Source organism: Durio zibethinus, chromosome 12 (assembly GCF_047325235.1).
Source record: "Durio zibethinus cultivar Kanyao isolate XHJ-2024 chromosome 12, ASM4732523v1, whole genome shotgun sequence".
Lineage (NCBI taxonomy): Eukaryota > Viridiplantae > Streptophyta > Magnoliopsida > Malvales > Malvaceae > Durio > Durio zibethinus.
In genome coordinates this window covers 14391978-14464066 of record NC_143173.1, presented here as the reverse complement: position 1 = coordinate 14464066, position 72089 = coordinate 14391978, and the positions used below count along the sequence as shown (strand labels likewise).

Sequence of the window (72089 nt, the reverse complement as noted above, 5' to 3'; positions counted from 1 at the left end):
TCTGTAAGAATAATCCTGGGAAATGGAATGAAGAATATCAAGAGGTGTTTGATAAAATTAAGCAATATTTATCGAACCCTCCAGTATTGGTGCCACCTGTTCCAGGGAAACCTTTAATCTTATACTTAACTGTATGTGAAAATTCAATAGGATGTGTGCTGGGGCAACAAGATGAGGCTAGCTGAAAGGAGAGAGCTATTTACTATCTGAGTAAAAAGTTCACGGAATATGAATCCAAGTATTCTTCATTGGAGAAAATGTGTTGTGCATTAGCGTGGACTGCCAAAAGATTCAAACAGTATATGCTCTATCATACTACGTGGCTCATAGCAAAACTGGATCCAATTAAGTATATCTTCTAGAAGCTTTCTTTGTCTGAAAGAATTGCTAAATGGCAAGTAATGCTCTTGGAATATGATATTATATACGTGAGCCAAAAAGTAATAAAAGGGGGTGCTATAGCAGAATTTCTTGCAGATCGTGCTATTGAAGAGTATGAGCCAATAAAGTTGGAATTCTCTGATGAAGACCTAATGACTATTTTTCAACTAGAAGAAGGGGAGCATGGAGAAAAATGTTAGAGAATGTACTTTGATGGAGCTGCTAATGCCTTGGACCATGGAATTAGGATAATTTTGATTTCTCCATAAGAACAATACTGTCATGTAACAGCAAGGTTAAATTTTAATTACACAAATAACATCGTCGAATATGAGGCATGTGTCATGGGCTTACAAGCTGCTATAGATAGAAGAGTGAAAGTACTAAAAGTGTTTGGAGACTCAGCTCTAGTTATATATCAGTTGAAAGGAGAATGAGAGACGAGCGATTCAAAACTCGTTTCATATCCTAAGTATATTCTAGAGTCGACGAAATAATTTAAAGATATCCAGTTTGACCACTTACCTCGAGAAGAGAATTTGATTGCTGACGCATTGGCTACTCTAGCTGCAATGATTAAAATTAATGACAATACTGACATTCAACCCATCAAGCTAGATGTTAAGGATATACCAGCTTATTACTTTAATATAGAAGAAGAAGAGGATGGAAAACCCTGGTATTATGACATCTTACAGTATATTAAAAATCAATAGTACCCAATTCAAGCAACAAAGAATGATAAAAGGGTCATCCGAAGATTGGCTATGAGTTTTTTCCTGAATGAGGATGTCTTGTACAAAAGAACCAGGGATCAAGTATTATTGAGGTGTGTAAATAAGACTGAAGCGAAAAAAATCATTGAAGAAGTGCATGATGGAATATGTGGGGCATATACCAGTGGACATATGATGGCGAGGTAGATCATGAGAGCAAGATATTACTGGTTGATGATGGAGACTGATTGCATTGACTATGCTCGTAAATACCATAAATGCCAGATATATACTGATAAGATCCATGCTCTGTCATATGCTTTACATGTTATGGCACCACCATGGCCATTCTCAATGTGGGACATGGATGTCATTGGTTCAATCACCCCAAAAGCTTCTAATGGGCACAAATTCATTTTTGTGATGATAGATTACTTCACAAAATGGGCAGAGGCAGCATCATATGCAAGTGTGACACGCTCTGTGGTTTGTAAGTTCATAAAAAAAGAGATCATCTGTAGATATAAACTTTTGAAAAGAATTATTTCAGACAATGCCAAAAATCTAAATAGTAAGATGATGCAAGAAATATGTGCTCAATACAAGATCAAGCATCATAACTCGACACCATACCATCCGAAAATGAATAGGGCAGTTGAGGCAGCCAATAAGAACATAAAAAAGATTTTGGAAAAAATGATTGAGACTTACAAAGATTGGCATGAAAAGTTACCATTTGCATTGCATGCATATCGAACGTTAGTTCGTACCTCTACTGGCATAACCCTATTTTTTTGGTTTATGGGATGGAAGCTGTACTACTAGTGGAAATGGATCCTTGAGAGTTTTAAAAGAAGTTGAATTGGAAGAAGTTGAATGGATTCGAGAACGTTATGAGCAGTTAAATTTCGTAGAAGAAAAGAGATTGACTGCACTGTGCCATGGTCAGCTATATCAAAGAAAAATGATGAGGGCTCATGATAAGAAGATTCAACCCCGTTGCTTTCGAGAAGGAAAATTGGTCTTGAAAAGAATTCTCCCAATCCAGCACGATAATAGAAGAAAATGGACTCCGAATTGGGAAGGGTCGTTTGTGGTGAAACGAGCTTTTTCGGGTGGAGCGCTGATACTGACTGAGATGGATGGAAATGATTTATCTCATCCTAAATTTTGATGCTGTGAAGAAATACTATGCTTAAAAAAATGAAAAAATGAAAAAATAAAAAAATAAAAAAATAAAAAAATAAAAAAAATGAAAAAAAGTGAATGAAAAAGGAAGACTTAAGGCGAAAACCCTAAAAGGGCGATTTAAGTCATAGGGGGTTTGTCTAAGTTGAAAACCTGAAAATGTAGCTTGATAAAGAGAATACAGCATCGAATTTAAAAGTCTGCTGACATGGAGGCTAACAAATTCGGAAGGGTTTCAAGTTGTTAAATACATCAGAGGGTTGGATTTTCAAAAAAAAAACTTTGAGATATGTTATCATGATTATCTGATTGTTCATTTTGGGCATTGTCCCCATACTCATCCTTGTAATTCTCTCTTGGCCAAAATTAGTCAATATTTTGCTAATAAGAGACATTCTATTTCATTCTTTGTGTCTTTTTTCTGATGACTGTTTCTCAACCATTCAGATTCTTTTCTTCTTAATACCCCACCATGGAAGAAATGTGCAAATGCATTCTTACTTTTTGGGTTTGAAATAATGATTGATGAATGAATAACAACATGAAAGATTTTTACATTACATTGAATAAGTCAAGAGTGATAAAGGCAGAATCAAGATGTTTAGTTCTTGATTAGGACATTGAATCTGGGAAGAGATTTCTTACAGGAAGAATGTGAGTGAAAGAGACAATTGAGAGCTGCACTGGTTCGATCTTAGAAGAGCAGTGTAATTGGATCTTTGAAAAATCAAAAGGCTTGATGCCTAAGAAAAAAGCTTGAGAAACTTGAGTACCATACATTGAATAAGAATTAATTGGCCAACATTTGCATAGCATGCATTGAAATTCATATGCATTGCATAGCATATACTACTTTTAGGAAAGTATAGTATATAAATTCAAAAAGCAGGGGTGTTCCAACATCCCACATAGAGAAGACAGATATGAAGATATTATCAAATTTGAGAAGAAACTTGTCAGGTAAATTCTTAATCCTTGAAATAGGATGTCTTTTGGTATCAGGGTTTATTTATAAGACCTTTGGGCATAATCTCCTGAAATTCCTTCAAACACAATTTTCAACTCTTTTGGACATGATTGTCAAGGAGTAATTTACTTTCCAAAGTCATGGTGCCTCTGTTTAGAGGAGCAATTTACTTTCAAAAGTCATGGTGCTTCTGTTTAGAGGAGCAATTTACTTTTCAAAAGTCGTGGTGCCTCTGTTTAGAGGAGCAATTTACTTTCCAAAGTCGTGGTGCCTCTGTTTAGAGGAGCAATTTATTTTTTCAAAGTTGTTGAGCCTCTGATTAGAGGAGCCATTTATTTTTTAAAGTAGTTGAGTCTCTGATTAGAGGAGCCATTTATGTTTCTCAAAGTCGTTAAACATTTGCTTGGAGGGGCTTTGATCAAAAACAAAAAAACAAAAAAATAAAAAATGTCGAGTTGAGTCTTGATTGGGTGTCTACGTCTTTGCGTAATTTTTATTTCATAGAAAATGTACAAAGAGGGGCAGTTGTAGACACCTAATTTGGTCCAGGCCCGGATCAATTGGGCTTGGTCCAAATGGGTAAGCCCAATTTTGTTTTATATTTTTATTATTTTTATTTTATATTTTATGTATATATTTTTCTTTGTATCCTATGTATTTATTATTTATTTATTTATTATTACTATTTATTAATATCTATATTTTTATTATTTTTTTTCTTTTTTGTCTTTTTCATTTTATTTTATATGTATTTTTATTTATCTAGTTATATATTCATTTATCTGTTATTATTATTTTTTTATTTATCTTGTAATATTTTTGATTTATCTTATTAATTTTTTCTAATTATCTATTATTATTTTTTTTATCTGATTTTTTTTGGGAGGCTGAGATTGAATTCTTTTGAAGAATCCTACCGAGAATGGGGATTCAATTAGAATCCAGATTGGATTCAAAGATTGAATCCCCATCCAAAAAGGAATAGGGATTGATCAAAAACTCTTCTGATTAATCCTTATAAATAGGTACAGAACATAGAACACAGCACACAAAAAATAGTGAGGAAAGAAGCTATTGGTTGAGAGAAAAAGGCATATAGAAGAGATTTGAAGGCTAAGAAAGGTTTAGAAGTGTTAGAACAAATTTAAGAATCGAAAAAAAAAAATTTTTTGGAGATTTTTGGCGAAATTTTTTTTCTGAAAATTTTTGGAAAATTTCCAGATTCTGGTGACTTTTTCGATCGACATTCAATTTTTTGACGAAGATTCCGGCCAAGTTTGAAGTTTCCGGTCAACTTTCCAGCTTTCGACGACATTTCCAAAAATCGATCAATTTTTCGATGAACTTCCGACGAAAAACTCAGATTTCGACGAAAAATTTTAAAATCCGGTGAATATTCAATCGGAGTTCTTCGGGCGTTTTAGAGAGAAGAGAGAGAAAAAAAGGAAAAGAGAGAGAGAGGAGAGAAGGTTTATGTTGAAAAAACGAAGGAACCAGTCTTATATACCCTCCCAAAACGACGTTATTTTTACGTTAGATAACCCAGAGGATCCGAGCATTTTGCCAAGATTCGACCCGACCCGAGCGTCGACACACTTTTCGCCCCGCGCGTGCTCTGCCTTCCCGAGTCGAGCCGAGCCGTTCTCCGAGCCGCTCCAGGTTTTTTTTTTTAAATTTTTTTATTTATTTATTTATTTTTAGATTAGGTTTATTTAATATTATTTTATCTTTATTTTATTTTTATTTTTGTTTTACTTTTATTTTATTTTTATTTTTCACTTTTATTTTGTTTTATTATTTTATTTTCTTTAAATAAAATAAAAAAAATATTTTTGAGAAAAAGTTGAAAGTATCAATTTTTTTAGAAAATAAATATTCAAAAAAAAGGTTTTGAGAAAAAGTTGAAAGTATCAATTTTCCTTAAAAATAAATTTTTAAAAAGATTTTTGAGGGAAAGTTGAAAGTATCAATTTCCCTTGAAATTAAAAGTTTTCAAAAAATATTTTTGGGGAAAAGTTGAAAGTATCAATTTTCCTTAAAAATACATTTTTTAAAAAAAAAATTTTTTTGAGGAAAATTTGAAAGTATCAATTTTTTTCGAAAATCAAAGTTTCCAAAAAATTATTTTGGAAAAGTTGAAAGTATCAATTTTCCTTAAAAATAAATTTTTAAAAAAGATTTTTGAGGAAAAGTTGAAAGTATCAATTTTTCTCGAAATTAAAAGTTTTCTAAAAAATATTTTTGGAAAAAAGTTGAAAGTATCAATTTTCCCTGCACAAAAACAATCATTCTTTTCTTCTTTTTTATTTTTTTTTAATTTTTTTAAATGTTAAATAATCTGACGATGGAGCCTCTGCAAGTAAAACATTAGTTTTTCTTGCATACTCTTGAGGTGAGGGAATTTCTTAATTTTTTGCTAAAAGTATTAGAGTCAATTGAGAATAATTTTCAATAATTAATTACCTGATAAAATTTTAAGGTTCATTGGATAACACAAATTTAAGCTAGTACCATCTTTTGATGGGCGTTGTGAGGGTGCTATAACCTTCCTCACACGTAACCGAACTCCCGAACCCTGTTCTGGTTAGTAGACCTGAACTTATTCTTTTAGGGACCCTTAAACTTAAGTGTTCCCTGAAAGGACATATTTTTTAGGTGGCCAATCGCACCTAGATAAAAAAAATTGATGGTGACTCATAAAAGTCAATGTCTAGCGATAGATCCCTGGATCTAGATGTTATGACACTTTTAATAAATTTTAATTAATTTTGAGATTTCATTAAAAGGATATGTTTTGATAAGTGACCAATCACACCAAGCTAAAAAAGATTGGTGGTAACTCCGTTTTTTCATTCTTTTATTTTTGTTTTCAAATTTGTCGAGTGGACACAAAATTATTATGACAGACAGCATATGACTGCAATTTTTTCCCCTATATGACAAAATCAAGGAAAAGAAAGAAAGGATGAGATTTTTTTTTTCTTTCTCTTGTCCAATGTTAAATAGCCGCCACAAAGAAATATAGATAGTGTAACACTCCAATCTTACATTGAAAAAATATATGAATATAACATGATATATATGTAAAGATTTAAATTTAAATTTGTAAACTTAAATTTATGTAACATTTTTTATGAAACAAAATCATAATTAAAACAGACAATACTTCATAAATTGAATACGTGTCTCCATAAATAATATTAGAGCAATTATAAGTGCTTCAAATGTACAAAGACTTAATTTTTACTTTTAAAAAAGCAAAAACTTTGTCAAGTTGCCCCCCATTTTCGTTGAAGGCGTGCAACGAAACACTCCATTATTAATGTTTCAATATCTTTGATGGAAAACCAAACCAACTTTCCTAACCCAAATTTCTTTAATGATTCAATATCTTTAATCGAAAACACATGTTTAGTGGGTTCAACATTACTTTTGCAAGCCAACGTTCAGAATTCTTTTTATCACACGACAAAAGAAATTGTGAAAATATTGAAATTTTCAAAAAAAAAATCTAACAAAAATATTCATTACTTTGACGAAATTTATAATTTTAATCGAAACTATTACAAAATCAAACAATTTTTATATATTCTTAATTGAATTGCACCACATCATTTGAACCTCAATTAAAGTTTTACACAAAACCACATTCAATAAGTTAGCCTCCGTCCACAATTACTTTGAAATAAGCCAATTAACAATGTTATAAGCCAAAGTTGATTTAATCCCAACACAAATTCTTTCCACTTTGATCATATGCAGTTTGACTACAGATGCAAATATATTCTTTCATATTTACTGCATATATTATTTATAAATTGGATCTTAAACGTGCAATGTTTGTCAGTTTTTCATTATAAGAAAGTTGAAATCTAAAATTTAGATTCCAAACCCACCTTTAAACTTCGTTATACATATCAAAAAATTAAATATTCAAATCTATGTGAATTTGAAATGCAAGTTTATGCCATGAAGATAGTCGTTAAAGAAATGTTGTGAAAAAGCAGTTTGTCAATGTTGTATCTGAATACATAAAAATTTGTTAGAAGGTGGGACTAGTGAAACATATTTGATTTTTATCCCCAACTTAAAGTCTATCAATGGCTTTTAAATATTTTGTCTGTGTTTATTGACTAGGAACCAAATTTCCAAAGATTAATTGCTGGAAATTTAATTTCCAAATAATGGAGATGGAAACGTTATAGCATATTTAAACCAATGAGACATAGCATGTTAAATATGAAAATCAAGAAATTTATGGCTTTAAAGTGTGTATCAGTATCACTTTTTTAAGGTTTTATCATTTCATCAATTAATTATTTGGTATGCAAAGGAGTTTTCAACAATAAACTTCAACAATACAATAAAATTCAATGGTTAATTATATTTTACACTTACAAAATCAATTTATTAAACATTCATCGATCTAAAAGTAGAATTATTTGATTTGATTATATGAAAACTTGCAAGGTTTTTCTTTGTTTTATTCAATATTAAGAATGTTATTAAAGGATCAATTATTTTTTTGTGTTCTTTTCAAAAATAAAAAAAAATTCTATTTGTGATCAAATAGATATCTCACTTAATTGTCTAAAACAATGTTTATTTATAATGATATAATTGTCCAATATGATTGGATAAATACAATTATCCAAACTCAACTCTTTGATAATAATTAAAAAATATAATTTTTCACCATCACATACAAGATATTACTATTTTGAAATTATACAAACCTAGGACCAACCCCTAAAAGCATACTCTTCATTTCCTTCATCTGATCAATACTTATCCTATTTGATATATGGTAATGGAAAAAAGATTGCGGGTAGCAGCTTAATTAGAGGAGCATATCACCTATAATTCTTTTTACTATAATATTATAATTGTTCAATCAAAATAAAGATTTATGTAAAGATATGTCATTTATAAATGCAGACTCTATATAAAATTTTAATGGAACTTACACAATTTCAAATTATGATTAATTATTTATATTACAATTATTGTAAGTGATATGCTCCCTTAATCAAGAAGCATTAATCAGTTGCATGAATTAATTTTGAAAGATGGATCTGTTTTGAAATGCCAGGATCAAGATGACTAGGCAATGCATTAAGATGCTTATATTAATCCTTAAAGAATTTACAAGAAAAAGAATTCACTCATGTTTTTTTTTTTTTTTTAATTTTTAATTTACTTTTAAATCTTTACCCTAATATTTATTTAACGAAATATGATAATACGCGCTTAAACTCTTTTAAATCCATAACTATCAAACTTTAGCTATAATAACATGTTGACTAATCCAAAAGTTAGTTAGTAAATCGCCGATACTTTTAATCATTAATTATATAGTCATTGAAAAAACATTAAAAATCAAATAGACCAAAACATCAATCCCCCTTAGACTATTTTAATTAGGTTAATTAAAACCCTTTATAAATTTTTTTTTCTTCTTTTTACACCTTTCCAACCAATCAAATTAACACCATATACGAAATGGCTTGTTGAATACCAATGTTATAAGAGTATGATATTAAATTTGTATTTATTCAAATTAAACTTTCTTTTTTTTTTTATCTCAAAAGCAAAATAAAATAAAAAAAACTTTCTCCTTTACAAGGTTTAAAACTTAATAAATCAAATATATCAATCAATTAATTTAGTAGAATATTTCCCACTCCCCTGCCACGGTATCTTTCTAACGTTAAGAGCTTCTTGAGTCTATAACATTAATTTTGGTAAGGTACAGAGCAAAATTCTGTAACCTAGGGGTGCCACGTTAATTTTGTTTTTGTTTTTCGTAATTTTCCATTTTACATTTTTTGGGAGATTTTTTATATTTAAAAATATTTTTATATATTTTATTTTTTAAAAGTGGGATCCACTTTACACTAAATTTTTCTTTTCTTTTTCGTTTTTTTAAAATTTTTTACTTCTTACAGTTAATTTGAAAAATTAATATTTTAAGCACGATGAGATTGTCCATATGAAACTCTTTGAGCATCTTTTTTATTTTAAAATTTAAAATTTTTTCTTTTTCTTTTAATTTTATTTTAATTTTGTCTTTTTTTTATTTTTTTATTTTTTGATTCTTCTATTAAATAAATTTTGTAAGAATATGATGTTAATTAAGGTATGCACATGTTATTCCATTGATTTTTTTTTTTCAAAATTTACCTAATTTAAAAAAAAAAAAGCCAATGAATAGAGAAGGTAAAACAAAAAAAATTCGATCCCTATAATGCTTGAGTAGTCGTAATTATTTTTCCTTTTCAAGGTTCTTTTTTTTCTGATTTTAGTTTTTTGGTTTTCTTTTTTAAATGCTTTTTAAAACTGTTGATTTTTTATTTTTATTTTTTAATTTTTTAAAATGTTTTTTTGGTTTTTTTATATTTAATAAATATATTTTAACAATTTTTTAATTTTTGTGAGACCAACTTGATATTGAATTTTCCCTTCTACTCCTTTTTCTTTTTTTCTTTTACATTTTCTAATAAAATATTTAATAAATCCTTTTTAAGATTTTAATTTTTTGTAAGTAGATCCACTTGATACCAAGAGTACATTTTTTTTCATTTTTTTACTTTTGCATTTTTTCTCTTTTTCTTTTTTTTTTTTTGATTTAGTTAATAAATAATTATTTATATTTTTTTATGACCTACTTGATATCATGTCATGTGTCAAGCCATTTGATTCTTTTTTTTTAATATACATTTTATTTTTTATTTTTTTATTTGACAAATATTTTAAAATATTTTAATTTTTTTAAAAGTGGGACCCATTTAATTTAATTATTAAAAATATACATTATTTTCCTTTTTTGTTAATTTTCTCTTTTTAATTTGATAAATATTTGTTTTATATTTATATTATATTAATAAACTTATTATTTAATATATTAATTTAATAAAAATATTATATTTATACTTAATTAAGATATGATCCATTTATTCATCCATCTATTATATACATTTTACTTATTTTGATTATTATTTGACCTTTATTTAATATTTGACGTAACACATTATTTTTCTTTCTTTTTTATAACTTATTTGCTCTTTCTTCAAAATTTTTGTTTTTTATTTATATAAATTTGTTTTTTAAAAAATAACCCAATTGAAGTGTTTATGTAGTACCCTAATTTGATTTTTTTTCATTTTAATTTTAATGTTTTTTAATTATATAAATTTTGCAACAAAAGGAGCTGATGAATAGACCAAACAAAATAAAGATTTATCTGATCAATACTTAACCTATTTGATATATGGTAATGGAAGAAAGATTGTGAGTAGCAGCTTAATTAGAGGAGCATATCACCTATAAATTTTTTTACTACAATATTATAATTGTTCAATCAAAATAAAGATTTATGTAAAAGTATATCATTTATAAATGTGAACTCTATATATCATTTTAATGAAACTCAATTAATTATGAATTATGATTAATTAATTATATTACAATTATTGTAGGTGATATGTTCCCTCAAATCAGGAAACATTAATCAGTTGCATGAATTAATTTTGAAAGATGGATCTGTTTTGAAATGCCAAGATCAAGATGACTAGTCAATGCATTAAGATGCTTATATTAACCTTAAAAAATTTACAAGTAAGAAAAAAAAATCACTCATGTTTTTTTTTTTAATTTTTAATTTACTTTTAAATCTTTACCCTAATATTTATTTTAATAAAATATGATATTATGCACTTAAACTCTTTTGAATCTGTAACCTTCAAACATTAATTATAATAACATGTCGACTAATCCAAAAGTTAGTCGGTAAATCACCAATACTTTTAATCATCAATTATATAGTCATTGAAAAAACATTAAAAATGAAATAGACCAAAACATCAATCCCCGTTGGACTATTTTAATTAGGTTAATTAAAACCCTTTATAGATTTCTTTTTCCTCTTTTTACACCATTACAACCAATCAAATTAACACCATATACGAAATGGCTTGTTGAATACCAATGTTATAAGAGTATGATATTAAATTTTGTCTTTATTCAAATTAAACTTTCTTTTTTTTTAACTCAAAAGCAAAAAAAAAAAAAAAAAACCTTGCTCCTTTACAAGGTTTAAAACTTAATAAATCAAATACATCAATCAATTAATTTAGTAGAATATTTCTCACTCCCCTGCCACGGTATCTTTCTAACGTTAAGAACTTCTTGAATCTATAACATCAACTTTGGTAAGGTACAGTGCACAATTCTCTAACCTAGGGGTGCCACGTTAATTTTGTTTTTGTTTTTCATTATTTTCCATTTTACCTTTTTTGGGAGATTTTTTATATTTAAAAATATTTTTATATATTTTATTTTTTACAAGTGGGATCCACTTTACACTAAGTTTTTTTTTTTCTTTTTTGTTTTTTTAATAATTTTTACTTCTGACACTTAATTTGAAAAAAGTAATATTTTAAGCTCGATCGGTTGTTCATGTGGGAACTCTTTGAGCATCTTTTTTATTTTAAAATTTAAAATTTAAAATTTTTTCTTTTTCTTTTTTTTTTAATTTTTTTTTTGTCTTATTTTTACTTTTTGTCTTTTTTGATTTTTCTATTAAATAAATTTTGTAAGAATATGATGTTAATTAAGGTATGCACATGTTATTCCATTGGCTTTTTTTTTTTCTTTTCACCTTTTTTTTAATTAGCTAAATTTTGCCCAAAAAAAAAAAAATCAGTGAATAGAGAAAGTAAAACAAAAAAATTTTGATCCATGTAATGCTTGAGTAGTCGTAATTATTTTGTCCTTTTTAAGGTTTTTTTTTTTTTTCTGATTTTAGTTTCTTTGGTTTTCTTTTTTAAATGCTTTTTAAAACTGTTGATTTTTTATTTTTTTTAAATGTTTTTTTTATATTTAGTAAATATTTTTTAATAATTTTTTAATTTTTGTCAGACCCACTTGATATTGAATTTTGCCTTTTGTTCCTTTTTCTTTTTTTTTTTGAACATTTTCTAACAATATATTTAATAAATATTTTTTTAGATTTTAATTTTTTGTGAGTAGGATCCACTTGATACCAAGAGTATGCTATTTTTTTTTTCATTTTATTACTTTTTCATTTTTTTTCTCTTTTTCCTTTTTTGATTTAGTTAATAAATAGGTATGTTATTTGTCAAGCCATTTGATTCCTTTTTTTTTATTTACATTTTCTTTTTTACTTTTTAATTTGACTAATATTTTAAAATATTTTAAATTTTTTAAAAGTGGGACCTATTTGATTTAATTATTAAAAATATATATTATTTTCTTTTTAATTTGATAATTTGATATTTGATATTTATATTTATATTTATATTATATTAATAAATTTATTATTTAATATATTAATTTAATAAAAATGTTATATTTATACTTAATTAAGATATGATCCATTTATTCAACCATCTATTATATACATTTTATTTATTTTGATTATTGTTTGACCTTTATTTAATATTTGACGTAACACATTATATTTCTTTCTTTTTTAAAACTTATTTACTCTTTTTTCAATTTCCACAGACTATCATTTTAAGATATAACATTATATTATTGTCACCTTAGACCTTAAAAATTTAATAAAAATGGTCATATGTTAACGCTTACATTTACCCTTTAGTTTTTAATTTTTTTTCTTCTTCTCCTTCTTAAACCACTCTTGTTTTTTAATTAGTTAGGCCTTTTTTGTAATTCAGTTGAAAATTTAATCTATCGCTCAATCTAGTAGTGTTGATTTTAATTTTTTTTTTAACAATTGTGTGGTTAGTTGATAAAGTTTTAGATTTTAAATTATACTGATTAAGATTTAATTTTTGATACAAAATAAATAAAACTCTTTTTTGAGAAAAATCAACAGTTAATTTTATAATACTATTTATACATGCGTGCATCCACGAACATATATGTGCATGAAATAAACTCATATACAAGATAACAAAATTAAAAAAAAAAAAATAGTGATACATTGGCATACTACAATAGAAAAACTTAGGAAATAACAAACAATTTCGATTGGCCTCTTGGGCTGCTCTCAAGCGGTAAACGAGTAAGAAATGATAGATTGGAGCCCTAGTTGTCGTTGAACCAAAAGAAATTGCAGTGACCATCCTTCAACACTAAATGTGCATCCAATATCCATGTGTAGGGGACATGGACATGGTACATTGTTTGACTGTTCAGGCATTACAATTTTCATTACACCGCTTTATGCAGAATCGACATAGACTAAGGAATAACCAGCCTCCCAGCACAAAAAAAGGATGTATGATGAAGTTTTGATTACCCAAACCAATAAGTAAACAATACCCTACAACTAAAGCTGTTCCTTTCCAGAATTTATCGTATAGAATAAGGAATAACCAAAATCCTACTATTACATTTTCTATAAAACCATTAAACAGAGCACCCGTAGGGAATAACCAACATCCTAGAATTAAAACACTAACTCTTGACACCCGATAAGCAAAACACATGAACATCATCAAAACGAAAACCATAACTGAAAATATATTAATAACTATAGTTGCTAAATCTGTTGGCGCTAGGAAAAAGATTGATTGATAAAAGCATCTAGCAAGAAATGCAAGGAGTATCTGAAGAGCAGTCCTGAAACCACGAGGAAAAGGTTTAAGGAGACCCAATGTTAGGAAAAACGTTACTATGAAGACCGCAGAGGTTGGAATGTAGCAATAAAGAAAAGTAATTTCATTCATGACCGATTTCCCCGGTACCTTTTCTTCATCTCCTAGATTGGCAGTGGAGTTTGAGGAACTGTCTCCCTGCCAAACACTACCAGGTGGGCTAAGACTGGCTTGATAGGTTGCTGTTAAAAGCAGTCCTAGAATTAGTAGCAAGGCATTACGGTCCTCGATTGATATATTGTCCATATCTTGAAAAATTACAGCCGATGCCTTCGTCACACACTTGAAAATTTGTTTCTGCAATTTATAATTAAAAGTTGAAACTCTTGGAATACAGCAACCACGTAGAATTCTAATGCTTTCTTTGTTATTAAGTTGTTGTGCAACATTCAGTGCCGTTGATCCATCCTGATTGGTCGCATGCTTGTCAGCCTTGCATTTCAATAGTAGTTTGAGCATCTGTTTGATTCAGATGAAATTATACAATCTGAAAAGAATCTTTTTCATTTTGCTAAAAATAAAATTAAATAGAGCATATAAGTAGAACCTCATGTTGATTATTACGTGCAGCTATGTGTAAGGCAGTGTCGCCATTTATGTCTTTCTGATTCACCGCATCCTCACGACAGTCAGACCTCCTAAGCCATCCCGCATAGGAGCTTGAGTACTTCTAATTTATTCTTTCTTGTTGCAATGTGCAAAGCAGTCTCGTTCGTAGTTGTCACATCTCGGATGCATTCGGGACAAACCTCCAAAAATCTGGCTATGAGATCAAGGTTTTCTTCTATGGATATTGCGTAGTGCAGTGGAGTCTCACCCTTCTTCCCTTTGATACGAACAAGATCTTTATCTTTTTCCAAGAGAAGTAGCACCAGTTCTTTATGTCCCCTTTCCACTGCAAGATGAATGGGACTAAAGCCTTGTTGGTTTAGCTTCCTAGCAAATGTAGGCTTTAAAGTCATTATCTCCATTGCAAAATCAATGCACCCTTCTGCTGCTGCTATGTTTAATGGAGTGTCAGCAAAGTCTCTCCCATCAATACGCCTCAAAACATTAGAATTTCTTTGGATTGATGCGTATAATTCATCAACATTTCCTTCTCGAGCAGCCCTCCTCAAATTTTCATCCATATCAGAAAAGCCAAATGACAATGACAATGCCAATGAAAGGTCCGGACTTTATATAGCAAAATTAAAGGGTAAAAGAGAAGATGGAGAAGTCAAGAGTATGGTTTCACTTAATGTTGAGCAGCATCCTTCCTCCCGGCAAACACAAACACGAAATCTAGGTGCAATGATAAATTTAGAATTTACATGTTAAATAGAGCAATACAATAAGATTTTTATATTCACCCTTCAGGAATGAATTTATAAGTAAAAAAAAATCGCTGGTGCTTTTTTATAGTCAATTATAGTCAACAAGAAAAACACAAAAATTAAAAAATAAGTTAAAAGTTTCAATAGCCAATTATATTGTCTCCTTTCTCGTGGTGTCTCATGTAGGGGAGCAACTGTTCCAATATTTTAGCCCATAAAATATCGACTCTCTCAGACCAATAATCTATCTCTCTAGAAACTTTCAAAAGACTGTTGTTTAATTTATTCGGATTTTAAAATTATCTGAGGCTGCATAGCACCACTTGCTATGTAATATATAATGATATATTCTTACCAAAAAATATATGTATACATATAATGATATAATAATTGGCCTCTATTAGAAAATATTAAGAGAAAGTGATAACGAGGAAAGAATCTGATTTTGAGGTGTAAATAACTTTTTTTAAAGATATTTATGTTTTGAGGATATAATAAAATTTTTTAATTTTTAAATCAAAATTTATAAAAATAATTATATAAAAAATTTTATTTATAATGAATAAAAAATAAAATTTTTTATACAAATGATTATAGTCATTTGTATAATCATAATTTTTTGTTAAATTAGTTAAAATTTTATGAATAATATATTATAGTTTTATATTAAATAATTATGATTATTTGTCATATAATTATTTAAATAATAAAAATCATTTCTATTCAAATAAATTTATGTAAAATATAAGTAAAAATTTTGAAAATTAATTAATAAAAAAATTAAAAATAAGTCTATTTAACAAAAAACTCAAGTGCTTCAAATGTACAAGAACCCAATCTATTACTTTCAAAATTCTTTCAATAAGCAATTAACAAAATTTCAAAAAACATCCTTCAAAACATATAATATATATATATATATATATATTACAAAATACATATTTATCATATAAAATTTATTGATGTGAACATTTATGTAAATAATTTTTTTACACATAAAATTTTTTATATATTTATGATATAAAATTTGCTGATGTGGAAGTTTATGAAAATAGCCTTCTTTTTCGACATGTAAGAAAATTTTCAGATTTTCTCTTTATAATGACACATAAATTATTTTCTAATTTTAAACTATTTATCAAAAAAATATATATTTAAAAAATTATTGAATTATCTAAAATTTTCAAATTTTAAATAAAAAATAAATTTAAATTTAAAATAATTAAATAGATAAATTTATTATTTTTGTAAGATTTTATTTAAATAAATAAAATTAATTCTTATTTTTATTAATTAATTAAATAAATGTATTTAAAAAGTCATTAGTTATCCAAATCTTGTTAAGATATATTTATTTAAAATTTTTTTAATTATTCAAAGGTTTTCTTTCAACTGAAAAAAAATCATCTCCATTTGTCAAATATACTTTTAGATATATCTTAAAGGCTGTCTTACAAGTAAAAATTATAAATACAGTCAAATATTTTTATCATAGTGTATATTTATACTAAAAATTAATAATAGATAAACCAATCAAATAAAAGCAATATAAAGTGTGTTGAATTATAGTAGCATAATATGAGATTTAATTAAAGATGATTTTTTTGTTAATCTAAATCAAAGTTTATACATGAGCTCTTAAGAGTGTACATGAACTTTTACTGAATTATGAAAATAAATATAAATTAGATGAACATAAGATAGAGATTATTATACTAGAAACAGAAAATGACCTTAAGAATGACCAAGCAAGCATAGCAATTAACTAATTTATTTTTAAAATACTCATCAAAATTTCATGATAAATATGCACTACTTATTTTTATTTTACAATAATCAAGGCAATAATATTTTTTAAAATTAATTTTTTAATAATTTAGATATATATCTTTTAAAATTTAAAAACATCAAATGTAATTTTATCTTAATAGATAAATAATATCATACCTAAAGTCTATGAGATTATTTGGTAAAAAAAAATTGATATAAAAAATAATTTATGATTTTTGAAATCTCATTATGTTTTGAATTATATAAATTTACAAGTGTATAAAAATAACAAGAAAAATTAGAGATGATGCAAATTGAAGAAAATTAATTTCAAGTGACAAGATTTTTAGTTTCTATTTTAATATTTAGTTGCTGTACTTAATAATATTATTTACAATATCTTTTGAATTTTTTCTCCTCCAATATTATTTATCTTATATTTTAAATTTTGTTTATTTTTTAATTAAAAATTTATTTTTGTTATGATTTAATATCTTAATTATAATTATATTTTACATATATTTTAAACATATAAATAATTAAATAATATTGATTTATATTTTTATTCATATTTAAATAAAATAAAAATAATTTATGCACTGCAAAAATAGTAAGTTAATTTAATAAATAATTATTAATTAATACAAAACCAAAAAAATTTTAAAAATTCAAACTCATATCCAATGTTTTTGCTCTCTCCATTTTAATTCAATTACATAGTTCCTTTCAAACTTAGGTGCTATTTAGTCGGTATATTACAGCCAACAAGAAACATTAGAAAAAAAAAAAAAGAAAAGAAAAGGAGCACAATATTGAAAACTTAGTTTTGGTCAATATCTTCAATTTTTTTAGGTATTAAATTGATACTGTTCATACACGAGTTTGTTCATCCGTAAGCTCCAAAATATGGAAAACATTAAAAAATTTTTTTATCACTTTTAACAAGTTATAAAATTTTTCAAATCTATATTTCCAGTTTTTTGCTTTTGCATATAAAAAACAACATATCAAACACACTTTTGTATCCAATTTCCAAAAACAATGTAGAAAAACATAAAAAAGAGACTATTTGCATCCTACCCTTTTCTTTTTATACTTCAATTTTTAAAAAAAAATTTTTTTAAGTAAAATTACTTAATTACACTTTTAAATAAGTTTTTGAAAATAAATTTTTAAAAAATTTTAAAAGTTTTCATAACTAGATTTCTAAAAGCCTTTAAGCACTATGAAAAATCTATTTCTAAAAACCTTAAAAGATTTTTTGAAAATTTATTTTTGAAAGTTTAGAATCACACTAAAACATTTTAATATGAGATCTTATGAAACTAAATATAAAATTAAACAAAGAAAAGAAAAAATAAATGATTTTAAAGGTAAAAAAGTATTTAAAAATTTCACCCATTTGAAATAAAAAAAAGTCATAAAATCAAATGTAAATAGTTTGTTATTTTTATTTTTTCTTTTGATTTCGTATTTAATTTTATAAAATTTTATGTGAAATATTTTGATGCAATTCATAATTTTTTAAAATGAATTTTTAAAAAATCTTTAAAATTTTCAAAAAAAAAATTTTCAAAAACTTTTAAAAACTTATGAAATAGATTTTAAAAAATTTTTAAAGGTTTTTGAAAATTAATTTTTAAAAAATTTTTAAATTTTTGAAATTTCTTTTTCAAAAATTTATTAAAAATAATTAAATAATTTTATTTAAAAATTTTTAAAATTAAAATGTGAAAAGAAAAAGGTACGGTGCATTTTGCAGCACTAAAATAAATTGGTATTGATTATAGTAAGATGCATGTTCCGAACTGTTGGTTACTTCTCACGTAACTTCCCCTGTTATTTTTCTTACTCCAATCAAGTCAAATGCTTTGGCCCTGCTGTCTGCCAAAGCTGACGTCTCATATTTTATCTTTTCACAACAAATGTCTAAGAGCCTAGTAGAAAAAACAAATGATTTAAAACTTTTAAAAGTAAAAAAATATTTAAAAATTTTACTCATTTAAAATAAAAATATAAAATCAAAGATAAATTATTTATTTTCTTTCACTTGATTTTGTATTTAATTTTATAAAATTTTATGATGAAATATTTTGATATAATTCAGAACATCTCAAAATAATTTTTTTAAAAGTTTCAAAAAATGAATTTTAAAAATTTTTTAAAATTATTTGAAATTTTATTTCAAAATTTTATTTAAAAAATAATTAAATAATTTTATTTAAATTTTTTAAAATTAAAATATGAAAAGAAAGCGGTTTGGTTCATTTTGAAGCACTAAAAAAATATTGGCATTGGCCATGGTAAGATGCATGTTCCGAACTGTTGGTCACTTCTCGCCTAACTTTCTCCATTGCGTTTCTCACTGCAATCAAATCAGATGCATTAGGCCTGCTGTCTACCAAAGCTGGCCTCTCATCTTCTATCTTTTCACAACAAATGTCCCAGGGCCTAGTGGGGAGTGAGTTGATCTCAAAAGCACCAAAAGTCATGTAACCCTCTAGCAAACTTTCTTTTTTTTTTTTTTTTTTTCTTTTTTTAATTTTTTAATTAAATATATAAAATATTTTTTGATAATAATTAAAGGGGAAAAACTTTTGAAAACTTTATTTCTTGTTTTTTGTTTTTGAATATAAAAAACAACGCATCGAACACTTTCGTATCCGATTTCCAATAGTGTTTTTGAAAAACATGAAAAAGGAAAGGCATTGATCAGGCCTTGACTCCGATTTCCGAACTGTTGGTGACCTTTTACGTAACTTTCTCCATTACTTTTCTGACGCCACCAATGAAATCAAATACCTTGGCCCTACTGTCTGCCAAAGATGGCCTCTCTTCTTTTATCTTTGCACTCCAAATCTCTAAGAGCCAAGTGGGGAGTTAGATGATCAACCCCAAAAGCACCGAAAGCCCTATAGCCCTATACCCAACTCTCTCTCTCTCTCTCTCTCTCTCTCTCTCTCTCTCATATTTTATTTTCTAATTAATTATAAAAAATACTTTTTTATAATAATTGAAAGAGAGTAAGCAATTTACACTAAAAAAAATTTATATCTTTTTATTTTTTTAATTATTAATTTTAATAAATTTAATAAATAAAATTAAAATAATTTTTTATCTTTTTGATTTGTCTTTCTCATCTCTTGAATATATTTTAAATAATGGTTATAAAAAAATATAAAATATTCTGGTATAATTTGATCTATCCTATAATTAAATATTTAAATTAATAATTTATTTATAATTTTACTTATAAATAAGGTCCTAAACTAAAAATAAGAGAAAAAATTAAAAATACTAAAATTTAAATATCAAATTTAATAAATACTATACATAAATTAACTGAATAAATTTTGCATTTATCATTAATAATATAATAGTTAATTTAATACGATTAATAAATAATTAATACAAAAGAATGACTTAATTTTCATCCAACATAAACATAAAGCATCTGTAATATTACATGAATATTATAATTATTATAACATGGTTAAGTTGGGAAAAAGCGTTAAAAAATGATTCAAAATGGGGAAAATTGTTTAATGGCTTCCCCTCCATTATTTATCTATGGTAGCATAGTCTTTCAAATTCTGATCACTTTGGCCTAATGTTTTTAATTTTGTTTCGATTCCAGCATTTTCGACTGCAATGCACCTATTTTAATTTTAATGAAACCCGATGTATTGATACATTGATGGAAGATTTTTCATGCCAATTTTGATACCACGTAATATTGATCAATTTGATTGATATATATCTATACCATATATAAAAATTATCCCAAACTTCTCAAATCTCAATTTAGTGCCACATCAACAAATTTACTGTTAATAAATTAACAAATAACTAGCATTTTATTATTCATCTGCTTCTAGTGAATTATTAAACGTGTATAACGAGTTGATAGTTTGCTTTTTCTTCTAATTCACAATGACTGACTTTTTACTAACTTTCCTTTGAAGCTGTTGGAGTCACAAAATTCGGAACGATTTTCTTTTAATCAGGCGGCGAAAGTAATACTACAAATATTGAAAATTTTTAAAAATACCTAACACAACCAATTTTATTAATTTGACTAACATTCAAATTAACAGAACTTAAAATTTTAATCGAAAGTACCACAAATTCACACAATTTGTATATACCCCTAATTGAAATTCACCACATTCTTTGAACCTAATTTAAATAAAAATGATTTTTTTCTTTTGTGTTTTTTATGGGTATTGGTCTTTGGTTGTTGTCACTTAGTAATAATTTTATATAAAACATTTTCCTCCAAAACTATCATTGTAAGATATAATATTATATTATTATCACCTTAGGCTTTAAAATTTTAATATGAAAATGGCCATATGTTAATGCTTACATTTACCCTTTAGTTTTTGATTTTTTTTTCTTCTTCTCCTTCCTAAACCACGCTTGTTTTTTAATTATTTAGGCCACTTTTGTAATTCAATTGAAAATATAATCTCTTTCTCAACCTAGTAGTGTTGATTTTAATATTTTTTTAAACATTTGTGTGGTTAGTTGATAAAGTTTTAGATTTTAAATTATACTAATTAAGATTTAATTTTTGATAAAAAATAAATAAGACTCCTTTTTTGAGAAAAATCAACAATTAATTTTATAATACTATTTATACATGCGTGCATCCACGAACATATACGTGCATGAAATAAACTCATATACAAGATAACAAAATAAACAAAAGAAAAAAAACAGTGATACATTGACATACTACAAATAGAAAAACTTAGGAAATAATAAACAATTTCCATTGGCCTCCAGGGCTGCTTTCAAGCGATGAAAGAGTAAGAGATGATAGATTTGAGCCCTACTTGTAGTTGAACAAAAAGAAATTGCTGTGACCATCCTTCAACACTAGATATGCATCCAATATCCATGTGTAGGGGACATGGACATGGACATGGGCATGGTACATTGCTTGATTGTTCAGGCATTACAATGTTCATTGCACCGCTTTATGCAGAATCGACAGAGATTAAGGGATGAACAGCGTCCTATGACAACAATAGCTTGTATATAAAGTGGAGTAAGTAGAGGATACCCTACAACTAGCTATTCCTTTCTAGAATTCATCATATAAAAAAAGGAATAACCAACATACTACTATTACATTTCCTATAAAACGTTGAATCTGATCACCTGGATGGAATAACCACCATCCTAGAAGTAAAACACTAACTTTTGACACCCGATAACCAAAACACATGAACGTCTCCAAAACGAAAACCATAACTGAAAATATATTGATAACTACAGATGCTACACCAGTTGGCGCTAGGAAAAAGATTGATTAATAGAAGCATATAGCAAGCATGCAAGAAGTACCTGAACAGCTGTCCTGAAACCACGAGGAATAGGTTTAAGGAGACCCAATGTTAGGAAAAACGTTACTATGTAGACAGCAGAGGTTGGAATGGAGTAAAAAAGAAAATTCATTTGATCCATAACCGATTTCCCTACTTTTTCTTTATCTCTTTGATTGGCAGTGGAGTTCGAGGAACTGTCTCCCTGCTAAACACTACCAGGCGGGCTACGACTAGCTTGGTACTTTGCTGTTAAAAGCAGTCCTAAAATTACTTGTAGGGCATTGCGATCCTCGATATATTGTCCATATCTTGAAATATTACAGCTGATGCCTTTGTCACATACTTAGAAAATTTGTTTCAGCAATTTATACATGAGGGTTGAAATAAGGGATTTAAATCGAAGTTACGGTCGTGTTTTGGATCGCATCATATTTATCATGATTGTAAAAATAATGAATACAATAATAATAATTATGTTCATCGTGGTCGTGAAATTTTTTTTTAATTTTGAACAATATATCATAAAATGAAATGAATAATAATTATAAACATGCTTATTATATTTAAAATAATTTATAATATTTTAATTCTTTAATGTGTATATTAAAATAAATATTTTAATTTTTTTTGTTTTGAGTCATAAATCAATATACATATCTAAATGTTGATCATTAATATATCCATGAATTTTGTAAATATAAATGCTATAAATGCATATGATTGATGACAAATTGTCATTATGAAATTAATATTATAAATTAATCTAATTAAAAAGAATAATAATGAACATTTAAATATTTTTAAGTACAATTATTAAGGTAAATGGATTAAAATCTAATTCTGTGGAATAGATACATGTAAAATCACTTATACATATTATCTCTCATTTTCTTTCAAATTTCTCATCTAAAATCTTCAAAACATTGCCAAAAACTTATTTTTGATCATTATTTACCTTTGTTCTTAAATTTTTTATCTAAAAATATTAGGTATAAAGAAATTAATAATAAATATACTTAATAATATTATTATGTTTTTATAAAATTATTTTTTAGATAATTAAAAATTAAATTAACTATTTAACATCTAACTACTCCATTAAATTTTCATCCAAATCATAAAAGAATTCAAATACCTATTTTCCAAAAAGTAAAAGAAAAAGATGGCCAAAATAAAAAATAAAAAATAATTTATATCTGATATCGATCTCTCTCTTGTCTTTACTTCTTTGTTCACTTTGCTTTTTATCCCAAAATAGAGTCACCTACGACCCTATCAACCTCTCTCTTGTCTTTTTTTTAAGAGATTTCAACTCTCTCCCTTCTATTGGATTGATTTGGGAGCTATTTGTAATTGTTTTATGGGATTATACAATTCTTAAGTTGTAAAATCAAAAGATCCCATACCTTGATGAAATGGGTTTGGTGGTTTGAAGGTTAGTTCTTTTACTGGAGCTCTATCTTTACACTACTTCTATTCTAATTATTTTGATTAAGATTTAAATTTAACTAAATTGTTTGAACTTGGGGCATATTTTTTTATCATTTTGGTATGTGTTTTCATTTTATTTGATGAAAAAAAATATAAATAGTGACTTTAACTTCTTGTTATAATCTAATTTTTTCGTTAAGCTGTTATTTGTTATAGTAAACAATCATTATAGGTGTGATTACCAATCACACCTTATTGCGGCTGAATAGCGGAAACGGTAGGCAGCACCACTGCTAAATAGCAGCCGTTTTATCGCGTTGCGGGCGCTATTTAAAACCTATTACAAAGCACCAATATCACCCAATCGAGTAGCACCCATCACTTTGTCTTCCATTGAGGGAGGATGAATTGTTATCGCAACACTCTCTGGCTGTGCCATTGCTGAAGAGATCATAAAGGCTCGACGATTGAAAGGGTTTAGATTGAGTTTAAAGTGATACACAAAGGTGAGAAAGAAAGAGGAGACTTGCTTCCTTCATACAAGAATTTGCACGTTTAAAGTGATACCCATCACGTTTTAAGGTGCTTATCTTCATTCTTAGTTAAAACCATCAAGAATTTGCACCTATAGTAAACGTGACAAAGATTCTCCCTTTACTGTTTTTTTTCTTGGAGAATATAGGGTTTTTTAAAATACAGATATTAGATATATAGGTGAAATTGGTGAAGTTTTTTAATAAAGCGATTTAATAAAAGATTTAAATTCATAAATTGATAAAGTTGAATAAAAAAATTAATAATATGTAAAATTTAAAATACTATTTATAATTTAAATTTGATTAATATTTATTTATCAGCAAAATTTTAATAAAAAATTATAATAAAATGATTATCTAAATAATATATAAAATTTTTTTATTTTTTTTCAAAATTTACATATTTAATCTATATAATAGGACCTTTCAATTTATTCATTTTAATTTTTTATTTGAATTTTTAATTAATCATTTTAATAAAAAATTCACAAAATTCATTTAAAAAATATCCTTATTAATAATAGAAAAAACATAGTTACAAGCAAGGCATTAGATTCCAATTTCGATGAACCCCTTCTTAACAAAAGAATCAGTAATATAATTATATAATTAACTTCCTATATAAATGAACAAAAGTGATATTCCCTACCTTTGCATATAAATTACATACAACCTATTAAAAGGGTCATTGTATGTCCATGAATTTTCAAGAACTCAGAAAATATCATAGATTGAGTTTATTACTAATACTAAATATACTAATAAAAAATATTTAAAAGGAAAGCAGGTTATGTGTAATTAAGAACTGTTCAATATTGGAGATGTCTCCGGTATTCTTCTCTTCTTCAATTCTTTGGTTTGTTGCCATGATCTTCTCATCAAGTTTTCTTCAATTCAACATTTAACTTAATTTAATTTAGTTTACCGGTTCGATATGATTTTTTACATTTTAATTCTTAGTAAATACATGCATATTTGTACTTTACATTAGTTGCTTCACTTTAAGGAATAAGAACGATTCTAATTGAAGTGATTAAGATGAAATAATCTAACTAAAAGACAATCTTTATGGAAACTCCTAAAATTCTCTTTTTTTTTTTGGTCGTATGATCTCATAACCCAAACCTTAAGAAAATAACTCAATAATTACTTGTGTTGTGCATAAGTACATGTTACTAAAAAATTTTATAGTATCTATCACCCCTTAATTGTAACATGTATGATGATCTTTTAAAGTGCTACATTATTTTATCGAGAGCTTGAAATTTAAATTTGAATGTTTAGAGATGATTATTTTCTATTGTACAACTAAAAATTACATGCGCAAAGTTCTTAAGAATTTAATTACTAATTTTCTGTCTGACAATGTCTTAAATAAGTTGTGGCTGTTCACGGTGAAGGACTACCAAGACAAATGTGAGTACTTAGTTGAACATTTGTTTTATTACAATTAATTAATTAATCAATTAGTTTTTTTGTTTAGAAATTAAAAGAAATCAAAACATTTCTTTAATTTGAACAAAATCAGAATCACAAAATATATAATATTATATTATCCCATTCACACTAAAACACTTAAATAAAATACATTATTTGGTGTTTCACTTGAGATGACAAAATCTCTTTAAACTTCTTCAACCATATATTTCTTAAGACATTTTGCGTGTCCAATGACTCTTAGCATTACAGGTAAACTAAGAAGAGGGAGAAAACCAAATATTACCACAGCCGAATTGGGTGATATGTCAAATGTAGAACTCAGAAGGCAAAAATATAAGAGAAGTAGTGGCACTAGAAGAAGAGAACTGATCCCACTAGCAATAATTGCGGGAAGCCCAAGTGTTAGGATCAATGTCATTATAAAAGCAATAGTGTTTGGGACATAGAACAGAAGAAAAGAAGCTGAACTCAGGACCGATTTCCCACCATTTGAGTTGGTGGAATTGGTCTGTTTGCAGACACAATCAGATCCATCACCCTGCAACATACCACCAGGTGGGCTGAGAGTGGCTTGGTATGTGGATGTTGGAATCTGGACCAATATCACTAGAACTGCACTGCTTCTTTCAGCTGACATATTTGTAATATCATAAAACACTTCACTGAATGCTCTTTCAAGAAATGTAATCTTTGATCCTAACAATTCGTGTAGGGTTTGAGCTCTTGGTATAGATGAAGTGCTCAAACCTTCGGCATTCAGTAGAATGTCCATTGCCTTTCTTTTTGCAGATTGCTCGAGGACTGGGAGTTCTTGTATGACATCCAATGCTGTCATGCCACTTGAATTGATCTCATTGATATTAACTTTGGAATCTAATAACAATCTCATCATCTGCTTAATAGACATATAAACGCAACATTAATTAATTCATTGACAGGACAAAAATGACAATTGAATGAAATTTCACACGCTATGGCACCAAATGGACTATCAAGAATTGCCACTGTCAAGTTCCAACAGGTCTTTAGACCATTCTCCATTAAGACTGTTAAATTTTAGGACAGACATCCAATCTAAAACCAATTTGCCAAAAAATTTTCCACTTTAACTGACGTCGAATTTACTTTTATCATTATTTTGATACTTCCCTGCATGTATAAGAACAACGAACTTATCAGTGACAAACTTTAGATATAAGAATAATGGGTCTATCATGCAGAATGAAGTTCACATCCTAAATATAACAAACCTATCATGGAACTTTGCAACACTTTGGCAATTGTGTAGAAGTGTTTTTTTTTTTTTTTTTATTTACTTGCTTTTGATAAAATTAAGAAAGGTCGAATCATTGATTAAGAGAAAACTAAATTTAATTATGGTGCAAGAGATTGTTTGTACCTCAGGTAGATTTTTAGATGCAGCTACATGCAGCACAGTGTTGCCATCTTTGTCCTTCCAGTTCAAGAGCTTTTTCCCCAAAAGAAGAGCTGTAGAAATAGGTCCTTCTAAGCGATCGCGTCAGGACTTGAAGAGCTTCAAGTTTGTTATTGCTCTTCGCAGCAACGTGCAAGGCAGTCTCGTTCCGAATCGTCCCATCTTGAACACATTCAGGACAATCCACCAGAAATTGGGCTAAAGGACGAAGGTTCCCTTGTGCAGCCACCCAATGTAAAGGAGTGTAGCCCTCCCTCCCTTCGACACGAACCAGACTTTTATCTGCAGCCAAGAGACGAAGCACGCTTTTCTCATTCTGCAACGCAAGGTGAATTGGACTATAGCCATCTTTGTTCAGCTTCCTGGCAAATGATGGCTTTAAGTTCATGATCTCCATTGCAAAATCATCGTTCCCCGCTGCTACAGCTACGTGTAATGAAGTATCCACGAAAGGAACTTGATCAATGAGCTCCAAAATGCATGGATCCTCCCGAATGATTGCATACAAGCCATCAATATTGCCTTCTTGAGCACCCTCTCTCAACTTCTCACTCAAATCCATGGCAAGAGAATTGTAAGAGTGACAAAACCAGGGAAGACAGATTGAAAAGGCCTTACTCGGTTGTCTATATATATAGCCAGAGCCAGAGCTTGCGGAGATTGGCGGAAGTTTAATATTATTTACTTATTACAAAAGCTTTACTTTTTATTATCCAATTATGCTATAATTAGATTTTTTTTTCCTTATGAAATTACTAGTAAAATAAGAAATTACAATCATAATCAAATATAATATATTTTTAAATTCTCATTAATTGTACACCTCATGCACATTTCATACCTATCCTAAACATGGCTGAAAGGAAAGGAGGATTCAAACTTTTTTTCCGAAAATGTTCATTTATAAAATATATATATATATACACAAAAAGATCTCAAGAAAAAAAATTTGAGAGTATCCACAAAAAATTTTTCTTTAAATTTTCATATATAATAATCCAAATTTAGTGTTCTCAATACAATTTTATTTTTACTGTGATTATATTTGAATCAATATTACTTAATTACATATGTGCCGGTATCCTCGAGACAAAATTTTCGACTCCACCGCTGTAAACACATAGTAATTTAAAATTACATGTGAACACAGAACAAATAGTGACGAAAGATGCAAGAAAATCGTTCGTTTAGCGTGTAAAGATTCTAATGGGATCTTTTCATAGGACGAATAATTCTCCTATTACACTTAATTTTCTCCACAAAGAATGAAAAAGACAACTGATTTTGATTTTCGAAACTTCATGCAGGTTGGTCAAATTTGTTACTTTTGTTATGGATTAAACACATTTTTTAATTTCTAATTATTTTTCCCTTTAGTCAATTTGTTTCCCAATTACCAAGCAATTTACTTAATCTTATTAATTTATATCTTTCTCAATCTCAGCAATAGAGTTCTAAATTTCGTCTTGAAGTAGGTGACAGATATCCTCGCTAGTATCAAGATTGGTAATTAGTTCATCTGATAAGAAATTATTGTCTTATATTGAAAAAATAAATATTTGTCTGTCCAAAAATTTGATAAAAAATACACTTATTCTCTTTTAATTTGAAAAACATCTTCTTATCTGCAATATACACTAATCTTATAAGATGTTATTTATTAAGGGTGGGTTTGGATTTAAATGCACTATCAGTAGCTGCAATTATTCGTAAAAGTTATGCTAATCACAGATTTTACACCCAAATGATGCTCCACCGCAATTGAACAAACTCCAGTTATCAATTGGCCACTTTTGATTCGTTGGTGACCGATCAGTGTTTTCATTTTTTTTTTTTCATTTTTGTCCTTTAAATTATATTATTACATCAAAAATGCTCTTCAAACTCATTTTTTATTTAAAAATTGTGAAATAATTTTATTAATTTAATGTAATAAATAAATTTTATTATATAATACATTAATAAATAATTTAAATGAAGTTTATTATTTATTAATAGATTTTATATAATAAATAAATTTTATAAATGTCAAATCATTTAAATTTTTTATTATATATAACTTTTAATTAATAGTCATTTTTTCTTCTCATTATAATTTACTTCACCGATATCATTATTTTTACATCCAAACACATATCACACCACTAATTTTAATTTCATTACAATAGTAACCAATATCACTTTCACTGCTATTTTCAATTTCACCGAAACTAATTTCACAACTTCTCCGAATAAAACCTAAAATTAATCTTAAATGAAAAAACAAACCTTATTAATTATTAATAATTTATTTCTCTTTTTTATTTTGTTTTTATTCTTTCTTTTATTCATATTTTTAATTACAAAATAAAGAAAATTTAATTAGTTTTAAAATTACCTGTAATTACTATCAAATTAATCAAGTATACATTGAATATCTTAAAGGAGTCTATAAGAGTGAGCAATCTGTCTTTCACCTTTGTCAAAGTGTAGAATTTGCCTGATGAAACATGAAATTGATATCTATGTAACAAGGATAGGAGGTCTAACATTCGACACGCTAAAGCTCAAAGTCAATATAGCACTTCAACACATGGTACAAGATTTTTGGGAAGGGAGGGTAAGGTATGGATGTTCTTTTTATCAGTTAACCATACAGATGCTCCACATGTAGTTTTCATAATATATATAAATTTGTAAACCTACATAATAAGAGAAGTCATCACTAATTTTTGTTTTTGTTTAAATGCGATTGCCACTTAATTGAATTTATTTCTCCTTTAAAAAAAAGTTTTAAACTAAACTCAAATTTATTAAAAAAGTATATTCTAGTTTATGAAACCAGAATGAATTCAAAAGTATAGTTACGTGCAAGAAAGATTATAGCACTCCTATAACACCCACTTAAATGATCATACCCATTGATTTCGTATTGTCCAAAATCTTAAAAAATTTTATCAAATAATTTAATATTGAAAATTGTCCTGCAATTACTTGAGACATTCCCTCAACTTAGAAATATTCAAGATTATTTGTCATACTTGAAGAGGTTTTGTCGTTGGATTCATTTATAAAATAACTTTTATTCATGATAAGTGAAAATTTTTGTGAGAATCTTGATGTCAAAAATCTTTTTTAAATTCTTCAATATGTTAGTGAATTTAAAAAAAAAAAAACTTTTCACCTAAAAATTTACTTATTGCAACATTTTTAATAATTCCATAATCGGATATTCAAAATCAATTTTCATTTTTAGAAAATATCTTCCAATATGTTAATAAACTTTTTTTTCAAAACATAAATCCTCTAATATATTGGTAGGATTTCATGCAAATTATTTTCCTTTCCAAAACATATTTTTTTTTAAGTTTAAGGTTCCTATGTCCAATTACAAAATGAAAGGGGTAATACCCTCTTTCCCTTTCATACGAACAAGTTCATTATCGATATTTACAAGTCGAAGCACCAACTGGATTTCACTACCAGAAAACAGGGTGTTATTGATAAATTTCGTTGGTGTAAGCTTAAATGTCAGTAGTAAGTAAGTTGGTAATAGTATTTCATCTATAAATTTAAAAATTCTATTGATAATATAACTATTTTGTTGGTAAATTTAAAATTTTGGCGTTAATATAATTATTCCATCTATAAATATTTTGTCGATAATTGTGTTGGCATTCCATAGGTAATTGCATCGATAAATCCATCGATGAAATTCATTGATAATCCATCAGTAAACCGTTAGTAATCCATCAATAATTGGTTGGTTATCCATCAGTAAATATTGATTTTTGTCGGTAATCCATCGGTGTTCCATCGATAATCTATTGATATTCTATCAGAAAGTTGTTGTTATGCCGTTGGTAATTGCTAATTTCCATTGATAAAAGTCAAAATTTCATCGGTAAAATCTAAATTTTGTTAGTAATTTAATTAATTCCATTAGTAATTATTTAAGACATCTTTAAATTAAAAATAAAACATGTATAATTCTCTTAAAGGTCTATTATTTGTCTATTATTCGTTAAAAGTATAAAAATGAAATCATCATCATAAAGTTCATATCCATATAAATTCTAGAACAATCCAAATTAAAAAGTTGAAATCCATAAAATATAGTAATGTAAAACAACTCAAGTCATTAAATGCATATCAAGTGACTGCATTCATTTATAGGCATAATCACCGAAATATGTAATAATACATACAATTTATATAAAATTGAAATGTGATGATAAAATTAATTCATGAAAAAACACCATACCATTCTTTTTCTATGAACAAGAAATGCAATGGAACCACCAGTGATATTTCTTTCTTTTTGTGTCTGATAATTTGTTTTGGCTTTAGCAGAGATGTTTTGTCATTTCCTAATGTTCCATACATTCTTAATAAGAGCAACCCAAATGGGAGTAATGATCCACCTCTGTTCCATCCCTCTATAGTGTATAATGTTATTAACTTCACACTATTTTATCTTCAATTCCTCTCATTCGACATCAAATCTTTCAATCAATTCTTGGCAATATTGTTCTATGCCCATTAAACTAGAGCATCATCTAATTCAGTTCACTGACATTTTTTCTAACATATATGGACACACTAAATCATTGACACGAATATGAACTTTAAATTCAAATAAATAAAATAAATATATACAATTAAAAAACAAATATCCAATTACTACTTTAAATTTATCGAATATTGAATTCTTCATTAGTGTAGAAACTTTACCTTATGTCAGCCAAAAAATAGTAAAATTGCTTTAAAATATACTTGAAATTGTTGAGATAACCAATGATTGCTCAAAACAACTATTAATATCCATTTTTTAGTAGAATTACTTAAATTGCACGAACTGTTTAAAAAATAAATAAGAAAAAGAAAAAGATTAATAGTAAAATTATGTCATACCTATCTCCTTGCAAAATAATCCACACCCACTTGTTTGGATCTGTATGAGTCGATAAGCCTTTGTTTACACCCTAGTCCTCTACCTTGTTATTGTGCCTTCTTCTTCTTCTTCAATAAGTGGTTCATCAACGAATGATGGGTTGACATCATGCTAAATCGATGGATCATCCATTGTCGGTGCTGAAGATAATCCGTAAGATGGATCATCTATTATTGGTGTTGAAGATGACCCGATACCTTTTTCAACTCTTATTGATCAGTTGGCAGACCTTTACTATGGATATATGATTAGTGAAATATTGAATTAATTCATTTTATAAACATGCAGTAATGACAATAGGATATGCCAGCATCAGCAATTATCGGTATCATCGGAGCCGCTACACAAACAGACCTCACCGTAGTCGCCATTTCCGATGGCCTTCAGGAACACCAAAACCAAATATCACATTATGTAACGTTTTACAACCCAAAATAAATAAATAAATAAATAGAATTTAAAAAGAAGGGTTCTGACGTTAGCAAGCCAAAGTCAGGTTTGCCGAGAGAGGCGGAGAGAGCATAGCCAGAGATGAACCCAGCACTGAGACCAGATTGCTGGACTATGGCGGAGAAGATCGCGTCGTAGCAGCCAGGCAGTAGGACGATGCCGTGATCCTCAATCATACGGTGAATCCGCGTATGCAGCCTAACCGTCGGATTAGACGACGTGCTCGTCCTTGACCTAAATGTGGAAGCTTTCAAGTTAAAGTATTGAAGCGAAGCGTCTTTGTTTGCCAACATCATCGTCATCATCGACATTTTCGAATTTGGAACTTGGAAGTGGAAATAATTTGGTGAGTTGGTGTCTCCAGAAGCTTCATTCACCCTCTAAAAACTTCTTAATGGGGGTTGATAACTATAAAAAATTTTTATGGTCAAAATATAACCTTTATTTATTTTTTTAAAGACATTCAGTGCGTGTTTGACAAGTTGGAGTTAGGGACTCCTTTTAATATATTTTTATAAATATTTATTTTAAGTATTAAACTAGTATTAATATCCCACATCATAACAGCCAGTCAACCACAGAAAAAAAAAATAATGAAGGAACCTTGCAATTCTCGCTTAGGCGATGATAACCATCCTTTTGAATTTGAAATATTCATTTTGAATAAATTAAAGATTTAAAATTTAAGCTTTTAAACAAATTTAAGTGTAACTATAAATTTTATCTCGTTCATCTTATAATTTAAATTGAATATTTTCAATCAATTTTATCTCGTCCATCTTATAATTTAAATTGTAGATTTTCAAATTAAAATCTTAGATCATAAATCCTAATCATTAGTTCAGTATTCTCTTTACTTATCCTAAATTCTTTATACCAAACAAGTAATCTTGTTGGCACTTATGTCACAAGAATAGTGATTTTTGGAAAGGAATTAATGGTATATATTGATATATAAAATGCAATAATAAATTCCGCATTATGCTAGTGTTAATTAAATAAAACTCCGATTCACTTTAAATTTTTTAAAAGAGAAATGGGGATGAAACTTTTATTCTTTTCTTTTTTAAGTTACACAAGTACAAAACTACCAAAACCTATATGAACAGCTCTTGAAAGTTTTACTAATTTAATTATTAAGCATTGCATATCGATAATTTTGTGGTTTTGTTTATGTACTATCGTTAAGTGTTGAAAAAAAACGTGGGAATCTTAGATGAGTGTTCTTTTGTAGGAAGGCATTTATGTGTGAGTTTGATCATTGATCATAGTAATTTTTATTTTTTATAATGAATTTCCTCTTGCAACGACAAAAAAAAAAAAAGAAGCAAAAAAAAAAACAGAGGACTGCTTTCCTTCTTACAAGATTATTTAACTTAACATAAAAATTTAATTGCTACGAGAATAAATCAATTCAATGAAAATTCATGATTATTGCGTTTTAATAAAGTCAAACCCTTTAACAAAAGTAATTTATTGTATAAATAATAAAGACATGATTCATTTTGTGACCTTTAAAAATTGATATTTAATAAGTTTATAGTTTAAACTTTAGCGCTTGCAGTATTTCATCTATACTTAGATTGCAATCTTTTTTGTAAAAAAAAAAATGCCTTTAATAAAAAAATTTAGATAGGTGTACAAAAATATAATTATATTTTATTTAATTTGAGAATCCTAAAGTTCCACAAATTGACCAGAAACTCATAATATTATTAATTAAAAATAAACAAGTTGAATACGAACTCACGCAAGTTGAATACAAATTAAACTCACATAGACTCAAAATATATAGTCTGATTTTTGTCGATTTTATCCATTTAAAGAAACTGATTACAGAAGTCAATCGCACCAATGGATGCAAATCTTTGTTAAAAGTTACCTTCACATGGTAAAGGTTCATCCATTAGCTTCTGTCATAAAATTTTTTATATGGATAAAAAACGAAAACTTTGCATCCTTTCTATTTGAAAGAAGCAATCGATGAACTCTTAAATGACGAATTTGATAAACATTAGATGAATATTTAGTCTAGAAAATATAAAGACAGACACTGACAACACAACTCTTCGCATCAGCCAAAGAACTATTTGGCTTTTGGAATCCATCTTTGACTTGATTCTTACCTAAAAAATCTATTAATTTTGAGAACTATTGCTGGTACACTTGCAACGAAGGTGATAAGGGCGAAGGAACAGACACAAGAACAACGAAGTACGACAAAATGATCATTTGGAAATAGGATAAGCAGTGCAGAAGCCGGGAAGCAAAAAAATAACATCGACAAGGATAGCAAGAGAAAGTACCAGAAGATCCTATTAAAGAAAGAAGAACCGTACAAATTAGGAGGAAAGAAGTAGAGAAAGTCACCAGGTTTGAAATAAATAACCAAAGAAAAGGACGCATCGGTAGTAGTGATAATTGCGCAGTGTTATTTGCTTTGCATACGATTTTTTCCACTATATTATGACTGGTGTTTTTGGAACCTAAGTAAATTTGCAATCCCGAAAATTTGTGGTCGTTGGATAGAGCATTGTCTTGAAGAACACTACCAGGGGGGCTTACGGAGAATTGGTAAGTGGCTGTAAAAATCAGTGCTGCTACTACTAGCAAAGCGTTGCCACTGTCAGCTGGCATTACTCTGAGTTCATATGCACATTGACAAATCACCTCAAGACAAAACAATGGTATTTTGCGAGCCGATGCCTTCAGACCATCACCATGGCGTAAAATGTCCACGCACTTCTTGATATTGATACTGTAGTCTCCTTGAGCTCGGTCATTTAAGATATCCAGAGCTGTTGAACTTTTCGAATTTATAGCTTTGATGTCGACCCTAAGATCCTTTATTAGCCTGATAATCTGCATCAAAAGAAAAAAAAAAACATAAACAAAGTAAAATACATTGCAGAGAAGGAGATTAAAAAGTAAATAAAATAGTCGACCTCTGGGTTTGGTGACACTGCTATGTGCAACACAGTTTCGCCATCCCTGTTCTTAGAGTTAAGGATTCGTTTTTTCTGCAACGTGCAATAGAGTTATTTGTTCTCCTGAGCCAGCGCAGTAGAACTTTAAGAGCTGTTTGGTTGTTGCGGGCTGCTACATGTAGGGCAGTTTCATCTCGACTTGTCACATGATGGATACAATCAGGGTAATCATTGAGAAACTCAGTCAATAGATCACCATCGGTTTCCTTCATGACTAGGTAATGCAAAGGAGTATAACCCATCTTCCCTTTGACACTGACGAGACTTCCGTTGATTTTCAGCAGTGAAAGCACAAATCGTGTGTGCCCATTTTGCAAGGCAAGGTGTAAAGTGCTCAACCCATCTTTGTTCAACTTCGTAGCAAATGATGGGCGTAAGTACATCATTTCCATTGCAAAATAAGTGTGTCCTGCAGCAGCAGCTATATGTAGTGGAGTATCCACAAACTTCCTCATGTTGATCCGGTCCCAGACATCTACGTCCTCTCCGATAAGTTGATAGAAAGAATCAGTATCATCCGATCGAGAAGCACCCATCACCTTGTCTTCTGTTGAGGGAGGATGAATTGTTATGGCAACACTCTCTGGCTGTGCCATTTCCGAAGAGATTGGTGGGCTGTGCCCTTGGGAGGACTGCGGCTGTTTGTGATTTTTTTTTTTTTTTTGGTATTTTGGTGTGCTGTGGGTTTGGCTAGGCAGTGGGCCTTCGGCAGTGGGCCTTCGGCAGTGGGGTTGATGGTTCTTGGTGAGAGCTGTGATTCCTTTTTTTTGGAGATTGTTGTGGTGGTGGGTTGTTTATACGTAGAAATTGGTGTTTTGGGATCGTTGGGAGGTGAGTGAGTGGCTGGCTGCGGAGATTGGTTTGCTGGTAGTTTGGCTACGGCGGAGGTGGAATTGGTGGATGGCCGGCTGGTCAGTTGATTCGGGTGACCGAGTAGTGTCCTTTATAATTGGCCTCCACTGGTTCCATTTGAAGAGCAATGTAAATAGGTCTCACATTTCCTGTATTCATGTAGGATAAAATATTAAAATTTATATATTTATATATTATTTTACATAAAAATTATAATATATAATTTTATGTTAATATAAAAATAAAAATATAATTTTTTTATTAAATTTATGTATAATTATTACTATAATTTTAAATCTTATCATTTTTATACCATATTTTTATATCTTATTTATGTTATAGTGTTATGTTTTATATTGACAAGTCTACATGTAATCCCAGGTTTTTTGGGATTTGTACGAAAACGTGAGGGAAGGAAAAATGTGAGGATAGGTAGAATAGGTGGATCGGTAGGGTGGCTAGCTGGTCTATGAAAGTTGTTAATATCTTTTAATTTTTTTTTATAAAAATATAATATATATTGGTATATTATTTTGATATATTATTTTTTTATTTTTGATTTAGTACAAATATATTTGTAAATACATATGAATTTATATATTATAATATTATTAATAATTTATAAAATAAATATGTAATATCTTTAAAAATAAAATAAATAAGTTTAAAAGCATAAAAAATAATATCATAATTTTTTGATGATATGTTTAAATATTTAATTTGATCATACGATATTTAAATAAATATTTTTAATATAAATATTAAAATAAAAACAAAAAGATGAAAAATTAATTATGAATTTATCATTGTTAAACTTTATAAAAAGAGCATAATTGCTTTATTAAAAGAGATTGAAATATTTATAAATTTTTATTTGAAAAATAAAATATAAAATTATAAACTTTGATTTGAAATATAAAAAAAGTCAACTTTCAATGATTATTTTGTCAATTAATTTTAGTTTTATTAGATTAAAAATAATTAAACAACAAAAGACATGTTAAAAATTAAAAAATATATTTTATATTCACGTATCGATTGAAACATGCTATTCCATTAAAATTCATCAAAATTCACCGAAATCAATTGAAACTAATAAAAAAAATCGATATTACTTAATATCAAATTCGATGCAAAAATCATCTTTAAGTGTATCATATTTTTGTATGATTAGAGTGTATTGGCCCGATACGACCTATACCAAAAAAAAATTAATAACTATGGTCTGTATTGTTGCCCAGTAATTTCAATTTCCAAAATTTGACCTCAAAGGTATTTTAGTAATATTACTATTAAAAATAATTTTGTAATTTCATTCATTTGAGGTCAAATCTAAAATTAAGATTCTAATCAATTTTACAGCACCACTGAAAAATATCGAACATTAGATAATATCCTTCGCATAAAATCAATCGAACTATTTCAAATTTATCGATTGCTCATTGAAAAGTAGATTTATGAAAACCAGATATAATCAAAATTGCTCAGACAAAAATTGACGCTAACAATGCAATTAAAAATTAGTTCAATATTATTGATTTGGTTTAGATTTGTTTTTTATATTTTTTATTTAAAAGAAATCACAACTTAAAAATATAAAAAACGGTTGCGGAAATTAAAATTTAAACTTCAAGCATATTATATGCTACTTAGGTGACTATAAGAATTGATTCAAACATTGGATTCTGATTTTATACATTTTAATTGTTTGTTAAGAAACCCATTTTTTCCTTTTACTTTTCTTTACGGGCTACATAGATTTGGCCGCTTTGAAATTTTTATTCTTTATAAGTACACCCACGTTCGTTCTTTAGATTAGTTGCTTCACTTTAAGAAAAGAATGATTAAAATGATTAAGATGAAACAAGCTAACTAGAAGACAATCTTTATGGAAACTTATCTTAAAATTCTCTCTCTCTCTCTCTCTCTCTCTCTCTCTCTCTCTCTCTCTCTCTCTCTCTCTCTCTTTTTATCATATGATATCGTAACCCAAATATAAGAAAAGAACTCAATAATTTATTCGTGTTGTGCATGACTATTTACTAAAAAGTTTTATAGTATCTATCACCCCCTCGGTTACAAAATGTATGATAATATTCTAAAGTGTTAAATTATTTTATCGAGAGCTTGAAATTTTGATTTGGATGTTTTGAATTTGAATTTAGAAATAAAAAAAATGTGAGATCATGAATAAGAGATGTTTATTTTCTATTGTACAACTAAAAATCAGATGCACAAAAAGATTCTTAAGAATTTAATTACTAATGATGTTACTGATGATGTCTTAAATGAGTCGTGGCTGTTTAAGATGAAGGACTTATAAGACAAATGTGAGTACTTAGTCGCTCATTCTTTGTTAAAAAACGTGAGATAGATTCTCCCTTTGTTATTTTATCCTTTTCGTTAGAGAATATATATAATTTTTTTTTGAAAAATAAAGAAATATTAGATTAAATTTTTTAGATAAAATTCATGAAATTTTTTTAATAAAAATGATTTAATAAAAACTTTAAACCGATAGATTAGTATTTAATGTAAAAATTAAAAAAAAATTATAGCAAAAAATAATTATTTAAAAAATATATAAAAATATATAAATTTTTTTTTAAAAAAATTATACATTACATCTATATAATAAGACCTTTAAATTTATCATTTAAATTTTTTATATTAATTTTATTAATTTATAATTTTTATAAAAATTTTTATAAATTTCACATAAAAAAATTCCTTTGTTAATAAAATTAAAAACAGAGTTGCAACTGAGTTACTTGATTTGAATTTCAATGAACCCGGTCTTAACAAAAGGATAAGTAAAATAATTACTTCATGCATACATGAACAAATTAAAAGTAATATTCCCCACCCTTGCATATATAACCTATTAAAAAGATCATTGTATTTTCATGAACTTTCAAGAGTATAGAAAAGATAGTAGATTGAGTTTATTATTAATACTGAATATACTAACAAGAACTTTTCAAAAAAATATATTAATAAAAAAATTCAAAAGGAAACAGACTCAGAGTAATTAAGAACTGGTCCAATGTTGGTCATGCCTCTAGTATTCTTCTCTTCTTCGATTCTTTGGTTCGTTGCCAAGATTCTCATCAATTTTCTTCATTTCAACATTCAATTTAATTTAATTTCCTGGATTAGCATGATTTCTACATTTTAATTCTTAATTTGTTAAGAAAATATCCATCGATAAATTTTTATATATTATAAATATACATTTTCAAAAAAAAAAAAAAAATGGATTCTCTTTGCGGGTGACATAAAATATGGACATCTTGAAATTTTTATTCTTTGTAAATACACCTATATTCCTACTTTAGATTAGTTGCTTCACTTCAAGGAAAGAATGATTTAAAGTGATTAGAATGAAAGAAGCCAACTAGAAGACAATCTTTATGGAAACTCATCCTAAAATTCTCTCTCTCTCTCTCTCTCTCTCTCTCTCTCTCTCTCTCTCTCTCTCTCTCTCTCTCTCTCTCTCTCTCTCTCTCTCTCTCTCTCTTTTAATTGTACGATCTCACAACCCAAACCTTATGAAAAGAACTCAATGATTTATTCGTGTTGTCCATGATTATTTTACTTAAAAATTTTATAATATCTATCACCTCTGAATTGCAACATGTACGTTGATCTTCTAAATGGCTAAATTATTTTATCTTTTAAGAGAATGTTATCTCAATGGTTCGAGCTCAAATTTTTAATTTGGATATTTCGGATTTTAATGTAGAAATAAAAAAAAAATTGAGATTAAGAATAGGCCATGATTATTTTTTATTGTACAACTCAAAATCACATGCACAAAAAAAAAGCTTTTAGAATTTAATTACTAATAATGGACTTTATGGGATTAATTGCGCATACGTAAGTGCGATTTGGGTAAATTGCCAACAAATGTATAATTTATTGGTAAAACGTTAAATTTTTAATTTTAATTATTAAAATTCAATTTTTGTTAGTCTTATTTTATAAAAAAAAATAGGTAAATTGAGGTAAAACTTATTAAAATCAACAAGCAGACGAAATTAGCACAATGAAAGCAGAGATGAGAATAAATAGTCTTCCAGTCACAATATATTGTAGTCCAATTCAAGTGAGTCCGCCAAACTTTAATTTGGCATTATGTTAAATATTGGTATATTACCTTTTTCTTTTATCACACAACATTACTTCATTTTTTATTATTCAACTTTGAAAATTAATATTTTTGTCACCAATATTTGTAAGGGTACCTCTTTTTTTCTCTATATTTTTCATTTCATGTCATCATATCTGGTTAAGTGATTGTATCAACATCATCATTGTTATAATTATCAAGTGGCAAAGTCTATGATGAAATTACAATTTTTTTTTTAAAAAAGAAATTTTTGTGATAAAAAAACTTTTTCTTTTTTTTTTTTTTATTTGAGGTTGTAAGATTTAAATTTTGATCATTGAAATTCTTTTATTAACAAACCACATGATCAAAAGGTTTGTATATTTTTCATAAAATGCAAAAGGAAAAAAAAAAAAAAGCCTGTCGCCCTCCATCTCTGCCTTCTTTTAGATTTTTTTTCCCCTTTTGCAGTATTGCTCATAATTATTAGTTTTGGATACATTGTTCTATTTTGGACACATATTGGGTTCGAAATATTATTTCCAAGTTGTTTGGAATTTTAATTGGTTAGAAAAAAGGATTGCAATCACTACCATACTTTATTTATTTTTCCATTTTATTTTTATCTATCATTAAAAATTGAAATAATATGTTAATATTGAATATTAATTGATCACTTTATTATGTTTATAAAGTCATTTTCAATTAATTTTTGAAGGCGGTAATTAAAAAGATATAAAAGGCCAATGACAGCAAAAAAAAAAAAAATCATGTGGCAGCCACTTCGATGCTATGTTCGATTTGTTAAATCCCCATCGTCTTTCCCTAACTACTTGCATTTGGGAGTTAAAATTACACCCAACGATACCGTATTTTTTTAATGTTTAAGATTACTGAAGTGAAAAATATCAAACGTTTAAGATTAAAATTGAAAAAAAATACAAACGTTTAGAACTAAAAGTTTAACTATCCCACTTTTCATGATATACGCTATAATCTCGATGTTAAATGGCATCTGGCCGCAACTTCGAATCTAAACATTTGCTTTGACTATTTTTTAATAAAAAAGACATTTCATTTTATTCTTTTTTAAAAAGAAATAAACAGAAATTAAATATCAAGTCAGAAATACTCGTAGAAGCTAAAAAAACAACGCAAAAGATACCAACGGACGGTGCTGTGACGACCAATGCAAACAAATAGCAACCAACCATCAACGAGTAGAATGATAACAGAAAAGGCCTGATGCTCCGAGCAACAACCTCAAAGAGGGATATTGTTATGAGCCAAGCCATAAAAAAAGCTACCCCATTAAAAATATAGAACCAAAGGAAAAGAGTTGGGTTCACGATCGATTTTCCCTCATGGTCAGCATCACCCTCCGAAATTAAACCTACCGGTGGGCTGAGAACAGCTTGGTAAGTCATTGTTAGAACCAGTGCAAATACGACTAGCAATGCATTCACCGTATCAAGTTTCATCTTCTCAATATACTTTTGCAATTTTTCAACAATCCTCTTCGGATTACCAAATCTCCAGGCAGTAACAAGAGTTTGTTGTTTTAAGACGGTAATCGTGTTCTTATCAACTTCCTCGCATCCTATTAACAGTTTGATCATCTGCTTAATATAAAATCCACAATTAATTGACGATATAATACATCAATGCCTCTTATTCCAAATAAAATGAATAAGGTACCTGGGGTTGGTTATTTGAAGCGGCTATGTGCAGTACAGTGTTTCCATCCTTGTCCTGTAAGTTCAGGATTCTTCTGATCTGAAACTCATCGTCTTCGGTGATCTTCTGAATCCGCTGCAGTATGGCTCCGAAGGCTTCTACTCTGTTGTTTTGTGCCGCAATATGCAGAGCAGTCTGTTTTCGATTAGTCAAATCTAAGATACAATGGGGGCACTAACGTAGAAATTGAGACAGAAGATCAACATTTCCTTCCCTAGCCGCAAAATGAAGAGGAGTGTAGCCCTCCCTCCCTTTGACACGAACAAGATCTTTATCAACTGACAGCAGATCAACTGCCATCTCTGTTTTTCCATTTTGCAAGGCTAAGTGAATGGGGCTAAACCCGCCCTGGTTCATCTTCCTAGCAAATGATGGATTTAAGTTCATCATCTCCATTGCAAAATCAGTGTGTCCTGCAGCAGCAGCTATGTGTAGTGGAGTATCCACAAACTTCCTCTTGTTGATCCGGTCCAAGACATCTGCGTCCTCTCCGATGAGCTTATACAAAGTATCAACATCACCCAATCGAGCAGCGTCCATCACCTTGTCTTCCGTTGAGGAAGGATGAATTGTTATGGCAACACCCTCTAGTTGTGCCATTGCCGAAGAGATCGTAAAAGCTCGACGATTGAAAGGGTTTAGATTGAGTTTAAAGTGATACAAAAGGGTGAGAAAGAAAGAGGAGACTTGCTTCCTTTATATAAGAATTGGCCTTGGAAATGGTTGATCTATATTGTCAGTCACGTTTTAAGATACTTATCACCATTCTTACTTAAAACCCTCGGGAATTTACCTACATAGTACATTTGAATGTAAAACATGAGAAAGATTCTCCCTTTATTATTTCTTTCCTTTTTGTTGGGGAATATATATATATATATATAGATATTTTTTCAAAAATAAATTTATATTAGATGAATTCTTTAGATGAAATTTATAAAATTTTTAATAAAATAATTTAATAAAAAATTAAAATTAATTATTGATAGGAATCAATAAGAAAATCAATAATATGTAAAATTAAAATTTTCATTTATAGTTCAAATTTGGTTAATAATGATTCAATATTAAACATTTTATAAACATTTATAGTAAAGACTTTTCACACAGTTGACCACAAAGTATAAAATATAAAATTTAGTATGTTGTTGTTATTGTTGTATAATAAAAATAACCATCTAAAAAATATATCAATATTATTAATTTTTTAAAAATGTGCATATACTTCATCTATATAATAAAATCTTTTAATTTATTGGTTTGAATTTTATGTTTGAATTTTCAGTTAATCATTTTTAATAAAAAAAATCACAAAATTCACTTAAAAAACCCATTAGTAAAATTTTTTTTAAAGAAAAAAGAGCAACAACGAGGGCACTAGATCCGAATTTCAATGAACACCTTCTTAACAAAAGGATCAGTAATATAATTGATTTCCTATGTACATGAACAAAAGTAATATTCCCCACCTTTGGGTATAAATTAAATACAACCTACTAAAAGGAACATTGTATTTACTTGAACTTACAAGAACTTAGAAAATATAATAGATTGAGTTTATTACCAATACTAAATATACTAATAAAAAATATTTAAAGGAAAATAGGCTAAGTGTAATTAAGAACTGTCCAATATTGGTGATGCCTCTAGTATTCTTCTCTTCTTCAATTCTTTGGTTTGTTGCCGTGATCTCCTCCTCAGGTTTTCTGCAATTCAACATTTAATTTAATTTAATTTCCTGGTTCAGTATGATTTTCTACATTTTAATTCTTTCTAAGTACATGCATATTCCTACTTTACTTTAATTGCTTCACCTTAAAGAAAAAGAACGATTCAAACTAAAGTGATTAAGATGAAACAATCTAACTAGAAGACAATCTTCATGGAAACTCCTAAAATGCTCTCTTCTTCTTTTTTTTTTTTTTTTTTTTGTCGTACCATCCCATAACCCAAACCTTAAGAAAAGAACTCAATAATTTACTTGTGTTGCCCGCAACCATATGTTACTAAAAAGTTTTATACTATCTATCAACCCTCACGATGATCTTCCAAAGTGCTAAATTATTTTATGAAACGCTTGAAATTTTAATTTGGATGTTCAGATTTGAATTTAGAAGTAAAAAAAGTGAGATCATGACTAAGAGATGATTATTTTCTATTGTACAACTACAAATCACATGCACAAAAAGATTCTTAAGAATTTAATTGCTAATGATGTTATTGATAATGTCTTAAATAAGTCATGGCCGTTTACGTTTACGGTGAAGGACTTGCAAGACAAACATGAAAATTGAAGGGAATTATACATCATTATGTAGAGTTAAAGTAGTGAAATTTTAAAAATTTTAATTCCCTAAAGTCAAGATCAATCCCTAAGATTTATAAAATACAACTTCATAAGCAAGCATGGGTTTCGGCTTAAGTAGTTAGTTTGGATGCCAAAATTCCTTTAATTGAATTTAGTGACCTTCAAAATAGTTTCCTAAGCTAAGAAGCTGTCCAAGTGTTTAGTCTCTAATGGTGATCCATACAAACTCTTGTAAAAGAACCTTCTTTAAGGTTTAATAGAACTTAAAGCCACACTCTAGCTAGTAAGTGTTTGCAAGTCCTTTTGTATTTTCTTCAGTGAAACTTTTTCTCTTCGGTTTATTCTTGTTTCTTCTTTAGTTCCTTCTCTTACAAAAGGGTGGCGGCTTGATGTTCCTTTTATAAGGGAAGCATTCAGGCACATTAAGTTTAATGTTTGGAATGCAAATTTTCACAATTAACTCTATGCTTGTCAAATGTATCAAATAAGGGAAACTCTTTTTTTTTTGTTTTTATTTTCTTTATTTTTGGTCATATCAAAATCAAATTGAGTCTAACTTAATTTGTCTCAATTTTAATCTTTCACAATTGTCATATTGTATGTAACCCATTAGGTTCTTTAGCATGTTGGCAATAAACACAAGCATTGTAAACCTTAGTATTTGGCTATGGATGAAATAGACTTTTTGTTTGCATCACTAATTCGTCAATTAGCTAATCTTATATTTATAGTCTAATCAATGTTAGTTTCATTGACATGACCCTCAATTGCAAAAAAAAAGTCAATATGATTTGACAACCTAGCCATAAATGGTTTTAGTACATAATTAATATCATTTCATCACATAGTATCTTGGTTTGAACATTGAGTATAGTTTAGTGTCTATTCAATTTTGTTCAATCATGTTAAGTCTTGTTCTTAACATTAACTTGCAAATAAGCTTTAAAATAATTCTAAAATCTTATTTCACTTTGGCCAAATATTTATGAAGTTAATCCAATCAAGAGTAGTTGAAATACTCTTTAGATCACACAAGGTGATAAATCTCATCTTGATTACTTTATGCATCTTCATGTGCCTCATGTTATACCCAATAATACTTGACTAAAGCATTATTGATTAAAACTATAAGTAAAGTAAAGTCAAAATATAACATTTATCATATAAGATCATAAATAATTTTAAGTCAAAGGATCACTTATACAACTATCACATGAGAATTTAGTTATAGAAACTATGTGAACTATTATTTAGCATTCTCATATCAAGTCATGTTCAATTAACTTATTCTTATAAGAAGTACCTATATGTTAGCTCAAGTTTAACCAAATTTCAACTTATGAGATTGGTTACTTGCTTTATAAGTAAGAACATTACCATGTACTAGAATTAACAACTTTTATCAATGTCCTCTTATTAATAAAGTATCGATCGGGAACAATTTTGAAACATATAGCATTTATGCAATAATGATCTCATAATTATAATCTCATTGTAATTCCCTTGCAAATTTTTATTTAAATTCCGAGAACTTTGTTATATAAGCATCAACATTAAAGTATAATTATACAAGTTCAATAATAAAGAAATAAGATCTTTATAAAAAAATCAAATATCAAAATACTATAAATATGACAATATCTTAGCTAAAATATAATTCAACTTGAAGAGCAAATACCAACAAATACTTAGTTGCACATTTGTTTGATTACAATTAATTAATTAATTAATCAATTATTTTCTTTTAAAAATTAAATTAGAAATTGAAAGAAATTATATGAAGGGAAAAGAAATCAAAACATTTCTTTAATTTGTACAAAATCAGAATCACAAAATAGATAATATTATATTATCCCATTCACCTTAAAACACTTGAATAAAATACGTTATTTGGTGTTTCCAATCATCACATCTTAAACACATTCAGGACAATCCACCAGAAATTGGGCTAAAAGATGCATGTTCCCTTGTTCAGCCACGTAATGTAAAAGATTGTCTCCCTCCCTCCCTTTGACACGAACCAAACCCTTATCTGCAGCCGAGAGACGAAGCACAATTTTCTCATTCTGCAAAGCTAGGTGAATAGGACTATAGCTATCTTTGTTCAGCTTCCTGGCAAATGATGGCTTTATGTGTTAGGTCAAAAGGCTCTAATTTAATTCACGTCAGCAAAAATATAATTAAACAATGAATCAAACACACAAAAAACAACAATTTAACGTAGTTAGGTTCAATCGACTTACGTCCACGAATGAAAAATAAGATCTATTAGTTGTAAAGAATTACAAATAAATATCAAATTAAATCAAACACCCATAACTAATACCCATAGACCCTTTCAATTTCCTCTAATCTTATAAAGTATTCTTAATCCAAACAAACACATTCCATGTGTACCTTTTCAACACAAACAAATACATACCTATATGTATCAATTCATTATATTTATGTGGATCCTCTCAGTCTCCTCTAATCCACTTCCATGCACCATACAAATATATACACCCATAAAACATAAATCTTCAATAGTCTTATGGGGTGTCTATTTCATAAAACCCTACAACTTTCTTATATTTTTTTCTCATACCTAACCCTATAAAGACTTCACCTATTTATAAGCATACAAACTTGTCTATTAAGAATCTCTTTTCTCTTAGAATTCTTATTTTGCAAGTTAAACTTACCTTTTAAAAATCTATTTTCTCTTAAAATTCTTTTTTTGCAAGTCAAACTTACTTATTAAGAATCCCTTTCTTTTTAGAAAATTTCTTTTACAAGTCTTCTTGTCCATCAAGCAATATATCTAACAAATTTCAAACAAATCTACTATGAAATCTGAGTCACTATTCCTAACATTATGTTCATGATCTCCATTGCAAAATCATCATGCCCTACGGCTACAGCTACATGCAACGGAGTATCCACGAAAGGAGCTTGATCAATGTGCTCCAAAATGTATGGATCCTCCTAAATAATTGCATACAAGCCATCAATATTGCCTTCTTGAGCAGCCTCTCTCAACTTGTCGCTCAAAGCCATAGCAAGAGAACTGTAAGAGTGATAAAACCAGGGAAGAAAATTTGAAAAAGGTCTTACTTGTTTGTCTGTTTATAATGACGAAAGATGCAAGAAAAACGTTCGTTTAGCATGTAAAGATTCTAATGGGATCTTTTTATAGGACGAATAATTCTCCTATTACATTTAATTTTGTCCACAAAGAATGAAAAAGGCAACTGATTTTAATTTTCGAAACTTCCTGCGGGTTGGTCAAATTTGTTACTTTTGTTATGGATTAAAGACTTTTTTTATTTTCTAATTACTGTCTTTTTAATCAATTTGTTTGCCATTTTCCAAGAAATTTACTTAATCTTATTAATTTATATCTTTCTCAGTCTCAGCAATAAATTTCTAAATTTTGTCTAGGAGTGGTGACAGATTTCCACGATATTTAGTATCAAAAATTGATAATTAATTCATCTGCTAAGAAATTATTGTCTTCTATTGAAAAAAAAAAAAAAGGAATATTTGTTCATTCTGAATTTTGATAAAAAAATACATTTACTCTCTTTTAATTTGTAAAACATCTTCTTATCCGCAATAAACACTAATCTCATGAGATGTTATTTACTAAGTTAATCTTAAATAAAAAGGCAAATAGACCCTTATTAATTATTAATCCTTTATTTCTCTGTTTGTTTTTGTTTTAACTTTCTTTTTTTATTGAAGACTTTTTTTTTTTAATTCTTTTCTTTTTCTCTTTGCTGCATGTAACTATGGATGACTCCATTTTTTCTCTGTTTCTCTTCTCTCTCCTCCAACTTCTTTGACACGGTCTCCATTTGCACTAAGAAAAAGACAAATCAAATAAAAATCCCATACATTTATCCAACAAGGAAACTCTCAACTACCATACCAGAAGTTAGATAAAGCCTAATAAAAACTAAGGTCATATTTAATATATAGGATGATGGATAAAATAAGATAATAATAATTTTATATTATATTTGATTTATATCTAAAAAAGGGATAGGATTACAAGAAAAATTAATCATTTTCTTCATATAAAATGATTTAATCCTCCCATAAAACCCTCCAATAGTAGGTTTTGTCTCAATATATAGTTGTCCCATTTTTGATAAATATGTTATCTTCAAGTGAATGCATACATAAAGTCTAATGGATCGCTTGGAGTACATATTATTAGTTAACTTTTATTAAAAGGGGAACTGCATTGTTGTTTGTTACAATTAACAACAATTTAAGTTGAGGTAGATATCATCGAATTGGCCAATAAATTGTAAGTTAAGTCAAAGTGTTTAATTCATAAAATTCATAAAAAAAAAAAGTCCAATTGTATTAGTTTTGGTAAAATATTGCTTAAGGACAAGACAAAAGCTGTTTAGAAACTAAAGCATTCCACCCTCTAATAGTAGGTTTTGTCTCTGTAGTTGTCCCTTTCTAGATAAATTTGTAATGTATTCACATTATGTCACATGAAAGACCATAATGCTATAATATATAAAGTCTATGGATCGTATTCAAGTTACGTTTGACACCTAAGATTAGTTGAAAAATAGGATAATAATCACCCTATCACATGTTTGTTATGCGTTAAAATAAAAGAATTGGATTTTTAAAAGGATTAAATATCATATGTTAATAAGATAACTCTATCTTATAGAAAAATAGGAGATTGTTTTCGATCCATAGGATTAGATAATTTATCATAATTTCTAAATAATAAAATTTTTATTTTACCCTTAAATTTAAACACTTAAATTTTAAATTATCAAATATTTAAAAATATTATTGTTTTCGATCCATAAGATTAGATAATTTATCAAGATTTTTTAAAAATGAATTTTTTATTTTACCTTTAAATTAAAATACTTAAAATTTAAATTATCAAATATTTAAAAATATTATCCACTCTCTAAATTTTCTTTGCTTTCCATCAATGGAGAAAACCCATTTGCTCTCCATGAAAAATTGCCCTCTGTTTCTCAACTTTCTAACCCAAGAGTGATTCCTTTTACCTCTCTTCATCAATTTTTCTTTTAGATTTTTCACTATCAAGTGAAGTTTTTTCAATTTTCTTTCAGATTTCTCGATAATCAAGAAAACCTTATATTTTGATTTAGTGGATGGAATATGAGCCAGCTTTGATTCCAAAGTCTAATATTCGTTTGCTTGAAGTGCTTTCTCCGCCTATGAATAAACATGATTGAAGACACAAACTTACGACTTTACGACTTTTATTTTTTCAAGAAACAAATAGGAAAATAAATTTTAGATTTGACCCAGGGAAAAATTAGGCATTGTTTTGTAGAATGTTCTATATGTTCAAGTCCTTCTCCAAACGCAGAGGAAAACACCATCGGCAATCAGAATGTTCTAACTTTAAAATCAAATTAGTATATAAAGGGAAAACTTGACCAATAAAAAATATCATTCTATCCAAATCTTAATCTTGCACATAAAAAACATGATAAATGATAAAATAATATTTTATCTTGTTCTTATTTCTTGCATACACCAAACAAAACATAAGATTATATAATTTAATCCAATCTTATTTATAATCATATATTATCCTATCATAATCTTGTGTACCAAATATAACCTTAGTACATATTATTGGTTAACTTTTATTCAAAAGGGAATTGCTTTGTTGTTTTGTTACAATTAACATTAGTCTAAATTTTTTTTCCCTCTCATTGTGTTTTCACTTGGTCCATTAGAGGATACAAAAATATATTTTTTTATTATTTATTTAATTATATATTTATTATATTAATAAATTTATTATTTAATATATTAATATAAGAGATTAAGTTAATAAAAAAATGCCACATTTATATAAAATTAAGATATAATTTATATTAAAAATATTATTTTATAAATATTATTCTAAATTTAAATTATTAAATTAATTTCAAATTGAGACTATCATAAGAGAGTTTGACATATACGTGTAATTGGACTCGGATATCAAAAATAAAAATTTGATGTCAAATCGAAATGAAATCAGATGAAATTATAAAAAAATAAAAATTTGAACCGAAATCAGAGGAATATAATCTACCAAGGGGACAAGCTGTTTCCAACTTAGAAGATATATCGATTACAATATGTTTGATTTCTCTTACAACTGTCATTGCTTTTGGTTTTTTAGTCAATTTACCTTTCCATTTCCATTTATTGTTTTCTTCCAAGCAACAGAGACTCTCAAACTGTCTTATTTCTGTAGAAGGAGAAATTTTTTATCCAATCATGAAGTGCCACATGTCTAATAATTTTTTAATTAATTAATTAGGGAATTTTCAAATGATATATATATATATATATATATAAATAAGTATTAAACTAATACTAATATACCACATCATAACAGCCACTAGGAAAAAAATAATGAAGGAAACTTGCAATTCTCACTTAGGCGATGCTAATCACTCTTTTGAATTTGAAATATTCTATTTGAATAAATTAAAGATTTAAAATTCAAGCTTTAATATGGTCCTAGATTTTAGGCTTGCACTTATTCACGGAGTAAAATAAAGTTTTATACTTGTAATTTAGTTGCAAAAATAAAATAAAATTATATATTAATAGTTTAAATATTGAACAATGTATAAAAGAAAAATAGTTGTATAGCTATTTATATTTTGAATATTTACATTAGTTGAAGTTAATGATGATGAGATATTAAACTTATTCATTAAAAACTTGTTTGTTTGTCATCATCATTGAATCATAAAAGAATAAGTTACCTTATTTGCAACTCAGCATTTAACATAGAGAAATATACCTAAACAAAAAGTTCGACAATGAAAAACAAACAAAACAACCCATTATATTATCCACAGCGATGGATAGAGAAACTACTATGTTTTCATATTCTAATAAAAGGAACATTAAAAACCAAATTTGAATCCTTGGTTGTATTTTGGTATACAAAAATAGATATAGGTAGGAAAATTAGAAATATCAATAAGCAAAACAACAGAAGTCAGACATGTGGATAAATAGGAGAAAAGAGATGATGTCAATGCCCAAATTTATTCTTTAAAGTTTCCTTTCCACGTGCTTCTTATTGTTTTCATGAAAATGCTATTACGTTCTGAAATTGATTGTTAAGAACTTTATAGGCAAAGAAGAAGATATCAACTATCAATTACCACCAGGATTCTACTACATGGATTAGATATTTTAAGGCCATTTGACTGATAAGACATCACAACCTTCTATAAAATTCTATCATTTAATTGAATATAAAACAACTAACCTAATCTTTTCAAGGAAAAATAGGCTTTCCATGTAGGAGCTCAGCAAAGAGGCAACTAACAGACCATATATCAACAGTTGGATTATACTTTGTTGCTTCAAGAAGCAGCTCTGGAGGTCTGTGAAAACGACAAATAATGGAAGTAAATGCTGCAGTAGTTAAAAATTATGATTGCATTTCTCATGTTTCTCTTTAAATACGTTCCTAGGTGGTTAGCATACAGTTCATCACGGGGAGTAAAAACACATACCTGTACCATAAAGTAATAACATGATTTGCAAGATTTGCATTGTAATCATTTGAGAATGAGTGAACAAGCCCAAAATCTGCAAGCTTGAGGTTACCCTTATTGTCTATAAGAAGATTGGAGCATACAGAAAAGAACAAGTACAGCCTTACTTTGAATTTCATAATCAGGGACAAAATCATTATATTAAACATGGGAATAGCTGGTATGTAGGTAAGAACCTTTGATGTCACAGTATAGTACTTGATTTACATGACAATAGTGAAGCCCGGTAAGAAGTTGCCTTATGTAGCACTGGAAGAAAAGGTAGTATAATTAGAAGAATAAAATTTTTTACAATTGAATGCAGAGTGTTTTTCTTTTTGCCTAAAAAAGAAGGATACTTTAATTTGGGGAACTGAAAGAATACCATGAAACAAATCAAGGATAAATTAGCAAATACAAATCAAATGAGGAGAAAAAAAGGTATAATGACAAAAATAGTAGCTAAAAGGCCCATGAAAATGATCAGAACCTGATTTGGCAACTATAAAAGAAAAAGGGCAGTGATTACTATCTTATAGATCATACTTCCCCTTTGTTTATGGAATTACTTATTATTCTAAGATAATTAAGGCATCTTTTAGTCTGATCACACAACAAAATAGAAGCTTATATCTTCCAAAAAAAACTTAAAGAAGAGCCATCTGCTACTACAATTGAGAATTTCTACTACATGTCCAAAAATATAACGTCAAATGACTCGCTTAATAATCCAGACTCCGCCAGTTATAAAAGCTACCGCTGGTTTGCCGCACCAGATTGCATCCCTAATGTGAGGAGGCCCAAATGCTGGTTCTTGAAGAAATGATGACTTATGTTCTAAAGGAACTCCAAGCAGAAATGAGGATGCCATAACACCCCCTAAAGCACGCAAAAGTTGCCCTTAGTAATCATAAATTGCATATGCATTGCCTGTCAGCCTGAGCTGTGATGCTAAAAGGAATCAAATAAGCAATTAAAGTAGATGCTTCTCTTACCCTTATTCGTGAGAGAGTAAAGCTCAAGGTAGGTTTATAATATATATATATATATATATATATATATATAATTTCATATGCATTGCCTGTCAGCCTGAGCTGTGATGCTAAAAGGAATCAAATAAGCAATTAAAGTAGATGCTTCTCTTACCCTTATTCATGAGAGAGTAAAGCTCAAGGTAGGCTTATAATATATATATTATAAGCCTACCTTGAGCTTTACTCTCTCATGAATAAGGGTAAGAGAAGCATCTATTACACGATTTTGACCCTTTTCTAATAAATCAGAAGGTATATTTGCAACTTTTAATTTCTGCAAGTAATGAATTCCTCTTCGTCCTATTGCTATGCCTGAGCCTGACATGTCTGCCAAAACATGCAGATATTAAATGAAGAAGAAACTTAACAAAGATGGCTAAAACCCTTCTTTGATTTGATGGGAAAAGCTAAAAGAGTACGAGGGTTTTCAAACCCTTAAAACAAACAGCTGGAGACACGATCTGTTAATCAATTTTTATCTCCAAATTTAACCTCATTTTGTTTTAAGGACATCGCTAAGGTATATGTTTAAGACACAATGGGGATAGTGTTTATATTATGTATAGATTCTCTCTACTTGTCCTAAATTTTTTATACCAAACAAGTAATCTTGATGGCAGTTATGCCACAAGAATAGTGATTTTTTTAAAAGGAATTAATGGTATACATTGATATATAAAATGCAATAATAAATTCCACAATATGCTAGGGTAACATTGATTAGAGTGTTAATTAAATAAAACTCCAATTCACTTTAAAATTTTTAAAAGAGAAATCTGGATCAAACTTTTATTCTTTTCTTTATTAAGTTATACAAGTACAAAACTTCCAAAACCTACATGAACAGCTCTATAAAGTTTTAATAATTTAATTGTTAAGCATTGCATATCAATAATTTTGTGGTTTTGTTTGTGTACTATTTTTAAGTGTTGAAAAATATATGGGAATCTTAGATGAGTGTTCTTTTGTAGATATGCATTTATGTTTGAGTTTGATCATTGTAATCTTCTTTTTTTATATTGAATTTCTTCTGGCAATTACAATAAACAGAGGAGTGCTTTTTCTTCTCACAAGATTATTTAATTTAGCATAAAAATTTAAATGCTACGACAATTAATGAGAATAAATCAATTCAATAAAAAAATCATGATTATTGCATGTTAGTAAAGTCAACCCCCTTATAATAGTAATTTAGTGCATAAATAATAAAGACATGATTCATATTAACACATTTAATAAGTTTGAAATTATTTCAGCACCTGCAATTTTTTATCTATACTTAGACTGAAAAAAAAAATCCTTGCATAAAAAATTTAGATAAATGTAAATAAATATAATTATATTTTATTTAATTTGAGAATCCAAAAGATCCACAAATAGAACAGAAACTCATATTATTATTAATTAAAAATAAACAAGTTGAATACAAACTGACAATATTAAACATAGACTTAAAATATTTAGCCTGATTTTTGTCTTTTTTTATCCATTTAAAGAAAATTGATAACAGAAGTTAACGGTGCCAATGGATGCAAAATCTATACTTGTTAAAAGTTGCCCTCATATGGAAAAGGTTCATCCATTAGCTTCTGTCATAAATTTTTTTATATGGATAAGACGAAAACGTCGCATCCTTTCTTTAACTTGCATTCTTAACGAAAAAATCTCCTCAATTTGGGAATTACTACTGGTGCAATAGCAAGGTAGATGACATAGGCGAGGAAATAGACACAACAAAAAAGAATTTTGCTGGACTGATCATTTGGTGCTACGATAATCAGTGCAGAATCCAGGAGGCAAAAGAGTAACATCGACAGGGATAGCATGAGAACGAACGAGAAGAAACCACTAACGAGAGTGAGGAGAACGAAACAAGTTAGGAGGAAAGAAGTAGAGAAAGCCACCATGTTTGGAATAAAGAACCAAAGAAAAGGTTGCGTCCGCAAGACTGATGAACCCGCAGTGTTATTTGCTTTGAATTCGATTTTTTCCACTACATGATCACTGGCGTTTTTGGAACCTAAGTAAATTTGCAATCCCGAAAATTTCTGGTCTTTGGATTCAGCATTGGCCTGAAGAACACCACCAGGGGGGCTTAGGGTGGATTGATAAGTGGCTGTAAGAATCAGTACTGTTACTACTAGCAAAGCGTTGCCCCTGTCAGCTGACATATTTTTTATTTCATATCCCCATTGACTAAGCAGCTCAAGAATAAACCATGGTATTTTGCGAGACGATGCCTTCAGACCCCAAGGATGGCGTAAAATGTCCATACAATTCTTGATATGGATACTGTCTCCTTGAGTTCGGCCTTTTAAGATATCCAAAGCTGTTGAACTCTTCGAATTCTTAGCTTTAATGTCGATCCTAAGATCTGTTAACAGCCTGATAATCTACATCAAAAGAACAACAAATAAACAAAGTAAAATATATTGAAGAAAAGGAGATTAAAATGATTCTCTTTCACTTAAAGAAAATAGAGTTCACCTCTGGATCTGGTCGGTCGTTCGACACTGCTATGTGCAACACAGTTTCGTCATCTCTGTTCTTGGAGTTAAGTATTCGTTGTTTCTGCAACATGCTACACTTAGAGGTTTTCCTAAGCCAGCGCAGTAGAACTGTAAGAGCTCTTGGGTTGTTGTGGGCTGCTACATGCAGGGCAGTTTCATCTCGACTTGACACATCATGAATACAATCAGGGTAAGCATTGAGAAACTTAGTCAACAGAACACGATCGGTTTCTTTCATGACCAAGTAATGGAAAGGAGTATAACCCATCTTCCCTTTGACACTGACGAGACTTTTGTTGATTTTCAGCAGTGAAAGCACCAATAGTGTGTGCCCATTTTGCAAGGCAAGGTGTAAAGGGCTCAACCCATCTTTGTTCAGCTTTGTAGCAAATGATGGCTGTAAGTACATCATTTCCATGGCGAAATCAGTGTTTCCTTCAGCTGATGCGATATGTAGTGGAGTATCCACAAACTCCCTCTTATTGATCCGCCTTAAGACACCTTCGTCCTCTCCGATGAGTTGATATATAGTACCAATATCACCCAATCGAGCAGCACCCATCACTTTGTCTTCCGTTGAGGGAGGATGAATTGTTATGGCAACACTCTCTGGCTGTGCCATTGCCGAAGAGATCGTAAAAGCTCGACGATTGAAAGGGTTTATATTGGGTTTAAAGTGACACACAAGGGTGAGAAAGAAAGAGGTGACTTGCTTCCTTTGTACCAGACATGGCCTTGGAAATGGTTGATATACATATTTGTGTCACCTTTTAAGATGCTTATCTTCATTCTTAGTTAAAACCCTCGAGAATTTGCACCTATAATACATTTGCGTGTAAAACGTGGGAGAGATTCCCCCTTTATTTTTTTTTTTCCTTTTTGTTGGAGAATATATATATATATATATGGATTTTTTTTTTTGAAAAATAAAGATAACTAGATGAAATTTTTTTTAGATAAATTCATGAAGTTTTTTTTTTTTTCAATAAAAATGATTTAATAAAAAATTTAAACCAATAAATTGATATTTAACATAACAATTCAATAAAATTTTATAGCAAAAATAATTATTTAAAAAATATATCAAAATTTATTAATTTTTTTTAAAATTTTATCTACTAACTCTATATAATAAGATATTTCAATTTATCATTTAAATTTTTAATTTTAATTTTTATTAATTAATATTTTTATAAAAATTTTATGAACTTCACTTAAAGATTTTATTTATTAATAATAGACAAGTATAAAGGAATCAATCTCATTCATGAATCACGGTCTCAATCTCATCCATTAATCATGCTTGTACATATTTATTTTAGGAGTTAATTTTATTAAATTTGTAATAAGGTCCTGCTCTTGAATAAATGTATATACCTCCATCAATTCATGTGTGCCTTTTCATACAACTTCATTATTACTTTAATTAATAATATAAAAAACAGAGTTAGAATTGAGTCAATTAGATTCGAAATAAACACAGTAATTGGCTTCATATACACGAACAAATTAAAAAAAAAAAAAAAAAATTCCCCACCTTTGCATATATAACCTCTTAAAAATATCATTGTATTTTCATGAACTTTCAAGAACATAGAAAAGATAATAGATTAAGTTTATTACTAGTACTAAATATACTAATAAAAACTTTTCAAAAAATATATTAATAAGAAAGATTCAATAGGAAACAGGCTAACTGTAATTAAGAGCTGGTTCAATATCGATCATGCCTCTAGTATTCTTCCCTTCTTTGCTCGTTGCCAAGATATTCTCATCAAGTTTTCTTCATTTCAACACTCAATTTAATTCAATTTCCTGGATTAGTATTATTTTCTACGTTTTAATTCTTAATTTGTTAAGTAACTATTTATTGACACAATTTTACATATTATAAGTGTACATTTTCGAAAAAAATTTTGGATTCATTGCTGCTTTGTGGGCGACATCAAATATGGCCGTCTTAAAATTCTTATTCTTTGTAAGTGCACGTGAATTCGTACTTTAGATTAGTTGCTTCACTTTGAGGAAAGAATGATTCAAAGTGATTAAGATGAAACATGCTAACTAGAGGACAATCTTTATGGAAAGTCATCCTAAAATTCTCTATCTTTTTTTTTATATATATATTGTATGATCTCATAACCCAAATCTTAAGAAAAGAACTCAATGATTTACATGTGTTGTCCATGATTATGATACTAACAAGTTTTATAGTATCTATCACCTCTCAATTTCAACATGTCGGCTAAATTATCTTTTAAGAGATGATATCTCATCGTTTAGAGCTCAAAATTTTAATTTGAATGTTTTGGATTTTAATCTAAAAATAAAATTTGAGATTATAAATAGGAAATGATTATTTTCTATTATACAACTCAAAATCAGATGCACCAAAAAAAAAACCTTTAGAATTTAATTACTAATTATGAACTTTATTATATTAATTGCGCAAACATGTGAGTACTAATAATACTTTTTTGGGTCAACTGTCAATAAATGTGTAATTTATTAATAAAACGTTGAATTTTTAATTTCAATTATTAAATTTCAATTTTTGACAGTATTAATTATAATAAAAAATGGTAAATTGAGGTAAACTTATTAAAATCAATAAGCAGACGAAAAGAATAAATAATTTTCGAGTCACAATAGTAATCCAATTCAAATGAGTCGGCCAAACTTTAATTTGGCATTATGTTAAATATTGGTATATTACCTTTTTCTTTTATCACACAACATTACTTCATTTTTTATTATTCAAAACATTTTTTTAATTTATACAAAATCAGAGTCACAAAATAGACCTTATTACATTATCTCGTTCACATTAAAACACTTAAATAAAATACATTATTTGGTGTTTCTCTTGAAATGACAAAATATCTTTAAACTTCTTCAACCATATATTTCTTGATCCTTTTTGCATGTCCCATGACTCTTAGCATTACAGGTAAACTAAGAAATGGAAGAACACCAAATATTATCACAGCCGAAGTGGGTGATATGTCAAATGTAGAACTCAGGAGGCAAAAATATAAGAGAAGTAGTGGCACTAGAAGAAGAGTACTGATCCCACTAGCATGAAATGCGAGAAGCCAAAGTGTTAGAATCAATGTGATGATAAAAGCAATGGTGTTTGGGATATAGAAAAAAAGAAAAGAAGTTGAACTCAGAGCCGATTTCCCTCCCTGCGACACACCACCGGGAGGGCTGAGGGTGGCTTGGTAAGTGGATGTTAGAATCAGGACCAATATAACTAGAACTGCACTGCTCCTTTCAGCTGACATATTTGTAATATCATAAAACACTTCACCGAATGCTCTTTCAAGAAATGTAATTTTTGATCCTAACAATTCGTGTAAGGATTGAGCTCTTGGGGTCAATGAAGCGTTCAAATCTTCGGCCTCTAGTAGAATGTCCATTGCCTTTCTTTTTGCAGATTTGCAAACTGGGAGTTCTCGTATGACATCCAATGCTGTCTTACCTCTGGAATTGGTCTTATTCATATTAACTTTGGAATCTAACAACAATTTGATCATCTGCGTAATAGACATATAAACTCAATATTAATTAATTGATTGACAGAACAAAAAGGACAATTGAATGAAATTTCACATGCTATGGCACCAAATGGAGTATCACGAACTGCCACTGACAAGTTCCAACACGACTCTAGACCATTCTCTATTACTGTTAAATTTTAGGACAGATATCCAATCTAAAACCAATTTCCAATAGATCGGGAGGTATCCTTGTTATACTTATTTGACAAAAATGTTTCCAATTTAACTGATGTCGAATTTACTTTTATTATTATTTTAATACTTCCCTTCATGTGTAAGAACAACGACCTTATCAGTGACATAAACCCTAAACATAACAAACCTACCACGGAAATTTGCAACAGTTTGGTAATTTTGTGGAAGATTTTTTTACTCGCTTTTGATAAAATTAAGAAAGTTGGAATCATTGATTAAGAGAAAACTAAATTTGATTAGTTATAGCGCAAGAGAGTTTTTGTACCTGAGGTAGATTATTAGATGCAGCTATATGCAACACAGTGTCGCCATCTTTGTCCTTCCAGTTCAAGAGCTTTTTCCCTAAAGAAGAACTGTAGAAATAGGTCCTTCTAAGCGATTGAGTCAGGACTTGAAGAGCTTCAAGTTTATTGCTCCTTGCAGCAACGTGCAAAGCAGTCTCGTTTAATATCGTCACGTCCTGAACACAGTCAGGACAATCCACCAGAAATTGGGCTAAAAGACGAAGGTTCCCTTGTTCGGCCACGCAATGTAAAGGAGTGTAGCCCTTCCTCCCTTTGACACGAACCAGACCCTTATCTGCAGCCAAGAGACGACGTACAGTTTTCTCATTCTGCAACGCTAGGTGAATTGGACTATAGCCACCTTTGTTCAGCTTCCTGGCAAATGATGGCTTTAAGTTCATGATCTCCATTGCAAAATCATCGTGCCCTGCGGCTACAGCTACGTGCAATGGAGTATCCTCGAAAGGAACTTTATCAATGCTCTCCAAAATGTATGGATCCTCCTGAATAATTGCATACAAGCCGTCAATATTGCCTTCTTGAGCAGCCTCTCTCAACTTCTCACTCAAATCCATGGCAACAGAATTGTAGGAGTGACAAAAGCAGGGAAGGCAAATTGAAAAGTTCTTACTTGGTTGTCTATATATATAGCCAGGGCCAGTGCTTGCGGAGATTGACCGAAGTTTAACATTACTTACTTATTTCAAAAGCTTTACTTTTTGTTATCCAATTATGCTATAATTAGATTTTTTTTTCTTATGAAATTAGTAAAATAAGAAATTACAATCATAATCAAATAATATTATATTTTTAAATTCTCATTAGTTGTATAGTTCATGTACATTTCATGTCGATCCTAAACATGATTGGGAACCATAGCGGATCCTTTTTTTTTTTTGGAAAATATTCATTTATAATATATATATATATATATATATAAAGTTGTTGATAGATTTATTAATTTTGTCGACAAAAAATATTTTAAAAAAAAATTTTGAGAGTATCTACTACAAAATTTTCTTTAAAATTTTTTATATAATAGTTCAAAACATAAATCCGTCCCCAGTTGGGAAAGAATATGATACATTTACCCTTCTTAGAGTGGGTATGAGATGTGCATGAAATGATTAAATAATATTTTCTATATAAGAAATCAATAAATTAAATCAAATAGACAAATTAACTAACATATAATTAGATAAATCTAACATAAAATTTAATCAAACCAATGCACAACAAAACTTCAATATGGGATCTTAAAATTCTAAGGTTTATTCCTTACTACTCCATTGATATATTGGATTTGAATTTAGTGTTCTCAATACAATTTTATTTCTACTTTGATTATATTTTTATCAATATTACTTAATTACATATGTGCCGGTGTCCTCAAGACAAAATTTTCGACTCCATAGCTGTAAACACAGTAATTTAAATTTACATGTGAACATAGAACAAATAATGACGAAAGAAGCAAGAAAATCGCTTGTTTGGCATGTCAAGATTCTAATGGGATCTTTTCATAGGACGAATAATTCTCCTAGCACACTTAATTTTCTCCACAAAGAATGAAAAAGACAACTGATTTTGATTTCGAAACTTTCTAAGGTTGGTCAAATTTGTTACTTCTGCTATGGATCAAACACATTTTTTATTTTCTAATTACTCTGTCCCTTTAGTCAATTTGTTTCCCAATTACCAAGCAATTTACTTAATCATAGTAATTTATATCTTTCTCAATCTCAGCAATAAATTTCTAAATTTCGTCTTGAAGTATGACAAATATCCACGATAGTATCAACGATTATAATTAATTCATTTGATAAGAAATTATTGTCTTCTATTGAAAATAAAAGAATATTTGTCCGTCCTGAAATTTGATGAAAAATATATTTGTAACCATCTAATTTTATTTGGAACGATCCAAGTTCATCAATTTTTATGCTTGATTTGGGCAATTCAATTTGAGTCTATTGAAACACTCTAATTGAATTTATATAATTAGGCTCATTTGAATTTTATCCTAATTTAATTATTTTTTGATATTTTGTATAGGTCAAGATTCGACCCAATTTAATTTGGATCAACTCAAAGTTTAATTATTTGAGCTTATAGGCTTAAAATACAATATAGATCCAATTCAATTTTTAAAGCCCAATCCAATTCCTTTTGACTTAAAGCCCAATTCAAATTATTTGGGCTTGAAAAACTCAATAAAAGTCCAAAATTAATTTTCAAGCCCATATCCATTTTGTTATATTTTAAATTAATTAAAAAAAAGAAAAAAAAAAAGTCAAAATTGATGGGTGAATTTTGGGTTCACAAAAGTTTCCCCTTGCTTTCTCTCTACCCAAAACCTAACATTGAACAATTTCCATTTCCAACTATCCCCTATTTTTCCCCATGTTTTACCCCTATGACTTTAGCACAGATAATCAAAGACTCACTATTTAAAATTCTACAGGCTCCATCCATAACGCTGCTAGCAATTACTGTCCAATATAGCTACATTCCAAAATGTTTAATTATCTTTTTAGATGGATTTGAAGATTTTTAAAAGGGATTCCTAATAATCATGAGGGAAAAGACAAAAAGAAAGAATAAGGATGTTGAGACAATTTGAAAAAAAAAAAAGGTCAAACCCAATTCTCTCTATCACCACCAAAACCTTCAAGCTTCAACCAGAGACTACTCTTTTCCAAGAATACCCCAAATTTCCTATAGTCTCTTGCATCCAAAAATCAACCACAACAAAACCCCAAAACCACCATCTTTAAAACCTTCAACCCTCACAGCCGATACCCCAAGCCTTTCATGGTAAAACCTATTCTCCTTGTTATTTCATAATTCACAAACCAAAAACCACCCATTCCTACTAGAATTGGTAGAACTGAAACCCTTCAGCCACCCTCAACACCTATAACCAAGACCTTACCTATCACCAACCTTCCTTAATCAACATCACCACAGACCCATTCGACTTCCCTACACCTCTATAAAGCCACCCAACCAAACAAAAAGAAAAAACAACACAATAAAAAAATAGAAAAAGACTAAAAGTTTCAATTTTGGGTTTGGGTGATTTTAATGATGGGTTTGAAGCTATCAAATAAAAAAAAAAATAGGACAAGTTAGCTACAAAAGAGGCTAGCAGTAACAACATGAGAAAGAGTTTAGGTGATTGTTAAAAGGGGATTTGGCTTTCAGTTATTGGAAAAATAAAAGAAAAGAAAAAAGAGAAGATCATTGGACAATAGAAAAGAAAAATAAAAGGAAGAATAAGAGAAAGAAGGAAAAAAGACAAAAAAAAAAGAAGAGATAAGAGGTTGGTGCAACTAGTAAATGAGGAAAGAAAAAAAGAAAAAAGAATGAGGAATTATTTGACAGCTGACAGCAAAGGATAACGGTGGTGATCGATGACAGACTGTCAACATTTGGCTTTAAGAAAGATAAACTTTTTTGCTTAACATTATGTTTGGATTGAAGAGACGGTGTAGACACCCAATTATGTTTGGGTTCAACTTTTGTTGTTGTTATCATTATTATCATCATCATCATCATCATCATCATCATCATCATCATCATTATTTCATTTCTTTCATTTTTCTTAATCTATTCCAATAAACAAGGAAATTAAAGGGGAAGGGAATCGTATCAATTCTCTAGAATCAAGCAACAAATTGGCATAAAACCAACAACTAAATCGAAATGATTTAAAGCCTAAGACTATCAGTCAAATCAAATAGAATTTAATCTCAGGATTCAAGCCTAGACTAAATCAATTTAAGTCCTAAAATTTCTACTAGAATCGACTATAAATTAAGTGCAAAAATCATATAGAAAGGACAAGGAAAAATGGAAGAAAGTCTAGGTTCTAGGTTGATATTGTTTGGTTGATTTTGTTTAGGGTTAGTTACAATTTGGGTTTTTAAGTTTGCTAAAAAAATAAAATTGTTAGCAATCTTTGAAAAATCTAAAATAGGGAATTTTCTAAAAAATTTTGGGGAATTTCTAGAAAATTTTGAAAAATTTTGAAAAATTTAGGTTTTGGGTTAAAGGTTTGAATTTTTCAATTGAATTTTTTTAGTGAACTTTGAAGTTTCCTATCAAATTTTGACAAGTTTTCCAAAAATAGATGATCAAACCCAATTTTTTACGGCTTATTTTGGGGTTTTTAAAAAGAAGGCATAGCAAAAAATTCCTAGACAGAGAAAAGACTAAAAGATTCTAAAGAAAAGCTGAAACCTTTACGTTTATACTAACGTCGAACAACGCCGTTTCATTAAGCATAACTTGCATCCCAACCCACATGGATCCATACATGACCCCACTTCTAGACCCGACCCAATCACAAGTTTTTCTTTTTTCTTTTATTTTTCAATTACATTTTTATTTATTTTATTTTTATATATTTTCTTAGTTATTTTCTATTTCATGTTACTTGTTTTATTTTTTTTAGATTTTTTAAGTTATTCTTCGTGTTTTTAAATTAAATGATTTATTTTAAATACTTTCATAAATTTTATCTTTTAAGAAAAGAATAAAAATAAATAATATATAATAAAAAAATATTTTTAAAAACAAAGTCATGAATCCTACCAAACTATTGGAGGTTTCTTCATGAATTTAAATTTTTTATAAGTTCTACCAAATTATTGGAGAATTTTATAAATTGATTGCAAAAAAAAATTACTATTAAAATATTTTGTATTTTTATCCTACCAAACTATTGAAGGATTATCTTAAATCTTACCAAATTATTAGAAGATTTAGTATATTTTCTAAAAAAAAATAAATTTACAAAAAAAATCTTACCAAACTATTAGAAGATTTTACTAATTATTTTTTTAACTAAAATTTAAATGAATTCGATGACGGAGCTTCTTCAAGGTGGGACACTAGTATCTATGAATATTCTTGAGGTGAGACAATTATCTTAAATTGCTATCAAACTATTGGAGTAGTTTTAAAATTAATTTTCAACATTAAATATTTTGGTAAATCATAAATATAATTAAGATTTGGATAATTTGAAATCAAACTGATACCATCCTTTGGATAAGTGCTATGAGATTGCTATAACCTTCCTCACTCATAACCACACTCTTGAATCTGAAATCTAGTTTCGTGGACTAAAATCTACTATTTAAAGATACCTAAGTCAATCTTGATATTCCTCTTTAAATAGAATATATTCAATTAGGTGACCAACCACATCTAAACACAAAAAGATTAGTGGTGACTCCTTTAATCAATGTTTAGTGATAAGTTCACAGATCTATACGTTATGACAATTTAAAGACTTCGCTGAAGAAATCGAAAGTTAGGCCAATAAATGATTTCCTTTTATCCAAGCCTACCCTAATAAATTTGAGAATTTTTTCCTTGCTTATATTTTATTTAGTTATTTATTTATTCATTTTACATATATATGTCGTTCATTTACATATGCATAATATGAGCTTTACACCCAAGTTCTATCCCTTATGAGGAAGTAAAGTAATTACACTTTCGTTAGATTTCATGTCTTTACATGGGCTAACAAAATACTTCTACCTAAATTGAACATTTTCTGCTTGTAGCTTATAATGGGCAAGGATTGGGGTACCTTACTAGTCTGTGATGAACAATGATGTAAGAAACAATTTGGGAACCTCTTAGAAATAATCCAACCTACATATAGTTAACCTTAAGAGCTTAACCCATAGATAGAGCTATGTCCCTTTACCCTTTATAATTAATCCAAAATTCAGAGTCAAGTTGTTATTTTGCTTGCTTTATCATGTTTATTCTTTATTTTATATCGAAATGACTAATCGATTTTCTTGTTTATTTTTCTTCTTGTGTATATTCACAAACACACATATAGATTGCATATTATTCATGCCCTAAAGATATTTTTAATAAAAGCTTTCATGGAGCCTATTAAACATTAAGTTTGTGCCTTATCTGTATTTTTGAAATGTGATTCACCAGTGAATGTAAAGATAGAATCAGAAAAGAATAAGTGAGAAAAAAAGAGATTGTTTACCATCTAGTTATATTTTTACTTTACCAAAGGAAGTTCAATTGCTCCTTAAAAAAAATGACCTGAAAGACCTATTAGACATATAGAATAACATGGTTCATTCTAAGTAGCATGCTTTTTGTCAGAAGCTTAGATATGTTGCACATCTCTTGGCAGTGAAAGTTGAAAACTCACTCAATAAGGTGATGGTACAATTTTGGGAACCCTTGTATCGTTGTTTCATTTTTAGTGAAGTTGATTTAATGCCAATTGTAGAAAAGTATTCAATTTTGCTGGGTATGCATCTTTAGCATCCAGATAAAATATATGTGAAGAAATAAAAGTTGAGGTATCATAAAAAGTTAGCTTATATTTTAGGGGTAGGAAATGAGCTCATAAATTCGCATGTTCAGGAAAAGAGAGGGCATAAAGGTATTCTATTAGAGTTTTTCCAAGATTTCATTGTTAAACATCCTGATAAGGACCAAGGAATGAATGTGTTTACTTTAGCAATATATAGGATGGTAATCTTCCCTAAAGTCTCATGCCATTTTAAGATAGAGGTGTTGATCTATTTGAGTAGATTGAGAGAGGATGTAATCCTTTATCAGTGATTTTGGCATAAACCATCAAATCATTGAGCTTTCACAGATAAAATGATAAAGCGTGTTTTTTGGGTTGCATGCCATTATTGTATTTATGGATGAAGAACCATTTTGAATATAGGAAGAGTACTTTTTCTAAACTCTATTTTTACAATCGACATCATATTAAAGAGTTTTGTGAAAGTGAACTGCTAAAAGCAAAAACTAAGAAAGAATGGGAATATTTACTGCAAAAGCTTATGGCTTGTGAGGTGGAATGGCTAGTCTTATAGATGAGTCGAGAACCCATGTTGTATCAATATGAAGATGAGATAAGGGTTCCACTTTTAAGTTTATGGGGGTCAACAAGTGATGCACTATTGATGGAAAATAGATAATATAGAGCTAAATAGTTCATCCCTATGACATACAGACTCAGCCAATTTGAGTATTTGTATCGGAAACCTATAACATTTCAAAAAATTGACATTATAATCAAGGCCTAGAAGAAACCCAATAAGGTAAATCTTGAATCATTCACTAATAAAGTCACTAAAGGATATTTGGTGTGGAGAGCCAAAATAGGCAAGAAGGTTGCATTCATAAATCATATCCAAACAGTGAATTAGTAGGAGTTGGACAAAATGCCCTCAAAGTCAGAACTTACGATGAAAGAATCTAAAGTTGAGAAAAAGAAACTAAACCAAAAAATTCTAAGGCTTCAAGAAGAAAAGAGGCATTGGAAAGATAAAGTAGAAAAGCTAGAAGTTCAAGTCCAGAAGATTTCCAAAAAACGTGATACAGTAGTTAGGGATTTAGCTAAACTTCATCAGCGACACAAAAGATTAGAGGCTAAAAGCAAGTCTCAAAGGGCTATTAGAGAACATGATGATGCCCTCTCAAAATTGATAGAGCTATGGCAATAGCACAAAAGATTGCATATATAAGTGAAGGCTAAAGAAATAAATATCGTTGATTTGACTTATGAGAATGAAAAATTGAAAAAATAATGTTCCTAACTGAAGGATGATTATATGAAAACTCGACAAGAAAATGAGATGGTTGGAAGGTATATCCAAACACTAAAATAAAAATTAAGTGAACAGAAAAATCATATCATAGCACTCATGGAGAAGCATAGAGAAGTGTCTTATCAAGTATGGTTTAGTAAAAGAGAAAAGCTGGAAAGGTAAAGATACATAGAACATCTTGCAACCCAGATAAGTAAGGCAATAATTAAGGCATGAGAAATAGTAAAAAAGGTAAAGATATTGAAAATTCTATCACACCAATAAGAAAGCATGGGCAACGATTGTCAAATTTTATTAAGGAGGTTAAAAACTAGAATGAACAAATCAAGCATTTTTACAAGTGAAAAGTATTAGACTTGATGTAAAATAAACTTTTGTGGAATAAATGAAAGCTCACTTTTGTTGAAAGTTTTTAATAAGGGCAAATATTTTTCTTACCCATGCATTGCATTATATTCATTCATAACAAGACCACTAATTTTAGATTGTGGTATGTAAGGTTCAAATATAGCTCAACATCCGTATAACACCTAGGCTCAATCTAAAAAAATAGAGTAGGATAATACGAGCCATGTTGAAAAGTTTGAAAAGGTTTAGGAAAAAATCAAAAGGGAACTAAACAAGATTCTTGAGGCTTTGAATAAGATAAACAAGAGAAATGTAGTAGAGGAAAATGTTCGCACAAAGTCATTGAGCCACTATATTTTCCAAGTTATGGTCCACATCAGACCTAATCCACTCAAAGCTTCCCACAACAACAAATAGCAATCTCAAGCTACAATTATCCAAGAGTACCTTATGCACCTAATCAAAGAAATGTCCAGAGTTACATTAATCCCATTTTCATAGAGAAGGTAGTTAAATTGACCTAAGTCCCTAATCTAGATGAAGCAAAAAAAAAATAAAGACGGTTGAGTCCTTAGAGCACCCTAAAACTGATTGCACAATGAATATGATTGAGGAGAGATTACGAGCCATAAAAGGCTTCGACTTTTATGGTTTTATAGATGCCATAACAATTTGTCTAGTACTAGATGTGGTGATCCCCCCAAAATTCAAAGTTTCAAAGTTTGAAAAGTATGATAGTACTAAGTGCCCTATCACACTTGTCATGATGTATTGTCATAAAATGACAGCATACGCTAGTAATAAGAATTACTCATGCATGTGTTTTAGGATAGTTTTGACTAGGTCTACAGCAAAATGGTTTGTCTAGTTGGATAAGGTCTATATATGATCTTAAAAGGATTTGACTCAATCTTTTATCAATTAATACCATTATATTATAGATATGGCTTCTAATTATCTTTCATTGCAAGGTATGGAGAAGAAAGCAGCTGAATCTTTTAAAAAATATGTCCAAAAATGGCGTGATATTGCTACTCAAAGGCAACTATCATTAACAGAGAAAAAAATAATAATGCTATTTGTAAATACTTTAAAAGTCACCTTAATATGAAAAAATGATTAGGAATGCGACTAAAAATTTTGTTGACATGGTAATCTTAGGAAAAATCATTAAAAATGCTATAAAAAATGGCAAGCTTGAAGGGGGAGCTCTTTGCTACTAGGGGAGCTCTTTGCTACTAAAAAAATACCCAAGAAGAAGGAAAGTGAGACTCAAGCTGTGAGTTATAAAGGATAATAATATAAAAACTACCTTTAACCGGTTTATACCACATATTATCTTGCCATAAATCATGCTTCAGTTTCTCCTTATCAACTAGCTACATGACCTTCCTATCTATCTATTTATCAACCTACATTTAAACCATATACCTATAATCCAAACACCTCGACTACAATAAAACCCCCTATCTGTCTAACCTACCCAATGAGCAGTATATATGAGCCATAAAATAATAAAAAAAACCCACCTTCAATCTTATTCTCATGAGTTATACCAAATTGTATTAAGATCTCTATAAAAATCACTTGATTCCCTACAAAAGCACATAAACCTCCTTACCCCAAGTGGTATGATCCTATTGCTCATTATGACTATCATTATGGGGTTACTAGCCATTCCATCAAAGATTGTACCTCTTTGAAGTATAAAGTGCAAAGTTTAATCAAAGAAGGGTTGATAAATTTTGCTATTAGTAGGAAAATAATGCCTAATATCAGCGATAACTTATTGCCTAATCATGCAATCAAACTTTGAACAAAGATAAAGAGCAAATAAAAATAAGAGTGAAAAAGATCAAAATGTCATTCAATCAACTGTTTGAAGCTTCATATGAGGTTGGGATGATACAATCAATAGACCTATGTACCTATCATGAAAGATGTGTCCCAAATCAGATATGCAAGTATCACAATAGAGCTCCGGGGCATTTAATCAAAATGTGCAAATAATTTCATGATGAGGTACAGAGGCTAATGGATTCCTACCAAATTGAATTGCATAAAAAAAATAGAAGCCTCAGAGGGTGCTAAAGTAGATATAACTAATAAGTGGATGCTAAAACCGATTACCATACATTATGGTGAAAAACCAAGATCGATTGTGGACAAGTTTATTCCTAGGCCAATGACTTTCAAAGTCCCAAGTCCATTCTCTTACAAGGATGAAAAGGTCGTGCCATAGAAATATTTTTGCAATGTGATAGTCTAAGGACAAGAAGAATCATACCTAAATCTAATGCTACCAATATAATCGGTATATGAGACATGATAAAAAATAGAAGATGCTATACTCCAAAGGCGTTAGAAAAGTGAGAAAGGAAAGAGTGACAAAAAAATAGACTGGACTGAAATTGATTCTAGGAAAAGATATTTCAAAATCTGTGTTAAAAAAAAGCTTGTGAGTTTTTAAAGTTAGTGAAGCATAGTGAGTACTCTATAATGGAATAATTAATAAGATGCCAGCCAAGATCTCCTTGTTATTACTACTGTTAAATTCAAAATTGCATCGTATTACTTTGTTAAAGGTGTTAAATCAGGTTTATGTGATACATAACGTGTTAGCGAAATATATGAATCATTTGGCAAGGAACTTAGTGGTACCACATTATATAGCCTTTAATGATGATTAGATTCCACTCGAAGATAGAAAAAGTACAAAGGCTTCGCATAGCACTGTTAAATGTAAGAGTCACATTATAGCCAAAGTTTTTATTAATAATGGTTCAGCCATTAACGTTATGCCTATGTCCACTTTGGTAAGGCTATCTATTGATATATCCCATATCAAAAGAAGTCATATGATAGTTCAAGCATTTGATAGAACTTAGGGTGAAGTGTTGGAAGATATTAAATTGCCTTTACAAATAAGACCTTGCATTTTCAACATAAAATTTTAGGTTATGGATATTTCTCAATCCTATAGTCATTTGTTAAGAAGGTCATAGATTCATATGACATGTGCTATTATTTTCTCCTTACATCAAAAGGTTAAATTCAATATGAAAGATCAATTGATGATTATGGCTGGAGAAAAAGACTTGCTAGTGGCTTAGCCCATAAATGCTTATACGTAAAAGCTACAGAGGAATTATTATAATGCTCTTACCGATCCTTCGAACTTGTTAATACTGTGGGTGAAGGTCCTAAGTTCAATAAGATTGTGATCAATCAGATGATTAATAAAGGTTAGAATATTAAAGTTGGACTAGGTAAAATTTTGTAAGGGATAAAAAACCACCAAAAATTACAGACAACAGTGAAAGACTGGGCCTGGAATGTGAAGTATAAGATGACAAAAAAGGAAAAAGAATGGTGAGAAATATGCCAATGGTTATTCCCCACTTATATGAAAGATTTAGTCTTAGGGGATACATGTACCTAGAGGTTAAAAAAATTGTTAAAGAAGCTTTCGCTAAACTGTCCATCTAGATGATAGGCAAAAATATTCGAAGGGAAAAAAAATAAGTTTATCCATGCTCACCAAATTTTAAACTGATAAATTAAAGTGTCATCCAAATGTCTGTTATTCTGGATATTTTCTCAATTTAATTACAACTCCTAATCGCTTATGCCCAAAAGCATTATGATGATCTCTTATGTATGAGCTTCTTATTATCCATTATTCTAATAAAAAATGAGTACACATTTTATTCATCTCTTCTATTTAATCTATTTTCCCATCAAAGCATTTCTTTAATGCTTTTTATTTTATTCAATTTTAGGTTTTCAAATGAATATAACGATAATCATGATAACAATCATGGATTTAATTTTGAAAATTCAATTAACATTGATGAATTCAACATTGAAGAGGATTCTAAAAAATATACTTTACCTCTAGAGTTGATGAGATTAGTTGAACAGGAGAATAAATATATTGAGCCTCATCAAGAAGTTACTGAGATGATTAATTTAAGTGATAACAAGAACAAAAAAAGTTAAGGTCAGTACTTCGCTCCCTATGGGTGATAGACAATGATTAGAGAATCTACTTCAAAAGTTCGTAGATGTGTTCACTTGATCTTATCAAGATATGCCTAGGCTCAACACTAAGATAATGAAATATAGGCTATCCTTAAAGCCTGAATATAAGCCAGTTCAACAAAAACTAAGAAGATTAAAATTGAAAATGTTACTAAAAATTAAAAAAAGATAAAAAAATAGTTTGATACAGGCTTTTTACATGTGACCAAATATCTTGTATGGGTGACCAATATAGTATCTATCCTTAAGAAAGATGAAAAGGTATGAATATGTATGGATTATCGCTATCTAAACAGGGCTAGCTTGAAGGATAACTTTCCTCTACCACATATTAATACATTGGTAGATAATATAGCCCAACATGTGATTTTCTCTTTTATGAATGGATTCTCT

At 28.8% G+C, this 72089-nt stretch overlaps 4 protein-coding genes and 1 pseudogene across 4 annotated transcripts; all 5 read right to left on the bottom strand.

The window, feature by feature from the left end:
* Window positions 1-13433: 13433 nt before the first annotated feature.
* On the bottom strand, window positions 13434-15028 carry LOC111291562 (uncharacterized; annotated as a pseudogene).
* A 10883-nt stretch (window positions 15029-25911) lies between these two features.
* LOC111297620 (uncharacterized) lies at window positions 25912-27807 on the bottom strand. The gene is made up of 3 exons (XM_022892275.2): window positions 27154-27807; window positions 26696-26773; window positions 25912-26600 (listed from the first exon to the last, which is right to left on the bottom strand). The coding sequence occupies exons 1-3, from the start codon at window positions 27722-27724 to the stop codon at window positions 25912-25914; spliced, it is 1338 nt and encodes a 445-aa protein (XP_022748010.2). The 5' UTR covers window positions 27725-27807.
* Window positions 27808-34773: 6966 nt separating this feature from the next.
* On the bottom strand, window positions 34774-36128 carry LOC111297619 (ankyrin repeat-containing protein BDA1-like). The gene is made up of 3 exons (XM_022892274.2): window positions 35532-36128; window positions 34994-35407; window positions 34774-34860 (listed from the first exon to the last, which is right to left on the bottom strand). The coding sequence occupies exons 1-3, from the start codon at window positions 36126-36128 to the stop codon at window positions 34774-34776; spliced, it is 1098 nt and encodes a 365-aa protein (XP_022748009.2).
* A 5465-nt stretch (window positions 36129-41593) lies between these two features.
* Window positions 41594-42944, bottom strand: LOC111297618 (ankyrin repeat-containing protein BDA1-like). The gene is made up of 2 exons (XM_089741626.1): window positions 42194-42944; window positions 41594-42114 (listed from the first exon to the last, which is right to left on the bottom strand). The coding sequence occupies exon 1, from the start codon at window positions 42830-42832 to the stop codon at window positions 42407-42409; it is 426 nt and encodes a 141-aa protein (XP_089597752.1). The 5' UTR covers window positions 42833-42944; the 3' UTR covers window positions 41594-42114; window positions 42194-42406.
* An 11707-nt stretch (window positions 42945-54651) lies between these two features.
* LOC111297616 (uncharacterized) lies at window positions 54652-60257 on the bottom strand. Its single transcript, XM_022892271.2, has 4 exons — window positions 59664-60257; window positions 58840-59179; window positions 55618-56384; window positions 54652-55523 (listed from the first exon to the last, which is right to left on the bottom strand). Exons 1-4 carry the CDS (start codon window positions 60255-60257, stop codon window positions 54783-54785), a joined length of 2442 nt encoding a protein of 813 aa, XP_022748006.2. The 3' UTR covers window positions 54652-54782.
* Between the last annotated feature and the right edge of the window lie 11832 nt (window positions 60258-72089).

What these genes read in the sequence shown, in the direction of transcription:
- LOC111297618 (XM_089741626.1), bottom strand. Translation starts at nt 42,832, where the DNA reads ATGGCACAACTAGAGGGTGTTGCCATAACAATTCATCCTTCCTCAACG.
- LOC111297620 (XM_022892275.2), bottom strand. Translation starts at nt 27,724, where the DNA reads ATGGATTTGAGTGAGAAGTTGAGAGAGGGTGCTCAAGAAGGCAATATT. An exon ending in ATGGCAACACTGTGCTGCAT is followed by an intron (nt 26,774 to 27,153) that starts GTAGCTGCATCT and finishes AAAATTTAACAG; the next exon opens with TCTTAATGGAGAATGGTCTA. An exon ending in TCCATTTGGTGCCATAGCGT is followed by an intron (nt 26,601 to 26,695) that starts GTGAAATTTCAT and finishes GATTGTTATTAG; the next exon opens with ATTCCAAAGTTAATATCAAT.
- LOC111297616 (XM_022892271.2), bottom strand. Translation starts at nt 60,257, where the DNA reads ATGGATTTGAGTGAGAAGTTGAGAGAGGCTGCTCAAGAAGGCAATATT. An exon ending in CACCCTCAGCCCTCCCGGTG is followed by an intron (nt 56,385 to 58,839) that starts GTGTGTCGCAGG and finishes ATGTATATCAAC; the next exon opens with CATTTCCAAGGCCATGTCTG. An exon ending in ACGACCGACCAGATCCAGAG is followed by an intron (nt 55,524 to 55,617) that starts GTGAACTCTATT and finishes CTTTTGATGTAG; the next exon opens with ATTATCAGGCTGTTAACAGA.
- LOC111297619 (XM_022892274.2), bottom strand. Translation starts at nt 36,128, where the DNA reads ATGGCACAGCCAGAGAGTGTTGCCATAACAATTCATCCTCCCTCAACA. An exon ending in TAACTCTAAGAACAGGGATG is followed by an intron (nt 35,408 to 35,531) that starts GCGAAACTGTGT and finishes CTTTTGATGCAG; the next exon opens with ATTATCAGGCTAATAAAGGA. An exon ending in ATAATATAGTGGAAAAAATC is followed by an intron (nt 34,861 to 34,993) that starts GTATGCAAAGCA and finishes TTTCTTTAATAG; the next exon opens with GATCTTCTGGTACTTTCTCT.